We start from the raw sequence: 72,089 nt of genomic DNA, 5'->3' as shown, positions 1-72,089 counted from the left end.
GAACAAAGTCTTTTCAGACCACATTGGAAAAATCATGGAAGTCTATGTGGACGACATGTTGATAAAGACACAGAGCGAAGATACATTATTGTCCGACCTGGCTCAAGTGTTCGACACTATAAGGAAGCACGACATGCGACTCAATCCTGCAAAATGCACCTTTGCGGTAGAAGCAGGTAGATTTCTAGGTTTCATGCTCACATAAAGAGGAATTGAAGCAAACCCGGATAAATGCCAAGACATACTCAACATGAAGAGCCACACCTGTGTCAAAGAAGTACAGCAACTCAACGGGAGGTTGGCCACCTTATCCAGATTCTTAGCAGGAGCAGCGATAAGATCTCTCCCCTTCTATGCTACTTTAAAGAAGGGAAAGTAGTTCGAATGGACGACGAAATGTGAACAAGCCTTCCAAGACTTCAAGGAATTCTTAGGACGGCCGCCTATCTTATCTCGACCACGAGAAGGAGAACCGCTCATATTATATCTCGTAGTAGGAAGCCAGGAAATAGCCTCAGCACTAGTCAGAGAAGACGAAAGTGGGCAACAACCCGTCTACTTCATTAGTAAAGCGCTACAGGGATCCGAGTTGAACTACCAGAAAATAGAAAAATTTGCCTACACCCTCATTCTAACGTCTCGACGACTTCGCCCGTACTTCTAGGCTCACACCATTAGGGTTCGAACCAACCAGCCCATAAAAGGAATATTACAGAAAACAGATCTGGCAGGCAGAATTTTACAATGGGCAGTCGAGCTATCCGAGTTTGACCTCCAATATGAAGCTCGAACGGCCATCAAATCACAGTATCTGGCCGACTTCATCGCAGAATTCACAGATGCCCTCGAAATTCCCACAGAATGGAATCTCTATGTGGACGGTTCTTCAAATAAGACTGGAAGCGGCGCAGGTGTAATAATAGAAAGCAACCAAGGAACCCAAGTTGAGCTCTCCCTCAAGTTCGGGTTCCCAGCTTCAAACAACCAGGCGGAATATGAAGCGTTATTAGCTGGTTTGAAGCTGGCTAAAGAGGTTGGAGCTCAAAAACTCAACATCTATAGTGATTCACAAGTAGTCACCTCACAGATAACGGGGAGCTATCAAGCTAAAGATCCCACAATGAAAAAGTATTTGGATAAAACCAAGGAACAGCTCGGACAACTCGAGGAATATAAGATCTGCCACATACCCCGCGAGCAAAATGCCCGAGCTGACGCACTCTCGAAACTAGCCAGCACCAAACCAGGGGGCAACAATAGAAGCCTCATCCAGGAAATGTTACAGAACCTGTCAATCTCGGAAGAAGGAAAAGTCCTAGCCATAACAAGCCAGGACCAAGGATGGATGACCCCCATAATCAACTACCTCAAAGCAGGAACACTCCCCACGGACGAAAAAGAGGCGAAGAGGTTAAAACGGGAGGCTCAGTACTACACCATCATAAACAACACCCTATATAAAAGAGTGATCTTAATACCACTACTAAAATGTGTGCCGACCTCCAACACAAGGAAAGTTTTAGAAGAAGTACACAGTGGTATTTGTGGCAATCATCTCAGGGCACAAACTCTCACCAAAAAGGTACTGCGGGCGGGATTCTACTGGCCAACCCTACAGAAAGAGGCTATAGAATTTGTAAAGACATGTCCACCATATCAGAAACATGCCAACTTCCACATCACCCCGCCAGAAGAGCTCATCAGTGTAACCTCGCCTTGGCCATTTGCAAAATGGGGACTTGATCTTCTCGGACCCTTTCCCCAGGGATCAGGACAAGTAAAATTCTTCATAGTCGGAGTAGACTATTTTACAAAATGGATTGAGGCAGAGCCCCTAGCCAATGCCACCGCTCAAAGAAGCCGGAAATTCCTATACAGGAATATTGTCACGAGGTTTGGGGTTCCATACTCCATCACCACAGACAATGGCACTCAATTCACAGACGCAGGCTTCAGGAGACTAGTAGCCGACTTGAATATAAAGCACCAGTTCACCTCCGTTGAACACCCTCAAGCCAATAGACAGGCAGAAGCCGCCAACAAAGTCATATTGGCCGGGTTAAAACGGAGATTACAAGATGCAAAGGGAGCTTGGGCAGAGGAGCTTCCACAGGTCCTATGGGCATATCGAACGATGCCATATTCCACCACAAAGGAATCCCCCTTCCGATTAGCATATGGAATAGAAGCAATGATCCCAGTAGAGATCGAGGAAGGATTGCCTAGAGTGGTTCATTACAATGAGGGAGCAAACTCCCAACTTCAGAGGGAAGAGCTTGACCTACTACCTGAAATCCAAGAAAGAGCTCGGATCAGGGAAGAAGCACTAAAGCATCGAATGGCTTCCAGATATAATCAAAGGGTAGTGCCGAGAAATTTCACAGAGAATGATCTCATCCTAATCTGAAATAATATCGGAACAACTCGACCAGGAGAAGGAAAGCTGGCAGCAAACTGGAAAGGACCCTACCAAGTTGTAGAAGTACTTGGGAAGGGCTACTACAGACTGTCCGAACTCGATGGACGAGAGCTTCCCAGATCATGGCACGCCTGCAACCTAAGAAGGTACTACAGTTAGAAAAGGTAAAAGATCTCATTATTGGATGCACTCTTTTTCCTGAAAAGGTTTTTTAACGAGGCACCAAGTTGAGACTCAGATACTATCCGACTTAAAGGGATGAAAAATTCCCACATGTATATATTTGCACTTTCCTTTGAATAAAATATATTTTTTAGATATTCTACAAGATCTCAAGACGCATTAATTTGAAGCATTCATCGTCCGATTATAAAGCAACAGATCGGCGGAAAGTGAAAAATAATTTCACTGCACGATCACGATAAAGATAAACCGTCCGATAAAGGTGAAAACGCGATTCACCCAAAAGACGATCTAGAGATGACAACCACTTTCTACAAATCGGCAAAGATGAACACAGAATAATGTAAAAAGTTATCGAAAGTGATCCAAAAAAGAACCTGACGAGGTCTTACGGATTGCTAAAATAATAACTTAAAGACTGGCCGACGTTAAGAAGTCGGACCAAGTCAACCCAAGTTATAAGTAAACCCTGGAAAGAGGTCTAGCCAACCCTATTAAAGAGGATTACTTTAACTTAGAAGGGCCCGACATGATAAAGTCAGCCCAAAATGAAAAAGTTATAAAAGGAGTCCCTGAAAGAGACCTGACAAAGGTCCAAAAAAGAGGACTACAAAAATAACTTAGAAAGAGGACGACGCAAAGAAGTCGACCTACAAACAAGTTATAAAAGTAATCCCTGAAAGAGACCTGACAAAGGTCCAAAAAAGAGGATTACAAAATAACTTAGAAGAGATCGACCTAACAAAGTCGATCTCCTACAAAAGAAAGTTATAAAAGTAATCCCTGAAAGAGACCTGGCAAAGGTCCAAAAAAGAGGATTACTAGAAATAACTTAAAACAAAAACTACAACTTGGACCGACAAGAGAAGTCGGACCAAAGAAAGCTAAAGAAGGACCGGCAAGAGAAGTCGGACCAACGAAAACTACAGCTTGGACCGACAAGAGAAGTCAGACCAACGAAAACTACAGTTTGGACCAACAAGAGAAGTCAGACCAACAAAAACTACAACTTGGACCGACAAGAGAAGTCGGACCAAAGAAAGCTAAAGAAGGACCGGCAAGAAAAGTCGGACCAAAAAGAAACAAGCGCTAAAAGGGACATAGCTTTACCCAAAAAGCCACACGACAAGGCTATCGAAATTGTTCAAGACTAAATAAAAAGGTTCCACCAAGAACACTAAAAGTTGTCGGACGAGTTAGCCCCGAAAGTCGTCCTACCTCAACCAAACAGGAGACATGATGAGCGGATATTTTATACGCTTTTGGGGTTAACTTCATATAGCTTTTAGTATGTTTTAGTTAGTTTTTAGTTTATTTTCATTAGCTTTTAGGAAAAATTCATATTTCTGGACTTTACTATGAGTTGTGTATTTTTCTATAATTTCAGGTATTTTTCTGGCTGAAATTGAGGGAGCTGAGCAAAAATCTGATTCAGGCTGAAAAAGGACTGCTGATGCTGTTGGATTCTGACCTCCCTGCACTCAAAGTGGATTTTCTGGAGCTACAGAACTCGAAATGGCGTGCTTCCAATTGCGTTGGAAAGTAGATATCCAGGGCTTTCCAGCAATATATAATAGTCCATACTTTGCTCAAGGATAGATGACGTAACCTGGCGTTCAACGCAGTTCTCTACCCAATTCTGGCGTCCAGCGCCATAAAAGGATTAAAAGTTGGAGTTCAATGCCAGAAATGGATCCAAACCTGGCGTTGAACGCCCAAAATGGCCTTATGCACGTGAATTGCTTAAGTCTCAGCCCCAGCACACACCAAGTGGGCCCCATAAGTGGATCTCTATACCATCTGTTATGGTTTACTCAATTTCTGTAAACCTAGGCTACTAGTTTAGTATTTAAACAACTTTTAGAGACTTATTTTGTATATCATGACATTTTAGATCTGAACTTTGTACTCTTTGACGGCATGAGTCTCTAAACTCCATTGTTGGGGGTGAGGAGCTCTGCTGTGTCTCGATGAATTAATGCAAGTATTTCTGTTTTCCATTCAAACACGCTTGTTCCTATCTAAGATGTTCATTCGCGCTTAACTGTGATGAAGGTGATGATCCGTGACATTCATCACCTTCCTCAACCCATGAACGTGTGCCTGACAACCACCTCCGTTCTATATCCGATTGAATGAGTATCTCTGAGATCTCTTAATTAGAATCTTTGTGGTATAAGCTAGAATTGATGGCGGCATTCATGAGAATCCGGAAAGTCTAAACCTTGTCTGTGGTATTCCGAGTAGGATTCAATGATCGAATGACTGTGACGAGCTTCAAACTCGCGAGTGCTGGGCGTTAGTGACAGACGCAAAAGGATGAAGAATCCTATTCCAGTATGATCGAGAACCGACAGATGATTAGCCGTGCTGTGACAGAGCATGTGAGCATATTCTTCACTGAGAGGATGGGATGTAGCCATTGATGACGGTGATCCCCTACATACAGCTTGCCATAGGAAGACGTGCGTGTGTGAATCAGAAGACAGAGGAAAGCAGAGATTCAGAAGACAAAGCATCTCCAAAACTCCAACATATTCTCCATTACTGCATAACAAGTAACCTTTAATTTATGCTCTCTTGGTTATTTGCAATTCAACTGATAAACATAATTGACTTCCTGACTAAGATTTACAAGATAACCATAGATTGCTTCAAACAAACAATCTCCGTGGGATTCGACCCTTACTCACGTGAGGTATTACTTGGACGACCCAGTGCACTTGCTGGTTAGTGGTACGAGTTGTGAAAAGTGTGATTCACGATTCGTGCACCAAGTTTTTGGCGACGTTGCCAGGGATTGTTCATGTTTGAACAACTGACGGTTTATTTTGTTGCTTAGATTAGGAAAATTTTCTTTTTTTTTTTGTTTAGAGTCTCTTATTATTGTCGTGTTAAAATTTTAGAATCCTTATTTTCTTTTTAAAATAGTTTTCAAAAATAATTTCTCTATTAAATCCTGTGCCAAACTTTAAGTTTGGTGTTTTCTTGTTGATTTTCCTTAAAATTTTCGAAAATTTATTCTGGTTTTCTAAAAATTTTAAGTTTGGTGTTCTTCCTTTGTGTTTTTGTGTCTTGTGAATCTTCAAAGTGTTCTTGAGTTTTCCTTGTGTCTTGATCTTAAAATTTTTAAGTTTGGTGTTCCTTGGTGTTTTTCCTCCAAAAATTTTCGAAAACAAGGAGCATTAGATCTAAAAATTTTAAATCTTGTGCTATCTTATTGTTTTTCTCTCTCTTCTTAAAATTCAAAAATATCTTTTCTCTCTATTTTAAAGCATCTTTTTCGAAATCTATTTCTAAAATTCAGATTTTTATTTAAAAATTTAAAACCTTTTTCAAAATTCATCATATCCTTTTCAAAATCTCCTAACCACTTTCTCTCTCCTCACTTTTTCGAAAATCTTTCACTCATTTTTATTTATTTTATTTTGATTTATTTTGTTTCCGAAATAAATAAATAAAAAAAAATATGTTTTCTATTTTACATCATCTCCCTTTCTCCATCATGGACCTAAGCGGAAATGAACAGTCCAGGAGGACTCTGGGGTCATATTCTAACCCCTCTACTGCTTCATATGAGAGTAGTATCTGCATACCCTCCATTGGAGTCAGTAGCTTTGAGTTGAATCCTCAGCTCATTATCATGGTGCAGCAAAGTTGCCAGTATTCCGGTCTTCCACAGGAAGAACCTACAGAGTTTCTGGCACAGTTTCTACAGATTGCTGACACAGTACATGATAAGGAGGTAGATCAGGATGTCTACAGATTATTACTGTTTCCATTTGCTGTAAAAGATCAAGCTAAGAGGTGGTTGAATAACCAACCTAAAGCCAGCATAAGGACATGGAAATAGCTAACAGAAAAATTCCTGAATCAATACTTTCCTCCAAAAAGGATGACACAGCTAAGGCTGGACATCCAAGGCTTTAAACAAGGAGATAATGAATCTCTTTATGATGCCTGGGAGAGATATAGAGAGATGCTACGAAAATGCCCCTCTGAAATGTTTTCAGAGTGGGTTCAGTTAGACATCTTCTATTATGGGCTTGCTGAAGGAGCTCAGATGTCTCTAGATTACTCAGCTAGTGGATGTATCCACATGAGAAAGACAATTGAAGAGGCTCAAGAGCTCATTGATACAGTTGCCAGGAATCAGCATCTGTACCTAAGCAGTGACCCTTCCATGAAAGAAGAGGTTAAAACAGCAACTGCTGAACTCAGTCCGGTAAAACAAGCTGCTGAATTCAATCAGCAATTGGACTTTCTAACAAAGCAGTTGGCCGAATTCAAGGATAGACTACAAGAGACAAGGATGGCTAATATACATATGGACGAACAGTTTAAGCAAACAAAGCAGCAGCTGTCAAGGAAAATAATAGAAGAATGCCAAGCAGTTCAACTAAGAAGTGGGAAAACATTAAATACCCCACCTCAAGGTAGCAAAAAGCTAAGAAATGAGCAAACCACCCAAAATTCACTTGAGGACAGTAAGAGCCCAGGGGAAAGTAATTCTGGAATTAAAACACCAGAAATTTGGTGGAAAGCTGGCGCTGAACACCCAGACCATGCTCAGGACTGGCATTCAACGCCAGAAACAAGGCAGGACTGGCGTTCAATGCCAGAAATAGGCAAGAATCTGGCGTTGAACACCCAAAATGGGGAAGACCTGGCGCTGAACGCCCAAAATGGGCACAGTTCTGGCGTTCAGACGCCAAAAACAGACAATGAGTTGGCATCTCACGTCACTCCAGCTTCTAACTCTGGCACTCAATTGCTAGTGAGGGATCAGACACACACATGTGCTGATGACAACCCCTCTAAAAAGGCTTCTTCAACCACTTCTGTAGGCAATAAACCTACAACAACTAAGGTTGAAGAATATAAAGCCAAGATACCTTATCCTCAAAAACTCCGGAAAGAGGAGCAGGATAAGCAATTTGCTCGCTTTGCAGATTACCTCAGGACTCTTGAAATAAAGATTCCATTTGCAGAAGCACTTGAGCAAATACCTTCTTATGCCAAGTTCATGAAAGAGATCTTGAGTCATAAAAAGGATTGGAGAGAAACAGAAAGAGTTCTCCTCACTGAAGAATGCAGTGCAGTCATTCTGAAAAACTTTCCTGAGAAGCTCAAAGATCCTGGGAGTTTTCTGATACCATGCATATTAGATGGTCAATGCACCAAGACAGCTTTATGCGATCTTGGGGCAAGCATCAACCTAATACCTGCATCCACTATCAGAAAGCTTGGCTTAACTGAAGAAGTTAAACCAACCAGGATATGTCTCCAACTTGCTGATGGCTCCACTAAATACCCATCAGGCGTGATTGAAGACATGATTGTCAGAGTTGGGCCATTCGCCTTTCCCACTGACTTTGTTGTGTTGGAAATGGAGGAGCACAAGAGTGCTACTCTCATTCTAGGAAGACCCTTCCTAGCAACTGAACGATCCCTCATTGACGTCCAACAGGGGGAAATAACCCTGAGAGTCAATGATGATGAGTTTAAGTTGAACGCTGTCAAAGTCATGCAGCATCCAGACACATCAAAAGACTGCATGAAAGTTGATCTTATTGACTCTTTGGTAGAAGAGATCAACATGGCTGAGAGTCTTGAATCAGAGTTGGAAAACATCTTTAAAGATGTTCAGCCTGATTTAGAGGATTCAGAGGACATGAAAGAGCCTCTGAAATTTCTTCTGGAAGAGGAAAAACCTCCTAAACCCGAGCTCAAGCCATTACCACCATCCTTGAAATATGCATTTCTGGGAGAAGGTGACACTTTTCCAGTGATCATAAGCTCTGCTTTAAATTCACAGGAAGAGGAGGCACTTATTCAAGTGCTAAGGACACACAAGACAGCTCTTGGGTGGTCCATAGGTGACCTTAAGGGCATAAGCCCAGCTAGATGCATGCACAAAATCTTATTGGAGGATGATGCCAAACCAGTGGTTCAACCACAGAGGCGGCTAAATCCAGCCATGAAAGAAGTGGTGCAGAAAGAGGTCACCAAATTACTAGAGGCTGGGATTATTTATCCTATTTCTGATAGCCCCTGAGTGAGCCCTGTCCAAGTCGTCCCAAACAAGGGAGGCATGACAGTGATTCATAATGAAAAAATGAACTGGTTCCTACAAGAACAGTTACAGGGTGGCGCATGTGTATTGACTACAGAAGGCTCAATACAGCCACCAGAAAGGATCATTTTCCTTTACCATTCATAGACCAGATGCTAGAAAGACTAGCAGGTCATGATTATTACTGCTTTTTGGATGGCTACTCAGGCTATAACCAGATTGCAGTAGATCCCCAGGATCAAGAGAAAACAGCATTCGCATGTCCATCTGGAGTGTTTCCTTATAGAAGGATGCCATTTGGGCTATGTAATGCGCCTACAACCTTCCAGAGATGCATGCTCTCTATTTTCTCTGATATGGTGGAAAAATTTCTGGAAGTCTTCATGGATGACTTCTCAGTATATGGAGACTCATTCAGCTCCTGTCTTGATCACCTGAAACTTGTTCTGAAAAGATGCCAAGAGACCAACCTAGTTTTAAACTGGGAAAAATGTCACTTCATGGTGACTGAGGGGATTGTCCTTGGGCATAAAATCTCAAACAAGGGAATAGAGGTAGATCAAGCAAAGATAGAGGTAATTGAAAAATTACCACCACCTGCCAATGTTAAGGCAATCAAAAGCTTTTTGGGGCATGCAGGATTCTATAGGAGGTTTATAAAGGATTTTTCAAAAATCGCAAAACCTCTAAGCAATCTGCTAGCTGCTGACACGCCATTTGTGTTTGACACAGAGTGCCTGCAGGCGTTTGAAACGCTGAAAGCTAAGCTGGTCACAGCACCAGTCATTTCTGCACCAGACTGGACGTTACCATTTGAGCTAATGTGTGATGCCAGTGATCACGCCATTGGTGCAGTATTGGGACAGAGGCATGACAAGCTTCTGCATGTCATTTATTATGCTAGTCGCGTTTTAAATGATGCCCAGAAAAACTACACAACCACAGAAAAAGAATTACTTGCAGTGGTTTACGCCATTGACAAGTTCAGATCATACTTAGTAGGATCAAAAGTGATTGTGTATACTGATCATGCTGCTCTTAAATATCTACTCACAAAGCAGGATTCAAAACCCAGGCTCATCAGATGGGTGTTGCTTCTGCAAGAGTTTGATATAGAAATAAGAGACAGAAAAGGGACAGAGAACCAAGTAGCTGATCATCTGTCCCCTATAGAGCCAGTAGAAGGGACGCCCCTCCCCTCTCTTGAGATCTCTGAGACTTTTCCGGATGAGCATTTATTTGCCATTCAGGAAACACCATGGTTTGCCGATATTGCAAACTATAAAGCTGCAAGGTTCATACCCAAGGAGTACAACAGGATACAAAAGAAGAAATTAATTACTGATGCAAAGTACTACTTGTGGGATGAACCCTATCTCTTTAAGAGATGTGCAGACGGAATAATCCGTAGGTGTGTGCCTAGAGAAGAAGCACAGAGGATCCTATGGCATTGCCATGGATCACAATATGGAGGCCATTTCGGAGGTGAGCGAACAGCCACCAAGGTCCTCCAATGTGGCTTCTATTGGCCCACACTCTATAAAGATTCCTGAGAGTTTGTACGTAACTGTGACAGTTGCCAAAGAGCTGGCAATCTGCCTCATGGTTACGCCATGCCTTAACAAGGAATCTTGGAGATTGAGTTGTTTGACGTATGGGGAATTGACTTCATGGGACCTTTCCCACCATCATACTCGAACACTTATATTCTGGTGGCAGTTGATTATGTATCAAAATGGGTTGAGGCCATGGCCACACCCACCAATGATACTAAAACGGTGCTGAAGTTCCTCCAGAAATATATCTTTAGCAGGTTCGGTGTCCCTAGAGTACTAATCAGTGATGGGGGCACCCACTTCTGCAATAAACAGCTTTACTCTGCCATAGTTCGGTATGGGATTCGCCACAAGGTGGCCACTCCATATCATCCACAAACTAATGGGCAAGCTGAAGTCTCTAACAGAGAATTAAAGAGAATCCTGGAACGGACAGTAAATACCCGTAGAAAGGATTGGGCACGGAGCTTGGATGATGCTCTGTGGGCTTACAGAACAGCATTCAAGACCCCTATAGGGACCTCTCCATACCAACTCGTGTATGGTAAGGCATGTCACCTGCCCGTGGAACTGGAACATAAGGCCTACTGGGCAACCAGATTCCTAAACTTTGATGCCAAATTAGCAGGAGAAAAATGATTGTTCCAGCTAAATGAGCTAGAAGAATTCAGATTCACAGCTTTCGAAAATGCCAAGCTTTATAAAGAGAAATAAAAAAAGTGGCATGACAGAAAGCTGTCATCTAGAATCTTTAAACCAGGACAGAAGGTTCTGTTGTTTAACTCTAGACTCAGGCTATTCCCCGGAAAACTGAAATCCCGGTGGAGGGGACCATACGTGATTACAAGTGTATCACCATATGGTTATGTGGAGCTTCAAGATATTGATTCTGATAAGAAGTTCATTCTCAATGGACAGAGAATCAAGCATTATCTTGGAGGCAACATTGAGCAAGAATGCTCAAGGCTGAAGCTAGATTAAAAGCTCAGCAAGGTCCAGCTAAAGACAATAAAGAAGCGCTTGCTGGGAGGCAACCCAGCCATGGGGCAATAATCCTCTAAGCATTTTGCCCTATTTTTATTTTTATTTGTTTATATAAAGTTCACTGACACTAAGGTGAGGAATTATTTGTATAAGTCCACAGAGTTACAGAAGGACTCGGCACACAAAACAGAGAAAAAGAGCTCACTGGCAAGAAAACACCAGTAAAAGTGTATTTTGGGCATTCAACGCCCAAAATGGGCATCCACTGGGCGTTGAACGCCAGTAATGGTAGCAATCTGGGCAATCAACGCCAGAAATGGGCACCCACTGGGCGTTGAACGCCAGTAATGGCAGCAGCTGGGCGTTGAACGCCCAGGAGAGCAGCATTTGGGCATTGAACGCCCAAAACAGGCAGTGTTTGGGCGTTCAAACGCCAGGATGACAGGGAGGAGACAAAACTCATTTTTATTCAAATTTTTTCATTCTAAATCTTGATTTTCATACTTCAATACATGATTTCTTGCATAAACATGTTAAGAACCTTGATTTCTAAATTCCATAATTTCTAAAAACCCTACCCTAAAAATATCAAATGTATTTTAATCCATAAGCACCAGGCCTCTTTGCAAATTCAATCCAACTCTTTTCAAAACTTTTTTTTACAAATCTATCTTTTCAACTCATCAATATCTTTTTCAAAACCTCCACTTTATCTTTTTCAAAATATAAATCTATCTTTTTCAAAAATCTTTTCATATCCTCTCAATTTTAAACTATATCTTCTCTTATCATATCTTCTATCTTATCTTTTCCAAATAAATCTTTTTATCATATCTTTATCTCTTCTTTTTCGAAAACCCACCCTCCCCCCCTATAAATTTGAGTTCGGCCTCCCTCCCCTCCCATCAACAATTACACCTAGCTCTCCTTCTATCCCTCTCCTTTCTTTTCTTTTGCTTGAGGACAAGCAAACCTCTAAGTTTGGTGTGTTTATCCGCGATCACTAAGATCATGGCTCCTAAAGGAAAACAACCCACTCCAAGAGGCAAGAAAGAGAGCGTTCCAAAACCACATTGGAATCAAGGGAAGTTCTTATCTAAAGAACATTCAGACCATTATAACAAAATAATGGGTCTGAGATCAGTGATCCCGGAAGTTAGATTTGATCTGAAAGAAGATGAATATCCGGAGATCCAGAAGCAAATTCGAATCAGGAACTGGGAAATCCTAGCTAATCCTGAAACGAAAGTGGGAAGAAATATGGTCCAGGAGTTCTATGCTAATATGTGGCAGACTGACAAGCAAAAACTATCTGGAACTGCTTTCTATGAATATCGGACCATGGTCAGAGGAAAGATTGTTCATACCATCCCTGATAAGATCAGAGAGATCTTAAAGCTACCTCAGCTGAAAGACGATCCAGACTCCTTCAACAGGAGAATGATGAGAACAGACAAGGGCCTGGATAAGATTCTAGAGGACATATGTATCCCTGGAGCCAGGTGGACCACCAACACAAAGGGTGTCCCAAATCAACTCAAGAGAGAGGATCTCAAACCAGTCGCCAGAGGATGGCTGGACTTCATTGGGCATTCTCTGTTGCCTACTAGCAACCGTTCTGAAGTCATAGATAAAAGAGCAGTGATGATCCATTGCATCATGATGGGAAAGGAAGTGGAGGTTCATCAGCTGATCTCAGCTGAATTCTACAAAATTGCTAACAAAAATTCTAAAGAGGCCAGGTTGGCTTATCCAAGCGTGATTTCTCTGCTTTGCAAGGACGCCGGAGTAAGAATGGGAATAACTGAGTATATCTCAGTTGAGAAACCAATCACCAAAGCATCAATGGAAAAACAACAAGCGCAGGAGGATCCCACCAAGAAGAAAACACAGGAATTTCTCCCAGAAATCCCTTAATCTGAATACTGGGAGTATCTTGAGACATCTGTCACCAAGATACGGGAAGCTATGGAGCAAATAATAAAAGAACAGAAGGAACACAGTCAAATGCTGACCTATATGTTTAAAGAACAAGCACCCCACGAATCAGAGGAACACCCATTTCCCAGAACAAAGGTTGTTAAATTCCAATTTCTGCTTTAACTCTGTGATAGTGTCGTTATAGAAGTTCACCTTAGAAGTCATATAGTAGTAATTAGTATCTATTTTGATTTTATCTCCAATTAAGCTATAGTTTATTTTTCTCATCATCAGCAAACATGAATAAAATAGTAGATCTTTTGAATAAGAGGCAATAAAATTTCGAGTTTTAATAAGAGAAATTCTCATTAGTTATATGTGGTGGCAATACTTTCTGTCTTCTGAATGAATGCTTGAACAGTGCATATGTCTTTTGAATTTGTTATTTAAGACTGTTAAATATGTTGGCTCTTGAAAGAATGGTGAACATGAGAAATGTTATTGATAATCTGAAAAATCATAAAAATGATTCTTGAAGCAAGAAAAAGCAGCAAAAAAAAAAGAGAGAAAAGCAGAAAAAGCCAATAGCCCTTAAAATCAAAAGGCAAGGGTAATAAAAAGGATCCCAAGGCTTTGAGCATCAGTGGATAGGAGGGCCTAAGGGAATAAAATCCTGGCCTAAGCGGCTAAATCAAGCTGTCCCTAACCATGTGCTTGTGGCGTGAAGGTGTCAAGTGAAAACTTGAGACTGAGCGGTTAAAGTCAAGGTCCAAAGCAGAAAGAAGAGTGTGCTTAAGAACTCTGGAAACCTCTAATTGGGGACTTTAGAAAAGCTGAGTCACAATCCAAAGGGTTCACCCAATTATGTGTCTGTGGCATTTATGTATCCGGTGGTAATACTGGAAAATAGGAGAATCATACTAAAATAGGAGAATCCGGCCAAGACTCATGAAATAGCTGTGTTCAAGAATCATCATACTAAAATAGGAGAATCAATAACACTATCTGAATTCTAAGTTCTTATAGATGCCAATCACTCTGAGCTTCAATAGATAAAGTGAGATGCCAAAACTATTCAGAAGCAAAAAGCTACTAGTCCCGCTCATCTAATTAGAATCTGAGCTTCACTCAAAAACTCTGAGACATTATTGCTTCTCAACCCATTAGTCTTCTATTTTATTTGTCTAGTTGCTTGAGGACAAGCAACAGTTTAAGTTTGGTGTTGTGATGAGCGGATATTTTATACGCTTTTTGGGGTTAATTTCATATAGCTTTTAGTATGTTTTAGTTAGTTTTTAGTTTATTTTCATTAGTTTTAGAAAAATTCATATTTCTGGACTTTACTATGAGTTGTGTGTTTTTCTGTAATTTCAGGTATTTTTCTGGCTGAAATTGAGGGAGCTGAGCAAAAATCTGATTTAGGCTGAAAAAGGACTGCTGATGCTTTTGGATTCTGACCTCCCTGCACTCAAAGTGGATTTTCTGGAGCTACAGAACTCGAAATGGCGTGCTTCCAATTGCGTTGGAAAGTAGACATCCAGGGCTTTCCAGCAATATATAATAGTCCATACTTTGCTCAAGGATAGATGATGTAAACTAGCGTTCAACGCTAGTTCTCTGCCCAATTCTGGCGTCCAGCGCCAGAAAAGGATTAAAAGTTGGAGTTCAACGCCAGAAATGGATCCAAACCTGGCGTTGAACGCCCAAAATGGCCTTATGCACGTGAATTGCTTAAGTCTCAGCCCCAGCACACACCAAGTGGGCCCCATAAGTGGATCTCTATACCATCTGTTATGGTTTACTCAATTTCTGTAAACCTAGGCTACTAGTTTAGTATTTAAACAACTTTTAGAGACTTATTTTGTATATCATGACATTTTAGATCTGAACTTTGTACTCTTTGACGGCATGAGTCTCTAAACTCCATTGTTGGGGGTGAGGAGCTCTGCTGTGTCTCGATGAATTAATGCAAGTATTTCTGTTTTCCATTCAAACACGCTTGTTCCTATCTAAGATGTTCATTCGCGCTTAACTGTGATGAAGGTGATGATCCGTGACATTCATCACCTTCCTCAACCCATGAACGTGTGCCTGACAACCACCTCCGTTCTATATCCGATTGAATGAGTATCTCTGAGATCTCTTAATTAGAATCTTTGTGGTATAAGCTAGAATTGATGGCGGCATTCATGAGAATCCGGAAAGTCTAAACCTTGTCTGTGGTATTCCGAGTAGGATTCAATGATCGAATGACTGTGACGAGCTTCAAACTCGCGAGTGCTGGGCGTTAGTGACAGACGCAAAAGGATGAAGAATCCTATTCCAGTATGATCGAGAACCGACAGATGATTAGCCGTGCTGTGACAGAGCATGTGAGCATATTCTTCACTGAGAGGATGGGATGTAGCCATTGATGACGGTGATCCCCTACATACAGCTTGCCATAGGAAGACGTGCGTGTGTGAATCAGAAGACAGAGGAAAGCAGAGATTCAGAAGACAAAGCATCTCCAAAACTCCAACATATTCTCCATTACTGCATAACAAGTAACCTTTAATTTATGCTCTCTTGGTTATTCGCAATTCAACTGATAAACATAATTGACTTCCTGACTAAGATTTACAAGATAACTATAGATTGCTTCAAACCAACAATCTCCATGGGATTCGACCCTTACTCACGTGAGGTATTACTTGGACGACCCAGTGCACTTGCTGGTTAGTGGTACGAGTTGTGAAAAGTGTGATTCACGATTCGTGCACCAACACACCACAGACAAGTCGGAAGAAGGTCGAAAAGACCTCTCAAACAAAGAAAAGATCGACATGATAGCATCGGTCAACTACAAATAAACTTGGAAAAAGACAACATAAGAGAAGCCGGTCATGGATTGCTACTTAAAAACAGCTCAAAAAGGCTGAGCAACAAGGCCTCAACATTCTCAAAGCGGATAAAGAAGTTAAGACAGGTGCAAGCAAGCATGACATAAAATACCAAGCTTCAGGGTCAGACCCAAAAAAGCTTAGAAGCTACTCGTTGTGTTTTGTTTTAATGGGTTGCTAAAAGTAACCAAAAAAAGTGTCATCAAAAGATACGAACCACGAAATAAAAAGTTAAAAGCCCACAAGCCGGGCCAACTACACAGATATCTAAAAAACTACAGATCAGAAGACTTTTTAATAGCATCAGGAGAAGGAGGGCGAGCCTGGAGAGGAACAGCATCCACAGTACCATCATCCCGGTTTAAGATCTGGCAGTCAGGATCAGAAACAGGAGGGCCGACCTCAGCAGGAGGAACAGTAGGAGTTGACACCTTGGCAGAAGGAACAGGGAGAGGTTCAACATCATCATCATCCTCATCATCAGGGACAACCTTACCATCCCTGACGACATTTTCCAGGCTGAAGAGAGTGAGGTCAGCCTCGGGAGCAATAATCTGAACCTGCTCCTTCAGGTTCTCATAAGCAGCAGTCACACTGCCAACGAGATGACCTTGGAGCTCAGAGTAATCAGCTCGGGCATTCTCCAAATCCTCCCTCAGGCGCACCACTTCCCGATAAGATGTCACATAACTGTCCTTATGTCTCATAGCCGTATCCTTGGCCAGCCTCACCGAAGCCGCCAGAGAGAGGGAACTCGCCTTCTCATTCTCCAGATCTTTCTCCAACTTGGTTACCTTTACCTCAAGCTCTTCCTTCAAGCCCTTCATCCGGTCGAACTCCTGTTTAGCCTCCTCCATAAATTTCTTAGTGGCATGGAGAGGAAGATTCTGAGCAGTTCGGTACAAGGCAGCCCACGTGTATGCCATTTTAACACTATTTTGGGTCATAAAATCCAGATGGCGAAGGATTGACACATCATCCATGGGGAGGGTACCGTAGGGACCGATCTGCTGATCTACAAATTCGATTGCATTAAAATCAGGGGCGTCAAGGTTGAAGACCTCAGTTGTTTTTTGTTTCTTATTGGGAGGAGCACCAGAAGTAGCAGCTGAAGACTGTGGAGGCTCGGTTAGACGAACCCGAGGAGTCGGGATCACTTTCCTCGGCCCAGAAGAACTCGGCACGGGCGGCTTCACTTGCACTTGGGAAGATCCCTCCCCGGCCGCCTTAGCCGAGATGTTTTAAGCAGCAGCAGCCTTCTTTGCCTTCTTGTAGGCCTTCATGGAATCATTATTTTTTGACATCTCTGAAAGAACAGAATCAACCATAACGACAAGTTACAACACAGGAAAAGAAAAGCTCAGAAAGCAAGTATAAAAACAAATCAGACAGTACCCAAAGCAGTTCGAACCAAAGACGGATCATTCAAGAATCTTTTTGTATCCAGATGGGATGGTTTCCCCCACAAATCTTCAAGAACAACCACAAAAGCCCACTCAACCTCATTAAGCATCTCCCATGTATAACGTGGCACTCTCACATTCTTTTGCCACTCTAGAGGAAAAGCAGGCTCATCATTTTCATTAAGAAAAAAGGGGCGGACCCCTTCAACAGCACGGACGCGGAAGAAATAGTTCTTAAAATCTTTAAAAGACTCATCGTACATGGCAAAAACTTTATGCCCCTGGGCCAATCTGAAAGAAACCCAGGAAGCTTTCTTTTTGGAGGAACCTCTTGGCTTGGCCGAGACGAAAAGATAAAGGAAAAGAGTTTCAGAAGGTGTTATGCCTAACTCTTGGCAAAGCAGTTGAAATATTTTGATAAAACCCCAGAAATTCGGATGAAGCTGGATGGAGCAATGTTACATGACCACAACAGGTTGGTTTCAAAAGTAGTAAAAGGAAAAGTAACGTCTAACTGGCTGAAGAAGTATTCATAAGCATAGAAGAAGGGACGCTCCCCCTCAACGAAAGTAGAAAAGCAAGCCCTCTCATCAGAATCAGGAGCAACGAGTTCATAATCCCTCTCCCGGGCACTGCTACTACAAATCCTATGACGCTTCCTCAGTTCTACACAAAATTCAGCATCCACGACAGAGACACACATTAGGACGAGGGAGTCCAGCCAATCAGACATCCCCTCAAGAACTTTGGAAGACACCTCTACAATGTTATTGCTAGAAGACATGACGCAGACTAATCCTACAAATAAGAAAAGAAGATTGTATTACTAAAAAACATCTCGGAGGAGGGGCAAAATAACTCGACAAAAATGACACAAGCAAACACATAGGAAAGGAAAATCCCAAGACTCAAAACCAAAGTCTTGGGGCATCCTTTGGAGGCAGAAACAAGGCAAGGTTTCAGGAAATTCCTACAGCTTACGAAGGTCTCAAATAAACGCAAAGGAAGAAAAAATACAAAAAGCCACTATCTTTCTACAGTTTCACCAAACAAAAGGGCATAGCAAAAAAAAGCCGAAAGCAGGAAAATCGTGAAAGATACAACCTTTTTCAGAAACAAAAATCATCATTTCAAATACAATCATCAAAAGCACAAGCGGAAGCGACGGCAACATGCAAAACTCTAAAGGCATCAAGCAGCAGAGAAAGTCAAAGAAATCATACAAAAAGACGAAAAAATCCTAGAATACACAACAATCAGGCACAATAAAACAGAAAAATCCAAACTTTCTCCAAATCAGACTTTCTTTAAATCAGACAAGAAAATGACGTAGAAGAAAGGGAAGGAGAAAACCAACCTGGAACAAAAGAGAAGCTGCAAAAAACTGAAGACGGGAAAATGGAATCAACCCAGAGAATCACCAAATGACGCTATCACGTAAGGAAAGGCAGAACGATGCGGATGAAAACAGAAAGTGAGAGAGTGAAGGAAGAAGTTATGAAGGAGAGAAACCGTTTTTCGATTCAAAATAAAAACTAAGGGAAATGGGCAATTAAAACCAATTAAGGAAGGTATTTAAAGCCTCGCATATTCCCAAAGTCAAAATATTAAATGCAAAAGCGCGCGCTTTCAGAAGAAGCGAAAGAAGAAACGTTCCACATTCAAAAAGACTCTACAAAGAAAGGAATCGACAAAATGCTTGAGTTCGGCTTCACTAAAAAGGACCAAAGCTAAGGATTCGACCTCATCAAGAAAGACCGAGCTCAAGCAGGGGCACTGTTCATACCCTAGGTCGAGCTATCCGACCCGGGATGATCGGCGACAAAGCGACTGACCTCTTCAGGTCAGACTATCCGACCTCTTCTAAAAAAGAGCTCGGTCAAATCGATAGGAAGGCCCAAGAAGGCCTAAACAGAGGAACACGACCCAAATCCAAAGGCCATCCAAGCCTATAGAGATAAAGGCGGTTCCCTTGAAGATAAGTTGACCTCAACTCAAAGATAAAGATAAGATAAGATAACTAACTTATCTTATCTAGAAAGGTCACTCTACAACCACTATAAATACACTGGAACACCCAGGTATAACTCATATTCTGATTCTACATAAAAACCTGCTTAATACCCATGCTAACTTAAGCATCGGAGTCTCTTGCAGGTACCCCCCCACCCTCCAGTGGCCAAGGATCAGTAGTGCAGCAAGTCCAACAAGTCGGACACAACAGCTCCGACCATCACCAGCCAGCCGGACACGTCATCCCCGACCAGTACAGAAGATCTCATCCGAGATCGACCTCTAGTTTCAAGTGACCCTCGGAACAGTAGGAGAGGGATATTCTCAGGTTCAGCTGAAGCCATCTGTGTCGAGTTCACCTAGACCGAGGAGGGTGATCCCTACTCCCCGGGTTTGTCTGGCTGGCCCTCCACAAACTTCAGCTGCTGGCGCTGGCGCTCCTCCTCCGAAAAAGCAAAAAACATCTGAGCCTTTTAACCTTGATGTCCCTGATTTTGATGCCGTCGAGTTTGTCAACCAGCAGATTGCCCCCTATGGAGGTCTTCCAATGGATGATGTGTCCATTCTTCATCACCTGGAGTTCATAACTAGAAGTAGTGTGAAGATGGCTCATATGGGTGCGGCTCTTTTTTGAACTGCTCAGGGTATCCCGGTTCATGCTACAAAATCTTTCATGCTGGAGGCTTGTCGGAGTTTGATAGAATAAAAGGTTTGAAGGAGGAGCTGGAGGTAAAGTTGGCGAAGGTGGAGAAAGAATTAGAGGGTGAAAGGCTAGTTCTATGGCATTGGCGGCTTCCGTGAAGTTGGCTGAAGACACAGCATTAAGGCACAAGGATAGCTACGTCACGTCTTATAGGGAAGTGATGCGTCTTAGGGAGGAATTGGAGTCGGCCCGGGTTGATTATGCCAAGCTCCAAGGTCACCTTGTGGGCAAGTTTGAGTTATTGCACCTGAGTCTGACCTTACTCTCTTTAGTCTGGACAATGTTGTAAGGGATGCAAGATTGTTCCTGACGACCCTGATGACGATGATGTTGAACCTCCCTTCATGCCTGCTGCCAAAGTCTCTAAGGTGCCGACTTCTTCAATTCCTTCGGTTGAGGCCAGTCATCCCGAGTAAGAACCTGATTATCGAATCTTGAATCGGGATGATGGGACTGTGGATGTCGTACCTCTTCGGACTCATCCTCCTTCACCCCGTGTTGATGCTGCTAAGGAGCCTTAGGATTCTTGGTGAATTTTCTAATTGCTTGTGTAGGTAGCCCGACTTGTGGGCTTTTTAAACTCTTTATTTTGTAAATGATGTTTCTGACTTTTGCTGCACTCCTAGTTGCTTGTTTAGCAACCTTATTTTGAAAAACAAAGTAATTTCCAAGCCCTTGGGGTTAGTTTTGGTAACCTTTTGGGCTTGTTATTATCATAACTTGTGTTTTTTCGCAACATGTCCTTCTGTATTAGTCTAGGTACATTTCTAGGTCTTTGGGAGTATTGGAATTTTCGTTGTCTGATCTCTTCGGACTGGCTTGAGCCTTTGCCTGATGTTATTTCCAATAATTTGTGTTGTTTGGACCTCGTTTGAAATTACTTGGTATAACACTAAAGCTTTCGAGACGCCGATCTGGTCATGTCGGTTTTGTCCAAGATGTTTTTTAGTAATCCTCTTTTTTGGACCTTGCTTAGGTCTCTTTCAGGGATTACCTTACGTTTTGGGCTGACTCCCTCGTGTTGGATCCTCCTAAGTTATTTTTGTAATCCTCTTTCTTGGACCTTGTTCAGATCTCTTTCAGGGATTACATTTATAACTTTTGTGTTTCGGGCCGACTTCGTCATGTCGGGCTCTTCTAAGTTATTTTTGTAATCCTCTTTCTTGGACCTTGTTCAGATCTCTTTCAGGGATTACATTTATAACTTTTATGTTTTGGGCCGACTTCGTTATGTCGGGCCCTTCTAAGTTATTTTTGTAATCCTCTTTCTTGGACCTTGTTCAGGTCTCTTTCAGGGATTACTTTTATAACTTTTATGTTTTGGGCCGACTTCGTTATGTCGGGCCCTTCTAAGTTATTTTTGTAGTCCTCTTTCTTGGACCTTGTTTAGGTCTCTTTCAGGGATTACTTTTATAACTTTTATATTTTGGGCCGACTTTGTTATGTCGGGCCCTTCTAAGTTATTTTTGTAATCCTCTTTCTTGGACCTTGTTCAGGTCTCTTTCAGGGATTACTTTTATAACTTTTATGTTTTGGGCCGACTTCGTTATGTCGGGCCCTTCTAAGTTATTTTTGTAATCCTCTTTCTTGGACCTTGTTCAGGTCTCTTTCAGGGATTACTTTTATAACTTTTATGTTTTGGGCCGACTTTGTTATGTTGGGCCCTTCTAAGTTATTTTTGTAATCCTCTTTCTTGGACCTTGTTCAGGTCTCTTTCAGGGATTACTTTTATAACTTTTATTTTTTGGGCCGACTTTGTTATGTCGAGCCCTTCTAAGTTTATGTAATCCTCTTTTATAGGGTTGGCCAGACCTCTTTCTAGGGTTTACTTATAACTTTGGTTGACTTGGTCCGACTTCTTAACGTCGGCCAGTCTTTAAGTTATTATTTAGCAATCCATTAGGACCTCGTCAGGTCATTTCTCTGGATCACTTTCGATAACTTCTTGCATTATTCTATTTTCATCTTTGCCGATTTGTAGAAGGTGGGTTAAATTCTCGTTTACTCGACCTTTAGATGAATTTGGTTTTCATCTCTGTTGGTCTTTATCGTGAACGTACTGATGCGCATAAACGTGTTATGCTACGATTTAGGAAATTGCACGATCGGCAAAATTCCTTCCGGCAAGTGCACCGGTTATCGTCGTCAAGTAAAAACTCACAATAGAGTGAGGTCGAATCCCACAAGGATTGGTTGAGTGAGCAATTCGGATTAGAAGTGTGTTCTAGTTGAGCGGAATCAAGATTTGAGATGAGAATTGCGGAATGTAAAATTGGCGGGAAAAGTAAATGACAAGAAAATTAAATGGCTGAATCTTAAATTGCATGAATTAAAGATTGCTGAAATTAAAAGGGAATGGGGATGATTGCAAGAATTGAATTGCAGAATGTAAAGAGAAAGTGGAAATCAGAAATGGGGAATTCATTGGGTTTAGGAGATATTGAAATCTCCGAATCAAAACATGTAAATCTCTTCCTCAACCAATGCATTCATTGAATTTTGCTTGGCAATCTTATATGATTGGATCCCAATTCCTTGGCTCACCAATGCTCTCTAAAAACAAACAAATTCCCAATCCCTTGGTTTAAATGTTCATAAGAAGAGATGATGCTTGATCACTGATTATACCACACAATTTCATGAACCACAATTTGGTAGGATTACATGTCACAATATCCATCCAAACCCCAATCCAATCCACTGTGAGAAAGCTTCTCTAGCATGAATCCTCCATTCCTTTCCCAAGGCTCCGAAGGATTCCAAGTATGAGTAGTCTCTTTCCCAAGACAACTACTCAATGGAATTAGATCGAGAAGCTTTCTAACAAAATTCAAGAGAAAAGATTGAAGAAGAAGATAAACTATTATTGATTCATTGAATTACAATAGAGCTCCCTAACCCAATGAAAGGGGGTTTAGTGAATCATAGCTCTCAATTCAATTACAAAGAAAAAGAAACTAGCTAAAAGTGAAAGTAAAAGTCCCCCTTCTAACTTAACTTCTATCCTATTTATACACTTTCTATATTGAGCTTCAGTTATGCTTCTTGGGCTTTGAGGCCTCTCCTTGCTTTCCTTTTGTCTTGGGTTTATGATCCATAATCTTGATGAGGTTGTTGATCCAAATCCTGTAACATTTATTGAGCCAACTTAGTGATAATCAAATAATGGCACATGACTCAATAAATGAGATTTCAAACTCATCAATCCCTCAGGCCCAATCCCATAAACCATGATATTCAATTGGGTTTCATACCAAAGTAAGTTTAAGTTAATAATTGTGCTCAAAGACTAACTTAAATCACAATATTTTTGGCCCAGAAACCTTTTTTCAAGAGTGGCGTTTAAGTTGTAGTTTAAGCTTAAACTGCAACTTAAACGCCAGACACTTCCAGTGATGCCATTTGTAGAAGCACGTTTAAGCTTCAGTTAAGGTTAAACTGAAGCTTAAACGTGGAAATGGAAGAAGGTAGCCCTGGAGAGTCATGTAGTCGAACACGTTTAAGCTTCAGTTTAAGGTTAAACTGAAGCTTAAACGTGGAGATAGGAAGGGCAGCCCTGGAGGTCGAACACGTTTAACCTCCAGTTTGAGGTCAAACTGGAGGTTAAACGTGGAAAAGGGTAGAGGCATACTGGAGGTCGAACACGTTTAACCTCCAGTTTGAGGTCAAACTGGAGGTTAAACGTGGAAGCTTGGAATGGTGGCCCTGGAGGTGTCGAACACGTTTAACCTCCAGTTTGGGGTCAAACTGGAGGTTAAACGTGGAGATGGAGAGAGCAACCCTGGAGTGAAAAAACTATCGAACACGTTTAAGCTCCAGTTTGAGTCAAACTGGAGCTTAAACGTGGAATGGCCCCTGGTACTCTTCCTGGTTCTGGCGTTTAACCTCCAGTTTGAGGTCAAACTGGAGGTTAAACGTGGAACTCCTCCCTGGGTGGCATACTCATTCTGGCGTTTAACCTCCAGTTTGAGGTCAAACTGGAGGTTAAACGTGGAATGCTCCTTAAGTGAGGCTTTTCATTCTGGCGTTTAACCTCCAGTTTGAGGTCAAACTGGAGGTTAAACTTCAATCCCAGCATTTCTTATCCTTCATGATTTTGGCGTTTAAGCTCCAGTTTAGGCTTAAACTGGAACTTAAACTCCACATGTGATATTCAAGCTTCCTTTATTGATTTTGTTGCTTCCTTGCTTAGCCTCTTCTTCCCTGAAATCATCCAAACAATTGCATCAAAGTCTTGCAAAATTTCATGAGAAATCTTTCATTCATAGCATTTAAATAATATAACTAAAACTCATGGAATTTGCATCGAAATCATATTGTTTGGATGGTTCATTACTTTGTTCTTCATTTAACCATTTTTGGTTACTTTAAGCTCAAGAAAATGCATAAAACAACTAAAACTAACAGAAAAATGCTAGTGAAACTAGCCTATGATGCCTTGGCATCACAACACCAAACTTAATACTTGCTTGTCCCTAAGCAAGTCCTGAGTTATTTGAGAAGAAAGTATGAACAGAAAGTAATTACATTGGCTATATTAGCAAGCATTTGAAGTTCATCAGAAGGGTTCTATGCAGAAAGTTGCAGCATCACTTTTTCATACTTATCAGGTAGGATTATCACTTTTTCATTGCATCCACCAAAAATTGCTATGGCCTCCTGTTATTCTTATGTCTTTGGCACTTTTCTTTTGTTTTTCTTTTCTTTTTCTTAGAGCTTATTTTGCTCCTTGTTTGCTTAGTGTCATGTGTTGCACAAGCCTTTGGCCTTTTCTTTTTCTTATCAGTGCACTACACATATCCACTTTAGGCATTTTAGTTCACATTCCTTCTTGAGACATTGGTGCCCAGCACCTCTTTGTGTGACTAAATGTTTTGTATTGAGGTTGCTCTTGATAATGGACTTTTGGTTGATAATCCCGGGTTAGTTAACCCAAGTTACCAAGTGTTGAAACACTCCTCAGAACCTAGTCATCCAAGCATATCCTTAATACATAAACACCACAGGCATTTGTCTCAGAAGTTCAAACCATTGGTGCCTAGCTTATTTTCTCAATTTTTTGCTTTTTGGTTGCCTTTTTCCGTGGCTTTTTCTTTTCCTTTTTCTTTCTTTTTCATGGCCAAAGACATTTTTTTTTTTTTTTTATCAAGATCCATAGACAATTTTTACTTTCTACATAAAAATGATAATTCTACACTCTAATATTAGTGATCTGACTAAATAATCAAGCATGCATACCACCACTTAATTCTACTTGATTTGTCACTAATTTAGCCAAGTTACTTTTGTTCAAACTTTTCTTTTATTTTTGGAAACAGAACAAGCATGGCACGCACTTGTTTAAGAAGGTGAAGTTATATCCAAACATCTAGGCATTCACTTTATTCAAAGCACTTAACAAACACACATACTAAAAAAACGACTCATAAAAAAAAAAGACTCCACCTAACACTTAAATGACTTATGATGAAAACACGTTCATAAAGACAATTCACCAATTATCATTTGATTATTAAGGAACGAGACCACCTCTTATTTATTGCTTGGTTCTTCTTAATTCTTGGGATCCTGCTTCTTCTTGCTTCCTGCCTCTTTTTGACCACTTGTGCTTCCTTTGTCTTTTTCCTCCATTTTTGTCTTTTCTTTTGTACCTGCACAAACAAACAAATTTGCTATCATTTTTCGGTCCATGTGAATTATGAATAGTATTTGCACATGTAAATCAATGCTTGTCTTTATGAGCTTATAGCCGTGACTTCTACATGTATGCACACTTATTATTTGGACACCAAACTTAGTTTTTGGTTAAGTCTCCTGATGACATGAAATCCATATTGGTTGTCCTTAATGAGTGTGCATATTTCTAATAAATCATAGTCACCTTGGCTCTTTGATTCTAAACAAAGTGACTACCCTAAGTAATTGAAACTAAAGCATTAAAACATGTGAATGGTATACTTGTCATGAATTTTGAAATCCAGAGGAACTTCTTGCTTTTCATAAACTGTGTTCAAAAAGAACACCAAACTTAATGTTTGGTTGTGCACCTTGAATGAAAGATGGAATTCAATTTGAGTAAGATTTGGGAGTGCCATCAGGCACACCAAACTTAGAGACCAATTGTAATTTACATGCACGGTTTAGTGCACTTAATCAATAGTTGTCCTGAGGATTCAAGTTCATGCATAAGAAACCATGCTTTATTAGATGTAAAGCAAAGCACTAAAGATTAAGGATACTAAAAAAAAAAATGGGTTGCCTCCCATGAAGCGCTTCTTTAACGTCACTAGCTTGACGGTTGTCCCTTGTTAGGGTGGATTGTAGTGCTTGACGTCCTCTCCTCTCACTATGAAAACGTCCCCTCTTGATTCATTCATGACCTCTAAATGTTCCATAGAAAGAACTTTCTTGATTGTGAACACTTGAGGGAGCTGGGAAGGAATGGTCTTGAGGCCAGGTGGGATTGGCAGATAATGACTTGAGATCACTTTATCTCCCGGAGAAAAACCTTCAGTGGGAATTTTCTTGTTTCTCCATCCTCTTGGCAATCTCCCTATCACTCTTCCCTTTCTCTTGAGGATTTCTTCATTGACCTTTATGTCAGGAGGATCCTTCTGATCTGTTTCCACTGATTCTTGTGGCTCTAACTCTTGCAACTCTTGTTTGCCTTCCAATGACTGTTTTAGAGTCTCAGCTGCTGGATTACTTTCCTCCAAACACGGATGGCTACTCTCATCTTTAGGCTTTTCAGATTCTGGTTCAGGCTCAGATGCAGGTTTGAAGACTTTGAAAATGAGCTGTTCATCATGTATTCTCAGAATTAGTTCTCCTTGTTCTACATCTATGAGCGCTCTAGTAGTGGCTAGAAATGGTCTGCCCAGAATGATAGGGTGTAAATAGCTTTCCTCCATGTCCACAATGACAAAGTCTGTGGGGAAATAATAATCTCCTACTTTCACCAGCACATTTTCAACTACCCCTTCAGCTTGCTTCTGAGTTTTGTCAGCCAGTTGTATGATTACATCAGTGGATCTCACCTCGTTCAGTTGTAGCCTCTTCATAAGAGTTAGAGGCATCACATTTATGCTAGCTCCTAGATCACAGAATCCTCTGTCAATTTTTGTTTCCCCTATGATGCAAGGGATATGAAAACTTCCTGGGTCCGTTTTCTTAGAGAGTGTGTCCTTCTTGATGAGAGCACTGCATTCTTTGTTCATTGTTACCGTTTGTCCTCCCTTCAAAACTCTTTTCTTGCTTAACAATTCCTTTAAATACTTGATGTGTGTGGGCATTTGATGAAGAATCTCAAGAAAGGGAATATTGACATGCAGAGAATTAAATGTCTCTAGAAACCTTGAATAGGTTTTCCTTTTTTCACCTCCTCCTAACCTCTCAGGAAATGGTGCTTTTGGTTGGTATACTTCCATCATGCCTTTTTGCAGATCCTTGGCTTGCTCAGTTCCACTTTCCTGCTTAACTTCTTCCACATCTTCTTTCAAGATTTCTGGTTCCTGCTGTGAGGACCTGATTCCTTCTTCTTCTGAGACTTCCTTCAATATGGTGATGGCCTTGCACTCTTCCCATCTTACTCTCTTTTGTTCCCCCTTAGGATTCTTTTCTGTGTCACTAGGGAACACTGCAGTTGATTTGGGTGCCTGTTGAGATAGCTCTCCTACTTGAGATTCCAACCTTTTGAGTTTTTCACCATGGTTTCTTAAGGTAGTTCTCACATCATCCCTGAAGCTCTTCAATTCAATTATGTCTTGGCTCATGGTTGCCATCATTCCTTCCATCCGGTTTAATTGATCTTGAAATTGTTGGTTCGGATTAGGTTGGGTATGTTGATTATTTTGGCCATGATATGATGATTGGGGGTAAGTGTTTTGTGTGGCTTGGTATGATCTTTGGTTGGAGTTTTGGTATGTGGAATTGTTTTGTTGGTTGTGGTTGTAAGGTTTGTGGTTTTGTGGTTGGGTTTGTTGGTTTCCCCACCCAAAGTTTGGGTGGTTTCTCCAGCCTGGGTTGTAAGTGTTGGAGTGTGGATCATATGATTGCCTTTGTTGGTTTCCCACATAGTTAACCTCATCCCAATCACCTCCTTCAATGCCTACTTCCTCTTGATCTTGTGTGTGTATTGCAGCCACTTGCTTTGTTTCTAATTGCCTGGTAAGCTCTGCTAGTTGCTTGGCAAACACCTTGTTTTGGGCTAGAATTGTATCAACATGGTTCAGCTCCATGACTCCCTTAGTGTTGTGCCTTTCTGATGCATAGTAGTACTCATTCTCAGCCACTGTCTCGATCACTTCAATGGCTTCTTCCACGGTCTTTTTCTTGTTCAATGAACCTCCTGATGAATGGTCTACAGCCTTCCTTGATTCATAAGAGAGCCCATCATAGAAGATGTGCAATTGCACCCAATCATGGAACATGTTTGTTGGGCATTTCCTTGTCAAGTCCTTGAATCTCTCCCATGCCTCGTAGAGAGTTTCACCATCTTGTTGTCTAAAAGTCTGGACCTCAGATCGAAGCCTATTGACCTTTTGTGGAGGGTAGAAACGTGCCAGAAACTTGCCTTCCACCTCATCCCATGTGGTTAGACTCCCCCTTGGGAATGATTCCAGCCACTTAGCTGCCTTGTCCCTAAGTGAAAATGGGAACAAGAGCAGTTTATAGGCATCTTCCTGGACTCCATTAGACTTCACAGTGTCACAAATTCTCAGGAATTTTGTGAGATGTTGGTTTGGGTCTTCATTAGCACTTCCTCCAAAGGAACAATGATTTTCCACCAATGATATTAGCTGTGGCTTGAGCTCAAAATTGTTGGCCTGAATGGGTGGTTTCTGGATGCTACTACCACAATTCCCAGAGGTTGGGTTTATGTATGAACTAAGAACCCTCCTCTCAGGAATGGCATTGTTTCCATCAGCTCTCTCATGGTTGTGAACTTCTCTATCCATGTTGAGATCTAGAGCTTCCTCAAAATTGTCCTCAGATTCTCCTTCAGATTCCTCTTCTCCCACTACTCTCTTCCCTCTTGCTTCCCTTCTAAGTCTATGAAGGGTCCTTTCCGGTTCGGTATATGGAGGAGTTGATGTCTCTCCTCTCCTACCTGTCATACAAGAACACAGCTCAAACACAAACAGGTAAAATACTCTTGGTTAATGGAAGAGTATGGTCAGCTCAATTGAGGAATTAATTCAAACAGTTAGTGAGTCAGTGAGTTAGTTGCATGAATTTAAAGGCATAAAGAAGGAAAGCATGTAACCAAGTGCAGAAATTAAAATTCAACAAGTATTTAGAACAGAATTAACAAAGCAAGAGAAAATTGCTCAATCTAGTTAGCTTCCAATTTGAGAATTGTCAATCGAAAACCAATCCCCGGCAACGGCGCCATAAACTTGATGCGCATAAACGTGTTATGCTACGATTTAGGAAATTGCACGATCGGCAAAATTCCTTCCGGCAAGTGCACCGGTTATCGTCGTCAAGTAAAAACTCACAATAGAGTGAGGTCGAATCCCACAAGGATTGGTTGAGTGAGCAATTCGGATTAGAAGTGTGTTCTAGTTGAGCGGAATCAAGATTTGAGATGAGAATTGCGGAATGTAAAATTGGCGGGAAAAGTAAATGACAAGAAAATTAAATGGCTGAATCTTAAATTGCATGAATTAAAGATTGCTGAAATTAAAAGGGAATGGGGATGATTGCAAGAATTGAATTGCAGAATGTAAAGAGAAAGTGGAAATCAGAAATGGGGAATTCATTGGGTTTAGGAGATATTGAAATCTCCGAATCAAAACATGTAAATCTCTTCCTCAACCAATGCATTCATTGAATTTTGCTTGGCAATCTTATATGATTGGATCCCAATTCCTTGGCTCACCAATGCTCTCTAAAAACAAACAAATTCCCAATCCCTTGGTTTAAATGTTCATAAGAAGAGATGATGCTTGATCACTGATTATACCACACAATTTCATGAACCACAATTTGGTAGGATTACATGTCACAATATCCATCCAAACCCCAATCCAATCCACTGTGAGAAAGCTTCTCTAGCATGAATCCTCCATTCCTTTCCCAAGGCTCCGAAGGATTCCAAGTATGAGTAGTCTCTTTCCCAAGACAACTACTCAATGGAATTAGATCGAGAAGCTTTCTAACAAAATTCAAGAGAAAAGATTGAAGAAGAAGATAAACTATTATTGATTCATTGAATTACAATAGAGCTCCCTAACCCAATGAAAGGGGGTTTAGTGAATCATAGCTCTCAATTCAATTACAAAGAAAAAGAAACTAGCTAAAAGTGAAAGTAAAAGTCCCCCTTCTAACTTAACTTCTATCCTATTTATACACTTTCTATATTGAGCTTCAGTTGTGCTTCTTGGGCTTTGAGGCCTCTCCTTGCTTTCCTTTTGTCTTGGGTTTATGATCCATAATCTTGATGAGGTTGTTGATCCAAATCCTGTAACATTTATTGAGCCAACTTAGTGATAATCAAATAATGGCACATGACTCAATAAATGAGATTTCAAACTCATCAATCCCTCAGGCCCAATCCCATAAACCATGATATTCAATTGGGTTTCATACCAAAGTAAGTTTAAGTTAATAATTGTGCTCAAAGACTAACTTAAATCACAATATTTTTGGCCCAGAAACCTTTTTTCAAGAGTGGCGTTTAAGTTGTAGTTTAAGCTTAAACTGCAACTTAAACGCCAGACACTTCCAGTGATGCCATTTGTAGAAGCACGTTTAAGCTTCAGTTAAGGTTAAACTGAAGCTTAAACGTGGAAATGGAAGAAGGTAGCCCTGGAGAGTCATGTAGTCGAACACGTTTAAGCTTCAGTTTAAGGTTAAACTGAAGCTTAAACGTGGAGATAGGAAGGGCAGCCCTGGAGGTCGAACACGTTTAACCTCCAGTTTGAGGTCAAACTGGAGGTTAAACGTGGAAAAGGGTAGAGGCATACTGGAGGTCGAACACGTTTAACCTCCAGTTTGAGGTCAAACTGGAGGTTAAACGTGGAAGCTTGGAATGGTGGCCCTGGAGGTGTCGAACACGTTTAACCTCCAGTTTGGGGTCAAACTGGAGGTTAAACGTGGAGATGGAGAGAGCAACCCTGGAGTGAAAAAACTATCGAACACGTTTAAGCTCCAGTTTGAGTCAAACTGGAGCTTAAACGTGGAATGGCCCCTGGTACTCTTCCTGGTTCTGGCGTTTAACCTCCAGTTTGAGGTCAAACTGGAGGTTAAACGTGGAACTCCTCCCTGGGTGGCATACTCATTCTGGCGTTTAACCTCCAGTTTGAGGTCAAACTGGAGGTTAAACGTGGAATGCTCCTTAAGTGAGGCTTTTCATTCTGGCGTTTAACCTCCAGTTTGAGGTCAAACTGGAGGTTAAACTTCAATCCCAGCATTTCTTATCCTTCATGATTTTGGCGTTTAAGCTCCAGTTTAGGCTTAAACTGGAACTTAAACTCCACATGTGATATTCAAGCTTCCTTTATTGATTTTGTTGCTTCCTTGCTTAGCCTCTTCTTCCCTGAAATCATCCAAACAATTGCATCAAAGTCTTGCAAAATTTCATGAGAAATCTTTCATTCATAGCATTTAAATAATATAACTAAAACTCATGGAATTTGCATCGAAATCATATTGTTTGGATGGTTCATTACTTTGTTCTTCATTTAACCATTTTTGGTTACTTTAAGCTCAAGAAAATGCATAAAACAACTAAAACTAACAGAAAAATGCTAGTGAAACTAGCCTATGATGCCTTGGCATCACGTACAGTGAATTTGTTTTTCACTTTTTGCCAATCTGTTGCTTTATAATCGGACGATGAATGTTTCAGATTAATGCGTCTTGAAAACTTGTAGAACGTCTAATATATTTTATTTAAAAGAAAATGAAAATATGTATATACAGAGTTTTTATCCTTTTGAGTCGGATAATTTCTGGATCTCAACTTGGTGCCTCATTAAAAAACCTTTTCAGGAAAAAGAGTGCATCTTTTGCTGAGATCTTTTACCGTCTCTAGCTATAGTACCTTCTTAGGTTGCAGGCGTGCCACGACCTAGGAAGCTCTCGCCCATCGAGTTTGGATAGTCTGTAGTAGCCCTTCCCAAGTACTTCTATGACTCGGTAGGGTCCTTTCCAGTTTTCTGCCAGCTTTCCTTCTCCAGGTCGAGTTGTTCCAATATCATTTCGGATTAAGATGAGATCATTCTCAGCGAAGCCTCGTGGCACTACCTTTTGATTATATCTAGAAGCCATCCGACGTTTTAGTGCTTCTTCCCTGATCCGAGCTCTTTCTTGGATTTCAGGAAGTAGATTGAGCTCTTCCCTTTGAAGTTGGGAGTTGGCTTCTTCATTGTAATGGACTACTCTAGGCGACCCTTCTTCAATCTCTACTGGGATCATTGCCTCCATTCCGTACGCTAATCGGAAGGGTGATTCCTTTGTGGTGGAATGTGGCATTGTTCGATATGCCCATAGGACTTGTGGGAGTTCTTCAGCCCAAGCTCCCTTTGCGTCCTGTAATCTCCGTTTTAACCCGGCCAATATGACTTTGTTGGCAGCCTCGGCTTGTCCGTTGGCTTGGGGATGTTCTACGGAAGTAAATTAGTGTTTTATGTTCAAGTCGGCCACTAGCTTTCTGAAGCCTGTATCTGTGAATTGGGTGCCATTGTCTGTGGTAATGGAGTATGGAACCCCGAACCTTGTGACAATATTCCTATATTGGAACTTTCGACTTCTTTGAGCAGTGGTGTTAGCTAGGGATTCTGCCTCGATCCACTTTGTGAAATAGTCTACTCCTACTATGAGGAATTTAACTTGTCCCAATCCCTGAGGAAGGGGTCCGAGAAGGTCGAGTCCCCATTTTGCAAATGGCCAAGGTGAGGTTACGCTGATGAGCTCCTCTGGCGGGGCGATGTGGAAGTTGGCATGTTTTTGACATGGTGGACATGTCTTTACAAACTCTGTGGCCTCCTTTTGTAGAGTTGGCCAATAAAATCCTACCCGAAGTACTTTTTTGGTGAGTGCTTGTGCTCCGAGATAATTGCCACAGATGCCACTGTGTACTTCTTCTAGAACTTCCTTCGTGTTGGAAGTCGGTACGCATTTTAACAATGGTATTGAAATTCCTCTTTTGTATAGAGTATTGTTTATGATAGTGTAGTATTGTGCCTCCAGTTTTAACCTTTTTGCCTCCTTCTCATCTGTGGGGAGTGTTTCTGTTTTGAGGTAGTTGATTATGGGAGTCATCCATCCTTGATCTAGACCTGTTATGGCTAGGACTTTTTCTTCTTCCGAGATTGATGGGTTCTGTAGTATTTCCTGGATGAGGCTTCTATTGTTGCCTCCTGGTTTGGTGCTGGCTAGTTTTGAGAGTGCGTCAGCTCGGGCATTCTGTTCATGGGGTATGTGGTGGATCTCATATTCCCGGAGTTGTCTGAGCTGTTCCCTGGTTTTACCCAGGTATTTTTTCATAGTGGGGTCCTTAGCTTGGTAGCTCCCCGTTATTTGTGAAGTAATCACCCGTGAGTCGCTGAAGATAATGAGTCTTTGAGCTCCGACTTCTTTAGCCAGCTTTAAACCAGCTAGTAGTGCCTCATATTCCGCCTGGTTATTTGAGGCAGGGAACCCGAATTTGAGAGAAAGTTCGATTTGGGTTCCTTGGTTGCTTTCAATTATCACACCTGCGCCGCTTCCAGTCTTATTCGAGGAACCGTCCACATAGAGATTCCATTCTGTGGGGTTTCCGGGGTTTCTGTAAATTCTGCTATGAAGTCGGCCAAGTATTGTAATTTGATGGCCGTCCGAGCTTCGTATTGATGGTCGAATTTGGACAACTCGACTGCCCATTGCAAGATTCTGCCTGCTAGGTCTATTTTCTGCAGTATCTCTTTTATGGGCTGGTTGGTCCGAATCTTAATGGTGTGAGCTTGGAAGTACGGGCGAAGTCGTCGAGATGTTAGTATGAGAGTATAGGCAAATTTTTCTATTTTTTGGTAGTTCAGCTTGGATCCTTGTAATGCTTTACTGATGAAGTACACGGGTTGTTGCCTTCTCTCGTCTTCTCGAACTAGTGCTGAGGCTACTACCCGACTTTCTACCGCGAGGTACAATAGGAGTGGTTCTCCTTCTCATGGCCGAGATAGGATAGGTGGCTGTCCTAGGAATCTTTTGAAATCTTGGAAGGCTTGTTCACACTCTGTTGTCCATTCAAACCTCTTTCCTTTCCTTAGAGTAGCATAGAAGGAAAGAAATCTTATTGCTGATCCCGCTAGGAATCTGGACAAGGCTGCCAATCTCCCGTTGAGTTGTTGTACCTCTTTGACACAAGTTGGGCTCTTCATGTTGAGTATGGCCTGGCATTTATCCGGATTTGCCTCAATTCCTCTTTGTGTGAGCATAAAACCTAAGAACTTGCCAGCTTCAACTGCAAAGGTGCATTTTGCAAGATTGAGTCGGATGCCATGCTTCCTTATAGTGTCGAACACTTGGACCAGGTCGGACAATAATGTCTCTTCACTTTGTGTCTTTATCAACATGTCGTCCACATAGACTTCCATGACTTTTCCGATATGGTCCGAAAAGACTTTATTCATTAGCCTTTGATAAGTAGCTCTCGCATTTTTGAGACCAAAAGGCATCACAATGTAGCAGTAGTTTGCTTTTGGTGTTAAGAACAAGGTTTTTTCTTGATCGGGTGGATACATTGGGATTTGATTGTATCCGGAATATGCATCCATAAACGAGAGGTATTTATATCCGGAGGAGGCATCTACCAGGGCGTCAATACTTGGGAGTGGATAAGGGTCTTTTGGGCAGGCTTTGTTGAGATCAGTATAGTCGGTACACATTCGCCACTTCCCGTTTGATTTTTTCACCAAGACGACGTTAGCTAACCATAGTGGGTACTTGACTTCTCTTATGAATCCTGCCTCCAGTAGAGTTTGTACCTGCTCTTCCACAGCTTGGGATCGTTCAGGTCTGAGCTTTCTATGCCTCTGTTGTACTGGCCGAGATCCAGGGTAGACTGCTAGCTTATGACACATTAACTCGGGGTCTATGCCTGGCATGTCTGCAGCCTTCCACGCAAAGAGGTCAGCGTTTTCTCGTAAGAACTGTACGAGTGATTCTTTTATGTCTCCTTTTGGAATTGTGCCAATATTGGTTGTTTTGTTCGGGATGTCTCCGATTTGGACTTTCTCTACTTCACCTTCAGGTTGTGGACGGAGTTCTTCTCGCATCTGAACTCCACCAAGTTCGATTGTGTGGAATTCTTCTCCTCTGCCTCTGAGGTTTAGACTTTTGTTATAACAGCGGCGTGCCATCTTCTGATCTGCTTTTATCGTAGCTATCCCTTCTGCAGTTGGGAATTTCATGCATAGATGTGGAGTTGAGACTATTGCACCGAGTTGATTTAGTGTTGTCCGACCTATTAGGGCATTGTAGGCTGAACTCACGTCGACCACGATGTAGTCTATCTTGAGTGTTCTGGATTGGTTTTCTTTTCCGAAGGTTGTGTGTAGTGGGACGTATCCTAATGGTTGCACTGGAGTGTCTCCCAGTCCGAACAGGCTGTTTGGATATGCTCTAAGTTCTTTATCTTCCAAGCTGAGCTTGTCAAAGGCAGTTTTGAATAACATATTGGCAGAGCTCCCTTGGTCTATCAGTGTGCAGTGGAGATTTGCATTTGCCAGTATAATGGTGATGACCATGGGATCATCGTGTCCTGAGATGATACCGGATGCATCTTCTTTGGTAAACGTAATTGCAGGGATGTCGGGTGCTTCCTCCTTTCCTTCGACATGATATACTTCTTTGAGAAATCTTTTGCGAGATGATTTGGAGATTCCTCCTCCTGCAAACCCTCTGTGTATCATATGAACATGTCTTTCTGGTGTACGAGGTGACCGCTCGGTTCATCCAACCTCCTCGTCTCTCTCCTTTTTCTTTGCTCATCGTCCCGGGTGGCCAGATACCGATCTAGTTTTCCTTCTCTCACTAATTTTTCTATGACATTTTTTAAGTCAAAGCATTCGTTGGTGGAATGCCCTCGGAATCAATGATATTCACAATATTCGTTCCGGTTTCCTCCTCCTCTTTTGCCTTTGAGTGGTCGGGCTGGGGGTATTTTTTCTGTGTGGCAGACTTCTTTGTGAATATCCACCAGGGACACCTGAAGAGGGGTGTAATTATGATATTTTTTAATTTTTTTCCCTTGCCAATCTTCCTTCTTTTTGGACTCTTTATCTTTGTCTCGGTAGGTGAATCCGGATTTTGAGGTTTCTCCTAGTCGAGAATTTTCTTCCATGTTGATGTATTTCTCCGCTCGTTCTTGCACTTCGTCCAGAGATGTGGGGTACTTCTTTGATATAGATTGGCTAAAAAGTCCCTCTCGTAGACCATTGATGAGGCCCATGATGGCGGTCTCTGTTGGTAGGCTTTGTATGTCTAGGCATGTTTTGTTGAATCTTTTCATATAGTTGCGAAGACTTTCCCGATCTCCTTGCTTGATTCCTAATAGGCTGGGGGCGTGCTTAGCCTTATCTTTTTGGATGGAGAATCTGGCCAGGAACTTTTTGGCTAAGTCATCAAAGCTTGAGATGGACTTCAGAGGTAAGTTGTCGAACCATCTGATTGCTGTCTTTGTGAGAGTTGTTGGAAAAGCTTTGCAGCGAACTACATCTGAGGCGTCGGTGAGGTACATTCTACTTCTGAAATTGCTGAGGTGATGGTTGGGATCTGTAGTACCATCGTACAAAGTCATATCCGGAAGTTTGAATTCCTTAGGGATTTTGGTCTTCATGATTTCCCTAGTGAATGGATTTTGATCCTTGCGAAAGTTGTCCTTAGGGGTGGACCGAGTAGCTTTGGTTTTGAAATCGGCTTCGAGCTTTAGAAGTTTATCTTCTAATTTTCGGCGTCGCCTTACCTCTCTTTGTAGATGCTTCCCAACTTCTTGTTGATGCTGGGTTTCTTTTTCAAGTTGCTTTAAACGATCTTGAAGCACTTCTATCACTCCCGGATTTGATGAGTTTTTGTCCCCGTTAGATTTCGGGGTATCTTTCAGTGTATTGCCCGCGTTTTTGTACGGTGTTCTATCCTCTAGATCTGAATCGTGGTCGTTGTCATGGTCGTCCGCCATGGTGATGGGATGACTTCCAAGTTCCCCGGCAACGGCGCCAATGTTCTGAGGGTTGCCTGAAACTATAGGTCAATCTCGGATGAGATCTTCTGTGTTGGTCGGGGCTGACGTGTCCGGTAGGTGAGTGGCGGCCGGAGCTGTCGTGTCCAACTTGTTGGACTGGCTGCACTGCTGATCCTTTGTCACCGGAGGGTGGGGCTACCTGCAAGAGACTACGATGCTTAAGTTAGCATGGGTATTAAACAGGTTTTTAGTAGAATCAGAGTATGAGTTATCCTGGGTGCTCCAGTGTATTTATAATGGTGTAGAGTGACCTTTTTAGATAAGATAAGTTAGTTATCTTATCTTATCTTATCTTTGGGTGAGGTCAGCTTATCTTCAAGGGAACCGCCCTAATCTCTATAGGCTTGGGTCGCCTTTGGATTTGGGTTGTACTCCTCTTATTTGGGCCCTTTATTTGGGCTTTCCTGGCAGTTTGGCCGTGCTCTTTGAGAAGAGGTCGGATAGCCTGACCTGAAGAGGTCGGTCGCTTTGTTATTGAACATCCCGGGTCGGATAGCTCGACCCAGGGTGTGAACAGTAGTTGACAACAATATCTCCTAATCTCTCTCAAAAGAAACATAAGAGCTCTATAGGCAAGTTCAAAAGAGTTCAATACATATTATAAGCTTTTCAAAATAAAGGTGGAGAGATTCTAAGCAAAATATAAAGTAGAGAATATAAAGATCTTTGCCATCTCTCAGATGAACCATAGCTCATTTCTGAGCACCTGGACCTGTATCTGAAAAACAAGAGATATATACGGAATGAGAATCCCCGACCCATGGGTTTCTAGTACGATAAAAGTGCCAAATAAATACAATGCATTGTAATAAAAACTCACTAAGTATCCTAAACTTCCTTTCACCAATATTCATCCTATGTTATCGCAAATCCATAAATAGGCAACTGTCATAAGGGAAATACTAAACCTAATTCCTCTTTCTCATGCTTCCCAACCTTCTAACTCTCCAACAATTCATAATCATAATTATAAACGAAACCATCCCCAGCCATTCTGTCTCAACAATTCTATATCATTACCTTATATCCTCACCTGGAGCATATGAAATCACTTCAATGTGTCTACCCAGGGAGCTCAACTCATCTCACTATCTACTTGGAGCAAGTGGAATCACTTTACTGCGTCTCCCAAGGAGCTCAAGTCATCTCATTCACTACTACCGCTACTACTCAAGCATCACAATCTCTGACCTGGAGCAAGTAGGACGAATCATAACCCTTGCTACTACCCAGGCATCTCAAACATACATTCATTTCAACTCCATAATTAAACTCATCTATCATAATCCTCTTTTCCATCTCATACTCGAAGCAAGTGGACAACGCCACTGCCTACTACCCGGGGTCACACGTCACATTCAACATGCTCCATCATTATTCCTTTACCCCATTTAGTCATTAATCATAAATATATACATACTCAACCATAATTCAATTCTTATCACAGCCATCCGGCTCATACTGTACACAGCACTTTCACCTTCATCTTTAGCAACTCATACAATCATCATCACTCATCATTCATCATTGGTTCTCACTTTACTTCATCCACAAGTTATCACATATCCTAGCTTCTATTCATTACTAGGCATACTATCATAATTTAGTGTTTAAAGGATGAAAGTGGAGGCTTAGAAGTATGAAATTTGGCTTTAAAGACTCAAAAATCTCTTTTTGCTGAAAACGGGGTCACGCGTGCACGTCACTCATGCGCACGCGTGGAGGGCAAAAAGGAAGTGACGCGTGAGTGTCGTTCATGCACACGGATGAGAAGCAAAAAAGTAAGGCGATGCGTGCGCGTCAGTCACGCGTACGCGTGAGTGCGTTTTGTGCTCCTCGCACAAAACCAGCACAATACCAGCGCAACTCTATGGAATTACTACTGGGCACTTGTATCAATACATCGGCACGTATGCGTCGGCCAGGCGCACGCGTGAGGGAGTAAAAATCGTGGGTGACGCGTGCGCGTTGGCCATGCACGCGCGTTGGAGTACGTTTTACCAAAAATTTTACTAAGTTAAAAAGTTGTAGAATTATATTTTCAAACCCTAAACTTCCAACACACATAACTTCTTCTACAAAATTCCTTTTTCAACCATAGCTTGCATGATAACCATAGCTTGGTTCAAACCACAATCCTCGTGGGATCGATGATAAACCACTATTTTATGGTTTATCTTGTACTCAATTGAGTGGTTTTTATTAACTCTTTACCCACTTATTCATACTATTTGCATGGTTTTATATTTCCTTCCTAATTATGTGTTTTGATTGAAAACATGCTTCTTTGATCTTATATTTGCTTATTATTAATCCTCTCTTATTACCATTAGATGCCTTGATATGTGTGTTAAGTGTTTTCAGATATTATAAGGCAGGAATGGCTTGGAGGATAGAAAGGAAGCATGCAAAAGTGGAAGGAATACAAGAAGTTGGAGAAATTGCTAAGCTGTCCAGCCTGACCTCTTCGCACTCAAACGGCTATAACTTTAGCTACATAGGTCCAAATGACGCAGTGGCGGAAATCAGCGTGTTTGAATTCTTCTCCAGCGATTTCTGGGCTGTTTCTGACCCAGTTTGCGGTCCAGAAAACACAAATTAGAGGCTATAAAGTGGGGAAATACATCCATTCATAAACAGGCTCTCATAATTCACTTCTCATGATTTAGATTAGTTTTGAGAGAGGTTCTCTCCTCTTTCTCTCTTAGGATTTAGGACTTCTCTTAGTTTTAGGAGTGACTCTCAATCCCAGGTTCTTTATTTTTATTTAATTTATGAACTCTTCCATGTTACATATAATTTTCTTAATTAATGTTATTTGAGGTATTTCAATTCATGATTGCCTTTTTTTTCTCTAGAACTATACAAGGTGGCGGACAAGTCTTCAACTTTAGCAAGGTTAGCCTTTCCTCATCTCATCTGTCACCTATGCAATTCAGCTGGAGTTGTCATAGAGGAAGACATCCTCATTGAAGAGGACAAGCCCATCACTAAAAAGAGGATGGAGCAAACAAGAGAGCCCACTCATGGACCTCGACAAGAGCATGAGGGAATTCCTCATCATGAAATCCTTGAGATGCCTCAAGGGATGCACTTTCCTCCACATAACTATTCGGAGCAACTCAACACCTCTTTAGGAGATTTGAGTTCCAACATGGAGTAACTAAGATTGGAGCACCAAGAGCACTCCATCATCCTCCATGAAATAAGGGAGGACCAAAAGGCCAAGAGAGAGGAGCAACAAAGGCAAGGAAGAGATATTGAGGAGCTCAAGCACTCCATAAGATCTTCAAGAGGAAGAACTAGCCGCCATCACTATGGTGGACCCGTTCTTTAATTTCCTTGTTCTTATTTTTCTGTTTTTCGATTTCTATGCTTTATGTTTTATCTATGTTTGTGTCTTTATTACATGATCATTAGTGTCTAGTGTCTATGTCTTAAAGCTATGAATATCCTATAAATCCTTCACCTTTCTTAAATGAAAAAAAAAAGATGTTTTCTGAAAAAGAAAAAGAAGTACCTGAATTTCGAATTATATCTTGAAAATAATCTAATTATTTTGATGTGGTGGCAATACTTTTTGTTTTCTGAATGAATTCTTGAACAGTGTATATTTTTGATATTGTTGTTTATGAATGTTAAAATTGTTGGCTCTTGAAAGAATAATGAAAAAAGAGAAATGTTATTGATAATCTGAAAAATCATAAAATTGATTCTTGAAGCAAGAAAAAGTAGTGAAAAACAAAGCTTGCGAAAAAAAAGAAGAAAAAAAGAAAGAAAAAGAAAAAGCAAGTAGAAAAAGCCAATAGCCCTTTAAACTAAAAGGCAAGGGTAAAAAGGATCCAAGACTTTGAGCATTAATGGATAGGAGGGCCCAAAGGAATAAAATCCTGGCCTAAGCAGCTAAATCAAGCTGTCCCTAACCATGTACTTGTGGCGTGAAGGTGTCAAGTGAAAAGCTTAAGACTGAGCGGTTAAAGTCGTGGTCCAAAGCAAAAAGAGTGTGCTCAAGAGCTCTGGGCACCTCTAACTAGGGACTCTAGCAAAGCTGAGTCACAATCTGAAAAGGTTCACCCAGTTATGTGTCTGTGGCATTTATGTATCCGGTGGTAATACTGGAAAATAAAATGCTTAGGGTCACAGCCAAGACTCATAAAGTAGCTGTGTTCAAGAATCAACATACTGAACAAGGAGAATCAATAACACTATCTGAGTTCTGAGTTCCTATGGATGCCAATCATTCTGAACTTCAAGGGATAAAATGAGATGCCAAAACTGTTCAGAAGCAAAAAGCCACTAGCCCCGCTCATCTAATTAAAACTAATCTTCATTGATAATTTTGGAACTTATTGTATTTTTTCTTCTTTTTATCCTATTTTGTTTTTTAGTTGCTTGGGGACAAGCAATAATTTAAGTTTGGTGTTGTGATGAGCGGATAATTTATATCCTTTTTGGCATTATTTTTATATAGTATTTAGTATGTTTTAGTTAATTTTTATTATATTTTTATTAGTTTTTATTCAAAAATCACATTTCTGGACTTTACTATAAGTTTATGTGTTTTTCTGTAATTTCAGGTATTTTCTGGCTGAAATTGAGGGACCTGAGCAAAAATCTGATTCAGAGGCTGAAAAAGTACTATAGATGCTGTTGGATTCTGACCCTCCTGCACTCGAAGTGAATTTTTTAGAGCTACAGAAGCCCAATTGGCGCTCTCTCAATTGCGTTGGAAAGTAGACATCTTGGGCTTTCAACAATATATAATTGTCCATACTTTTCCTAAGATTTGATGGCCTAAACTGGCGTTCAAAGCCAGCCTAAAACTTTCTGGCGTAAAACGCCAGAACTGGCACCAAAACTGGAGTTAAACGCCCAAACTGGCACCCAAGCTGGCGTTTTACTCCAAGAATAGCCTATGCACGTGAAAGCTTCAATGCTCAGCCCAAGCACACATCAAGTGGGCCCCAAAAGTGGATTTCTGGGAAATCCTAGCTAATCCAGAGACAAATGTGGGAAAAAACATGGTTCAGGAATTCTACTCTAATCTGTGGCAGACAGACAGGCAGAGAATAGCTGGAACCGCATTCTATGACTATCGAACTCTGGTCAGAGGGAAGATTGTTCACACCCACCCTGACAAAATAAGAGAGATCTTCAAGCTACCTCAACTACAAGATGACCTGGACTCCTTTAATAGGAGAATGATGAGACCAAATAAGGGCTTGGACAAAATTCTAGAGGACATATTCCTCCCTAGAGCCAAATGGACAACCAACACAAAGGGTGTCCCAAACCAACTCAAGAGAGGAGATCTCAAACCAGTCGCCAAAGGCTGACTAGACTTCATTGGGCGTTCTATACTGCCCACTAGCAACCGCTCTGAAGTCACCATCAAAAGAGTAGTGATGATTCATTGTATTATGTTGGAAAAAGAAGTAGAAGTTCATCAGCTGATTTCTTGTGAGCTTTACACAATTGCAAATAAGAACTCCAAAGATGCCAAATTGGCTTATCCAAGCTTAATCTCTCTGCTATGTAAAGATGCTGGGGTAAAAATGGGAGTAGATGAGTGTATCTCAGTTGAGCAACCAATCACCAAAAAGTCAATAGAAGGACAAGTACAGGACAACTCCATCAAGAGGAGAGCACAGGAGTTCCTCCTGGAAATTCCTCAGTTTGAATATTGGGGGTGCCTAGAAGCATCTATCACCAAGTTACAAGAAGCTATGGATCAACTGAAGGAAGAACAGCAAAATCAAAACAGCATGCTCTGTAAACTACTTAGAGAACAAGAAGAGCAAGGGCGTGAACTGAAGAAACTGAAGCGCCAGAAGCTATCTTTTGAAGGGCCAAGCACCCCACAGACTAAAGAGGCATCTACCTCCCAAAATAAAGGTTGTTGAGTCCTAACTCTGTGATAACCTTTTATCCATTTTAAGAGTACATGAGTATTAGAATTAAAGTCATTTATCTTTATGTCTTTAATTTCCTTTCTTTTATTACTAAGTGTTTGCTCTTATGCCTATTTTATATTATTTCTATTAAATAATAAATAAAGATTAGAGTCTATGCCTTAAAGTTATGAATGTCCTATGAATCCATCACTTTTCTTAAATGAAAAATGTTTTAATTACAAAAGAACAAGAGGTACATGATTTCGAATTCATCCTTGAAATTAGTTTAATTATTTTGATGTGGTGACAATACTTTTTGTTCTCTGAATGAATGCTTGAATAGTGCATATGTCTTTTGAAATTTTTTGTTTATGAATGTTAAAATTGTTGGCTCTTGAAAGAATGATGAAAAGGAGAAATATTATTGACAATATGAAAAATCATAAAATTGATTCTTGAAGCAAGAAAAAGCAGTGAATACAAAAGCTGGCAAAAAAAAAGAGAGAGAAAGAAAAAGAAAAAGCAAGCAGAAAAAGCCAATAGCCCTTAAAACTAAAAGGCAAGGGTAAAAAGGATCCAAGGTTTTGAGCATCAGTGGATAGGAGGGCCTAAAGGAAAAAAATCCTGGCCTAAGCGGCTAAACCAAGCTGTCCCTAACCATGTGCTGGTGGCGTGAAGGTGTCAAGTGAAAACTTGAGACTGGACGGTTAAAGTCGAGGTCCAAAGCAAAAACAGAGTGTGCTTAAGAACCCTGGACACCTCTAATTGGGGACTCTAGTAAAGCTGAGTCACAATCTGAAAAGGTTCACCCAATTATGTGTCTGTGGCATTTATGTATCCGGTGGTAATACTGGAAAACAAAGTGCTTAGGGCCACGGCCAAGACTCATAAAGTAGCTGTGTTCCAGACTCAACATACTGAACTAGGAGAATCAATAACACTATCTGAATTCTGAGTTCCCATAGATGCCAATCATTCTGAACTTCAAGGGATAAAGTGAGATGCCAAAACTGTTCAGAGGCAAAAAGCTACTAGTCCCGCTCATCTGATTGGAGCTAAGTTTCATTGATATTTTGGAATTTATAGTATATTCTCTTCTTTTTATCCTATTTGATTTTCAGTTGCTTGGGGACAAACAACAATTTAAGTTTGGTGTTGTGATGAGCGGATAATTTATACGCTTTTTGGCATTATTTTTACATAGTTTTTAGTATGATTTAATTAGTTTTTAGTATATTTTTATTAGTTTTTAAATAAAAATCACATTTCTGGACTTTTCTATGAGTTTGTGTGTTTTTCTGTGATTTCAGGTAATTTCTGGCTGAAATTGAGGGACCTAAGCAAAAATCTGATTTAGAGGCTGAAAAAGGACTGCAGATGCTGTTGGATTCTGAGCTCCCTGCACTTAAAGTGGATTTTCTAGAGCTACAGAAACCCAAATGGTGCGCTCTTAATTGCGTTGGAAAGTAGACATCCAGGGCTTTGCAGTAATATATAATAGTCCATACTTTGCCCAAGTTTAGATGACGCAAACTGGCGTTCAACGCTAGTTCCATGTTACATTCCGGCGTTAAACGCCAGAAACAGTTTACAAGTTGGAGTTAAACGCCCAAAACAGGCTACAACCTGGCATTTAACTCCAGAAACAGCCTAGGCACGTGTAAAGCTCAAGTCTCAGCCCTAGCACACACCAAGTGGGCCCCAGAAGTAGATTTCTGCACTATCTGTCGTAGTTTACTCATTTTCTGTAAACCTAGGTTACTAGTTTAGTATTTAAACAACTTTTAGAGATTTATTTTGCACCTCATGACATTTTCACGTTTTACATTGTATCTCTATGGCATGAGTCTCTAAACTCCATGATTGGGGGTGAGGAGCTTGATGAGTGGATAATTTATATGCTTTTTGGCATTGTTTTTAGTATGTTTTTAGTATATTTTAGTTAGTTTTTATTATATTTTTATTAGTTTTATTTAAAATTCACTTTTTTGGACTTTACTATGAGTTTGTGTATTTTTCTATGATTTTAGGTATTTTCTGCCTAAAATTGAGGGACTTGAGCAAAAATCTGATTCAGAGGCTGAAAAAGGACTGCAGATGCTGTTGGATTCTGACCTCCCTGCACTTGAAGTGGATTTTCTGGAGCTACAGAAGCCCAATTGGTGCGCTCTCAATTGTGTTGAAAAGTAGACATCTTGGGCTTTCTAGAAATATATAATAGTCCATACTTTGCCCAAGATTTGATGGCCCAAACCGGCTTTCTAAGTCAGCATAGAAATTCTGGCGTCAAAACACCAGAACTAGCATAAAAGCTGGAGTTAAACGCCCAAACTGGCACAAAAGCTGACGTTTAACTACAAGAAAAGTCTCTACACATGGAAGCTTCAATGCTCAGCCCAAGCACACACCAAGTGGGCCCGGAAGAAAATTTCTGCATTAATTACCTAATTCTGTAACCCTAGGCTACTAGTTTTCTATAAATAGGACCTTTTGCTATGATGCTTTACATAGACTTTCATACACTTTGATAGACCTTTTCACGTTTGGGGGCTGGCCTCACGGCCATGCCTAGACCCTTTTGTTCTTATGTATTTTCAACGGTGGAGTTTCTACACACCATAGATTAAGGTGTGGAGCTCTGCTGTTCTTCATGAATTAATGCAATTACTACTGTTTTCTATTCAATTCATGCCTACTTCTTCTCTAAGATATCCATTCGTTCTTCAACTTGATGAATGTGATGATCCGTGACACTCATCATCATTCTCACCTATGAACATGTGCCTGACAACCACCTCTGTTCTACTAGCATTGGCTTGAATGCATATCTCTTGGGTTTCTAATCTAAGATTGGAAGCTTTGTGGTATAGGCTAGAATCAATTGGCGGCCATTCCTGAGATCCGGAAAGTCTAAACCTTGTCTGTGGTATTCCGAGTAGGATCTGGGAAGGGATGACTATGACAAGCTTCAAACTCGCGAGTATTGGGCGTGTGACAGACGCAAAAGGTTCAATGGATCCTATTCCAACATGATCGAGAACCGACAGATGATTAGCCATGCGATGACAGCACATTTGGAACATTTTCACTGAGAGGAAGGGAAGTAGCCATTGACAACGGTGATGCCCAATATAAAGCTTTCCATGGAAGGGAGTATGAATGATTGGATGAAGGCAATAGGAAAGCAGAGGTTCAAGAGGAACAAAGCATCTTCATACGCTTATCTGAAATTCCTACCAATGAATTACATAAGTATCTCTATCTCTATCTTTATTTTATATTTTATCCATCTTTTAATCATCAAATCTCCATAACCATTTGAATCTTCCTGACTGAGATTTAAAAGATGACCATAGCTTGCTTCAAGCCGACAGTCTCTGTGGGATCGACCCTTACTCACGTAAGGTTTATTACTTGGACGACCTAGTGCACTTGCTGGTTAGTTGTGCGGAGTTGTGATAAAGAGTTGAGATTATAATTGTGCGTACCTAGTTGTTGGCGCCATTGATGATCACAATTTCGTGCACCAAGTTTTTGGCGCCGTTGCCGGGGAGGGAACGAACAACAATTTCGCATTTGTTTCCGGCAACAACAGTGCCAAGTTTTTGGTCCGACAACAACACCAAGTTTTTGGCGCCGTTGCCGGGGATTGTTCGAGTTTGGACAACTGACGGCTCATCTTGTTGCTTAGATTAGGTAATTTTATTTTATGTTTAAGCTTTTTACTTTTTATTTTCGAAAAAAAATTTTCTATTTTGTTCTTCAGAGTTTTTAAGAATGAATTCTAGAGTTTCATGATGATTTGTTGAAGTCCGGCTGGCTGTGAAGCCATGTCTAATCTTTTGGACCGAGGTTTCAACTTATCATCACAAGAGCTTGTTTATTTCTATCAATTTTGCTATTGTGAGCAATGATCTGCTAAAGCTTGGCTGGCCATTGGCCATGTCTAGTGTTTTGGACCGGAGCTTTCTTTGAAAGCTTGGCTGGCTAGTAAGCCATGTCTAATTCCTGGACCGAAGTCTTAGACTAGCATTGCAATGATTCCTGGAATTCTTACTAAAAATTTTGAATCCCTTTATTTTCTTTTCCACTCAATTTTCGAAAAATCACAAAAAAAATTTTAAAAAACCATAAAAATAAAAAATATTCTATGTTTCTTGTTTAAGTCTAGTGTCTAATTTTAAGTTTGGTGTTAATTGCATGTCTTTATTCTTCTAATTTTCGAAAATTACATGCATTATGTTCGTCATTGATCTTCAAGATGTTCTTGATGATTTCCTTGCTCTAATCTTTAAATTCTCTTGTTTTGTGTGTTTAGTTGTTTCTCACATGCATTTTTCAAATTGTTATAGTCTTTAGTATACAAACTTTTAAGTTTGGTGCCTTGCATGCATTATGTATTTGATCTTAGTTTTCCATGTTTAATTGCATTTTCATTGTTCCTCATCATTAAAAATCCAAAAATTTTTCAAAATTATGTCTTTTCATGTCAATAATACAGAGAATTAAAGATTCAGAACATGCAGCAGAGGAATTACACAGAAAAAGCTGGGCGTTCAAAACGCCCAGTAAAGAAGGAAAACTGGCATTTCAACGCCAGCCAGGGTACCTGGCAGGGCGTTAAACGCCCAAAAGGGTAGCATTTTGGTCGTTAAATGCCAGAATGGATACCATTCTGGGCGTTTAATGCCAGGATGACATAAGAGGGAAGATTTTGTTTTTAATTCAAATTTTTTTCAAGTTTTCATAATTTTTCAAAATCAAATATTTTTCAAATCATATCTTTTTAATCATATCTTTTCAAAATCAATTTCTTTCCATTTTTATTTGTTTTACTATTTTCGAAAATTCTTGCTCCAATTCATGATTTAATTAAAAAATTTTCAAGTTATTACTTGCCTATTAAGAAAGGATCAAATTTTAATTCTAGAATCATATCTTTTAATTTCTTGTTAGTCAAGTAATCAACTTTAGTTTTAAAAACTTTCTTCTTTTTAATTTGATTTTCAATCATAACTTCTCAATCATATCTTTTCAATCACATCTTTTTAAAATTGATTTTCAATCATATCTTTTTGATTTCTAATTTCAAAAATCTTTTTCAAAAATCACTTAATTTCTTTCCCAACTTTAATTCTCGAAAATCATCAATCAAATTTTCAAAATTTCTTTTAATTATTTCAAAATCTTTTACTTTAATTTCGAAAATTCTTCCCCTCTTCTCACGTACTTCTATTTAAAGGACTAACACTCCTCCACTATCAACAATTCGAACTCTATCCCTCTTGATAAGTTCGAATTCTTCTCTTTCTACCTTATCCTTCTATTCTTCTTTTCCTCTAACACTTCAAGGAATCTCTATACTGTGACATAGAGGATTCCATACTTTCTTGTTCTCTTCTCTTTCATATGAGCAGGAGCAAGGACAAAAGCATTCTTGTTGAGGCTGATCCTGAACTTGAAAGGACCTTGAAGAGAAAGCTAAGAAAAGCTAAAGTACAACTCTCTGTAGAGGACCTAACAGAAATTTTCAAACAAGAAGAAGCCATGGCAGCCGAAAACAACAACAATGCCAACAAATGCAAGGAAGGTGTTTAGTGACTTTACTGCACCTACTCCCGACTTCTATGGGAGAAGCATCTCAATCCCTGCCATTGGAGCAAACAACTTTGAGCTTAAGCCTTAATTAGTTTCTCTGATGCAACAGAATTGCAAGTTTCATGGACTTCCAATGGAAGATCCTCATCAGTTCTTAGCTGAATTCCTACAAATCTGTGACACTGTCAAGACCAATGGGGTTGATCCCGAGGTCTACAAGCTTATGCTCTTTCCTTTTGCTATAAGAGACAGAGCTAGGATATGGTTAGATTCACAACCTAAGGAAAGCCTGAACTCTTGGGAAAAGCTAGTCAATGCCTTCTTGGCAAAGTTCTTTCCACCTCAAAAATTGAGTAAGCTTATAGTGGAAGTCCAAACCTTCAGACAGAAGGAAGGTGAATCCCTCTATGAAGCTTGGGAAAGATACAAGCAATTAATCAGAATGTGCCCTTCTGACATGCTTTCAGAATGGAGCATCATAGGTATCTTCTATGATGGTCTGTCTGAAGTGTCCAAGATGTCATTGGACAGCTCTACTGGAGGATCTCTTCATCTAAAGAAGATGCCTGTAGAAGCTCAGGAACTCATTGAGATGGTTACAAATAACCAATTCATGTACACTTCTGAAAGGAACCCTGTGAATAATGGGACAAATCAGAAGAAAGGAGTTCTTGAGATTGATACTCTGAATGCCATACTGGCTCAGAATAAAATATTGACTCAGCAAGTCAATATGATTTCTCAAAGTCTGTCTGGAATGCAAGCTGCACCAGGCAGTACTAAGGAAGCTTCATCTGAAGAAAAAGCTTATGATCCTGAGAAACCAGCAATGGAAGAGGTGAATTACATGGGAGAACTCTATAGAAACACCTATAATCCTTCATGGAGAAATCATCCAAATCTCTCATGGAAGGACCAACAGAGGCCTCAACAAGGCTTCAATAACAATAATGGTGGAAGAAACAGGTTCAGCAATAGCAAACCTTTTCCATCATCTTCTCAGCAACAGATAGAGAATTCTAAGCAGAGCCACTCTGAATTAGCAACTGTAGTCTCTGATCTAATTAAAACTACTCAAAGTTTCATGACTGAAACAAGGTGCTCCATTAGAAATTTGGAGGCACAAGTGGGTCAGCTGAGTAAGAAAGTTACTGAACTCCCTCCTAGTACTCTTCCAAGTAATACAGAAGAGAATCCAAAAGGAGAGTGCAAGGCCATCACCATGACCCACACGGCCGAACCTGGAGAGGAGGAAGAGGCAGTGATCGTCACTGAGGAAGACCTCAATGGACGTCCACTGCCCATGAAGTTCCCTAATAAGGAACCATGGGAATCTGAGGCTCACACTGAGGCCATAGAGATTCCATTGAATTTACTTTTGCCATTCATGAGCTCTGATGAGTATTCTTCCTCTGAAGAGGATGAAGATGTTACTGAAGAACAAGTTGCTAAGTACCTTAGAGCAATCATGAAACTAAATGCCAAGTTATTTGGTAATGAGACTTGGGAGGATGAACCCCCCTTGCTCACCAAGGATTTGGATGACTTGACTAGGCAGAGATTATCCCAAAAGAGACAAGATCCTGAAAAGTTCTCAATACCTTGCACCATAGGCACCATGACCTTTGAAAAGGCTCTGTATGACCTAGGGTCAAGCATAAACCTCATGCCTCTCTCTGTAATGGAGAAACTAAGAATTTTTGAGGTACAAGCTGCAAGAATCTCATTAGAGATGGCAGACAATTCAAGGAAACAAGCTTATGGACTTGTGGAGGATGTCTTGGTAAAGGTTGAAGACCATTACATCCCTGCTGATTTCATAATCTTAGAGACTGGGAAGTGTATGGATGAATCCATCATCCTTGGTAGACCCTTCAGAGCCACAGTAAAAGCTGTGATTGATGTTGACAGAGGAGAATTGGTCTTTCAAGTGAATGAGGACTCCCTTGTGTTTAAAGCTCAAGGATCTCCCTCTGTAATCATGGAGAAAAAGCATGAAAAGCTTCTCTCAATGCAGAGTCAAACAAAATCCCCACATTCAAACTCTAAGTTTGGTGTTGGGAGGCCACAACCAAACTCTAAGTTTGGTGTTGAGAGGCCATCATCATGCTCTGAGTATCTGTGAGGCTCCATGAGAGCCCACTGTCAAGCTACTGACATTAAAGAAGTGCTTGTTGGGAAGCAACCCAATTTTACTTATCTATGTTAAATTTCTAGTTTCTTTTGTTATTTTATGTTTTCTGTAGGTTGATGATCATGTGAAGTCACAAAAACAATTAAAAAAGCAAAAACAGAATGAAAAACAGAACACTCTGGAGGAGAAGCTTACTGGTGTTTAAACGCCAGTAAGGGTAGCAGAATGGGCGTTAAATGCCCAGTCTGGCACCATTCTGGGCGTTTAACGCCAGAAATGGGCACCAGACTGGCGTTTAACGCCAGAAAAGGGCAAGAAGCTGGCGTTAAACGCCAAAAATGGGCAGCAACCTAGCGTTTAACGCCAGGATTAGAAGAAAGGGGCATTTTGCACGCCACTTGGTGCAGGGATGAGAAATCCTTGACACCTCAGGATCTGTGGACCCCACAGGATCCCCACCTACCCCACATCTCTCTCTCTTCTTCACCCATTCACCAATCACCTCAATACCTCTTCCCCAAAAACCTCTCACCTATTAAATCCCACCATTCTCTTCACCACTCACATCCATCCTTCATAAAACCCCACCTACCTCTCCATTTAAATTCAAACCACTTTCCCTCCCAAACCCACCCATAATGGCCGAACCATACCCCCCTCTCCACTCCTATATAAACCCATATTCACTCCTTCATTTTCACACAACATACACATTACTTCTTCCCTTGGCCGAAATACTAAGCCCCCTCTATCTCCCCTATCTCTTTCTCTTCTACTCTCTTCTTTCTTCTTTTGCTCGAGGACGAGCAACACTTTTAAGTTTGATGTGGTAAAAGCATTGCTTTTTATTTTTTCATAACCATTTATGGCACCTAAGGCCGGAGAAACCTCTAGAAAGAGGAAAGGGAAGGCAAAAGCTTCCACCTCCGAGTCATGGGAGATGGAGAGATTCATCTCAAGGGTGCATCAAGACCACTTCTATGATGTCGTGGCCAAGAAGAAGGTGATCCCCGAGGTCCCTTTCAAACTCAAAAAGGGTGAATATCCGGAGATCCGACATGAGATTCGAAGAAGAGGTTGGGAAGTTCTCACCAACCCCATTCAACAAGTCGGAATCTTAATGGTTCAAGAGTTCAATGCCAATGCATAGATCACCAAGAACCATGATCAAAGTGTGAACTCGGACCCAAAGAATTGGCTTACAATGGTTCAGGGGAAATGCATAGATTTTAGTCCGGAGAATGTAAGGTTGGCATTCAACTTGCCAATGATGCAAGGAGATGCACACCCCTACACTAGAAGGGTCAACTTTGATCAAAGGTTAGACCAAATCCTCATAGACATTTGTGAAGAGGGCGCTCAATGGAAGAGAGATTCAAGAGGGAAGCCGGTTCAACTAAGAAGGCATGACCCCAAGCCCGTGGCTAGAGGATGGTTGGAGTTCATCCAATGCTCAATCATTCCCACTTGCAACCGGTCTGAAGTTACTATAGACCGGGTGATCATGATCTATAGCATCATGATTGGAGAGGAAGTAGAAGTTCATGAGGTTATATCCCAAGAACTCTACAAGGTAGCGGATAAGTCCTCCACTTTGGCAAGGTTAGCCTTCCCTCATCTCATTTGTCACCTTTGCAATTCGGCTGGAATTGACATAGAGGAAGATATTCTCATTGATGAGGACAAGCCCATCACTAAGAAAAGGATGGAGCAAACAAGAGATCCCACTCATAGACAAGAGCATGAGGAAAATCCTCATCATAAAATCCCTGAGGTGCCTCAAGGGATACATTTTCCTCCACAAAACTATTGGGAGCAAATCAACACCTCCCTAGAAGAATTGAGTTCCAATATGGGACAACTAAGGGTGGAGCACCAAGAGCATTCTATCCTCCTCCATGAAATTAGAAAGACCAAAGAGTTATGAGAGAGGAGCAACAAAGGCAAGGAAGAGACATTGAGGAGCTCAAGCACTCTATAAGATCTTAAAGAGGAAGAACTAGCCGCCATCACTAAGGTGGACCCGTTCTTTAATTTTCTTGTTCTTTATTTTCTGTTTTTCGAATTTTCATGCTTATGTTTATCTATGTTTGTGTCTTTATTACATGATCATTAGTGTCTTAGATTCTATGCCCTAAAGTTATGAATGTCCTATGAATCCATCACCTTTCTTAAATGAAAAATGTTTTTAATTGCAAAAAGAAAAAGAATTACATGAATTTTGAATTTTAAAGCAGTTTAATTATTTTGATGTGGTGGCAATACTTTTGTCTTTCTGAATGAATGCTTGAACAGTGCATATTTTTTATATTGTTGATTCATGAATGTTAAAATTGTTGGCTCTTGAAAGAATGATAGAAAAAGGAGAAATGCTATTGATAATCTGAAAAATCATAAAAATGATTCTTGAAGCAAGAAAAAGCAGTGACTAAAAAAAAAGTCATGCAAAAAAAAATATATGCGAAAAAAAAAGAGAAAAAAAAAAGAGAGAAAAAAAAGCAAGCAAAAAAAGCCAATAGCACTTTAAACCAAAACGCAAGGGTAAAAAGGATCCAAGGCTTTGAGCATCAGTGGATAGGAGGGCCCACAGGAATAAAATCCTGGCATAAGCGGCTAAAGCAAGCTGTCCCTAACCATGTGCTTGTGGCGTGAAGGTGTCAAGTGAAAACTTGAGACTGAGCGGTTAAAGTCGTGGTCCAAAGCAAAAAGAGTGTGCTTAACAGCTCTGGACACCTCTAGTTAGGGACTCTAGCAAAGCTGAGTCACAATCTGAAAAGGTTCACCCAGTTATGTGTCTTTGGCATTTATGTATCCGGTGGTAATACTGGAAAACAAAATGCTTAGGGTCACAGCCAAGACATAAAGTAACTGTGTTCAAGAATCAACATACCTAACTAGGAGAATCAATAACACTATCTGGATTCTGAGTTCCTATAGAAGCCAATCATTCTGAACTTCAAAGGATAAAGTGAGATGCCAAAACTGTTCAGAAGCTAAAAGCTAATACTGATCTTCATAGATGTTTTTGGAATTCATTGTATATTCACTTCTTTTTATCCTATTTGATTTTCAGTTGCTTGGGGACAAGCAACAATTTAAGTTTGGTGTTGTGATGAGCGGATAATTTATACGCTTTTTGGCATTGTTTTTAGTATGTTTTTAGTATATTTTAGTTAGTTTTTATTATATTTTTATTAATTTTTATTTAAAATTCACTTTTCTGGACTTTACTATGAGTTTGTGTGTTTTTCTATGATTTCAGGTATTTTCTGGCTGAAATTGAGGGACCTGAGCAAAAATCTGATTCAGAGGCTGAAAAAGGACTGCAGATGTTGTTGGATTCGGACCTCCCTACACCCGAAGTGGATTTTCTGGAGCTACAGAAGCCCAATTGGTGCGCTCTTAATTGCGTTGGAAAGTAGACATCCTGGGCTTTCCAGCAATATATAATAGTCCATACTTTGTGATGCCAGGGCATTTTGGCCAGTTTTACTGACCTTTTCTTTACTGTTTTTAGGGTAGTTTCATGCATTTCCTTAGGAAATAAGCTAGTTTTGGGTAGATATTCACTTACATCTTGATTCAAGCATGCATTGTGCACTTTACATGATTTCATGAGGATTTTGCATGAATTTAATGACAAATTGGATGTTGCATTTCCCATGACTTGGACTAGAACTTTGATGCACTTTATTGATTGATTTCAGGACAAAGGAAGCAAAGAAGAACCACATTAGTGGCTACGTTAGTTACACTAACGTTAACACTAACATGGAATGGGAGTAACTTGCAAAGTTAATGAGAAAAGTAATTGCCAATAACGCTCTCGAAGCCATCATTGCCCACGTTAAGAGTCACGTTAACTAAGTTAACATGAACTCTAACGTGGAAGAAAAGAAATGGAGCCAACGTTAGTGACACTTAACATTATCACTAACGTTGGACCAAGCTCATAAGTGGCCACGTTAGTTGCCACGTTAACTTAGTTAACGTGGCTTCTAACGTTAAGAAGTAAAGGGGAAGCCAACGTTAGTGACATTCAACTTTGTCACTAACGTTGGCCAAGTCACAATAAGCCACGTTAACTCCCACGTTAACCTAGTTAACGTGGAAGTTAACGTGAAAAAGGGAGGAGATCGCCAACGTTAGTGACACCTAACATTGTCACTAACGTTGGAATGAGCCCACACAAGCCACTATGAGCCACGTTAACTCCCACGTTAACTTAGTTAACGTGGAAGCTAACATGGATAAGGGAATGATGAGCCAGCGTTAGTGACACTCAACTTTGTCACTAACGTTGGAGATGGCTAGCATGGCCACGTTAGAAGCCACGTTAACCTAGTTAACGTGGACTCTAACGTGAGAAATAGGGGCACATTGGAACGTTAGTGACAATGGTAAGTGTCACTAACATTCTCGAAGGTTGGAAAGCCCACGTTAACTTAGTTAACGTGGACTCTAACGTAGGGAAGGGGGAGATTCCTCAACGTTATTGGGAAAGGTAAGTCCCAATAACGTGTGCGAAGGACAAAGAGGCAACGTTAGTGGCAACGTTTGTGCCACTAACGTTGAAGTTAACGTGGCTCTTACTTTGGTGAGGAACGTTAGTGAAAAAGGTGATTGTCACTAACGTTCTCGAACCCACATTTCCACTTAAACGTTAACACCACTAACGTCCTGAGCTAAAGTCTCTGCCCACTTCACACTTTCTCTCTGCAAACAAAGTTAAGCCCAATGAAGAAGAGAACTGCTTCAAACTCAAGATCCAAAGGCCCATACCCAAGACTTGAAGAATCAACTAGAAGAATAGAAGAGTAGTATATATAGGAGTAGCTTTGAATTATTTTGGGAGTTGGAAATTATAGGGAGCCTCTTGGCATAGAACTACTCTCTGTATTTTACTTTCTCTGCACTTCTAGTTTCATGATGTATTTTCCATCTTTGTTTTCATTTTCCAGAGCTATGAACAACTAAACCCCTTTCATTGGGTTAGGGAGCTCTGTTGTAATTTGATGGATCAATACTAGTTTTCATTATTCTTCTTCTATCTTTTCTCTTGATTTTACTTGAAAGCTTTCGATCTTCATCTAATTGGGTAGTTATCTTGGAAAAGAAGCTATTCAAACTTGGATCTCTTCTGAACCTTGAAAGAGGAATGAAGAGATCATGCTAGAAATGCTTTCTCATGCTGGACCAAATTGGGTTTGGATGGATATGTGACTATAATCCTCTCAACACTTGATTTGGGAAATGTATGTGGTATAATCAATGACCATACTTCATCTCTTCTCATGAGCAATTGACCAAGGAATTAGCTATTGATCAAGATTTGAGAGATTGGATTACAAGAAATTGTAATTCGATCACTTAAGATTGCCAAGGAGATCAATGAGTGCATTGATTGAGGAAGAGACGAAAATGAAATTAATCTGGAGAATGCAACATCTCCTGAGCCCAATGAACTCCCTATTTCTGATCTTACCCATTCTCTTTAATTTCTGTTATTTACTTTTATGAGCAATTCCCCCATTCCCATTTACAATTCTGCAATTTACTTTCAGTCATTTACTTTCAGTTCTTTAATTCTAGCATTTACTTTTTCTGTCATTTACCTTCCCGCCATTTTATTTTCTGCAATTCTCAACTCAAATTCTGGATTCGCTCAACTAGAACATTCCTCTAATTAAAGTTGCTTGATTAATCAATCCCTGTGGGATTCGACCTCACTCTATTGTGAGTTTTTACTTGACGACAAATTCGGTACACTTGCCGAAGGAAATTTGTTATGAGACAAGTTTTCCGTGCATCAAGTTTATGGCGCCGTTGCCCGGGATTGATTGTGCATCAACAATGATTAAGTCGGAGGATAACTAGATTGAGCATTTTGTTTTTGTTTGATTTAATTTTCTGATTGAGTCATATACTTTCTGTTTTAGTTAATCTCTTCCCTTCCCCCTACTTTTTCTTTGTTATTTACAATTCATTTCACTAACCCACTAACTATTTGATATATTGCATCACTCACACTAACAGTCATTCTGATAGAAATACTTTCTGCATCTATTTTTCTTGCTTGTACTTGTTGGTTGTATGACAGGGAGAAGAAGCGGGGCTTCAACTTCCTTTGATTCTGAACCGGAGAGGACCTTTCTTAATTAAGGAGGGAAGCAAGAGAAAAACGTGTAGTTGGTGCTGAGGAAGAGGAGGAATACTTTGAGGAATACTTTGAACCAAACATGGAAGAAAACATGGAAAACCATCATAAAGAAGAGGCTCACAACCATGGCGGAGGAGGTCGAGCAAATCATGCTGGGGAGGATAGAAGAGTTTTAGGCTCTTACATCAATCCAAACCCAGGAAACTGTGGAAGTAGCATTCAAAAGCCAACCATCCATGCCAACCATTTTGAACTGAAGCCACAACTCATCACCCTTGTTCAGAACAACTGTTCGTTTGGAAGGAGTGTCCAAGAGGACCCCAATCAACATCTAACCACCTTCCTTAGAATATGTGACACAGTGAAGTCTAATGGTATTCATCCTGACGCCTATAGACTGCTCTTATTTCCATTCTCACTCAAGAATAAGGCAGCCAAGTGGCTGGAGTCTTTTCCGAAGGAGAGCTTGACAACTTGGGAAGATGTGGTGAACAAATTCTTAGCAAGATTCTACCCCCCTCAACGAATCAATAGGCTGAGAGCTGAGGTCCAAACTTTCAGGCAACAAGATGGTGAGACTCTGTATGAAGCATGGGAGAGGTTTAAAGACCTAACAAGGAGGTGCCCACCAGATATGTTCAACGAATGGGTGCAACTGCACATTTTCTATGAAGGGCTCTCTTATGAGTCAAAGAAAGCAGTAGACCATTCATCCGGAGGATCTTTGAACAGGAAGAAGACCATTGAGGAAGCCATAGATGTCATTGAAACTGTAGCAGAGAATAACTACTTCTACGCTTCCGAAAGAGGGAACACCAGAGGAGTGATGGAGCTAAACAATGTAGATGCTCTGCTGGCTCAGAACAAGCTCATTACCCAGCAGCTGGCTAACCTAACCAAGAAAATGGAGAGGAACCAAGTAGCAGCAATCTCCACTTCATCAACAACCCAAGAAGGAGTGAATGAAGAAGCAGAGGGAAGTCAGGAGCAAGCCAACTACATTGGGAATTCACCTAGTCAAAACCATGATCCATACTCCAAGACTTACAACCCTGGATGGAGGAATCACCCAAAATTTGGGTGGGGAAATCAACAAGACCAAAGACTTGATCAAAGATGCCAAAATCCCAACAATGTAGCCCACTAACACTTCACATCTAGACCATATCAACACCCCCATAACAACACCTCTCTACATCCATATCAAAACCAAAATAACTCACCTCATCCTTCCACCTCTAATCCCGATCTACAATCATTTGATGACAGACTCTCAAGGATTAAGAATCTACTTGAAGGCATAGGCAAAGAGATTCAAGACAGTAAAGCGTTCCGAGAAGAAGTGATGTCCAATATACAGAATCAGGATGCTACCATCAAGAAACTTGAGACACAAATTGGCTATTTATTTAAGCAAATTCCCAGCCACAACCTTCGCAGTAAAACTAACTCAACCAAAAGGGAGGAGTGTCAGGCTATCACCCTTCGGAGTGGGAAGGAACTGAAGGAAACCCCCCAGAAATCACAAGAAGAGGACTCAAATAAAGAGGAAAAAGAGCAGGACGAAGCTCGAGTTCTGACTTTGAGTTCACAAAAAGGGGAAGGAGTGCTAAAGCCAGACGTCCCAAGAGTCCCATACCCTCAGCAATTAAAGAAGAAGGGAGATGACAATCAGTTTTTGAGATTTTTGGAAATTTTCAAGAAACTGCAAATCAACATACTTTTTGCTGAAGCAATAGAACAAATGCCACTCTACGCCAAGTTCTTGAAGGAGCTCATGACTAAGAAGAGAAGCTGGAAGAACAACGAGACTGTGATACTAACCGAAGAATGTAGTGCTATCATTCAGCACAAACTGCCCCAGAAATTGAAGGATCCTGGGAGTTTTCAAATCCCTTGCATTATAGGGGAAATCACAGTGGAGAAAGCTCTTTGTGACTTAGGAGCCAGCATCAACTTGATGTCAGTAGCTATGATGAGGAAGATGAAGATAGAGGAGGCTAAACCAACAAAAATGGCCCTACAGTTGGCAGACAGATCGTTCAAGTTCCCTCATGGCGTAGTAGAGGATTTGCTGGTGAAAGTGGGAGACTTCATATTCCCGGCAGACTTCGTAGTGCTGGACATACAGGAGGAAGCCAAGACCTCCATTATCTTGGGAAGGCCGTTCTTGGCCACTGCTGGAGCTGTCATTGATGTCCAAAAAGGTGATCTCACCCTGAGATTACACAATGAAAAGATAACAATCAATGTGTTCAAGGCCATGAGTTACCCACAAGAACAACTGGGGGAATGTATGAGGTTGGACTCACTTGAAGAGGAGGTGCAGGAGAGTTTTGAAGAAGAAGATTCTGAAGAGCCCAAAAGAATAATAGAGGAAGAGTGTACATCAAGTGAAGAGGTTGCAACAACAGAAATTGGCATACATGTTGCACCAAAGGAAGAGAATGAAAAGTCAGAAGCACCTAAACTTGAACTCAAAGCACTGCCACCCACTCTCAAATATGCATACTTAGGAGAAAATGAAAATTACCCATTGATCATAAGCTCATGCCTCAGCAAAGATCAAGAGGATGAACTGATCAAAGTACTGCGACAGCACAAGGATGCCATTGGTTGGACACTTGCTGACCTGAAGGGGATAAGTTTGGCCATATGCATGCACAAGATACTGCTGGAAGATGATGCCAAACCATCCATTCAATCCCAAAGGAGGTTGAACCCAATCATGAAGGAAGTGGTATAAAAGGAAGTTATGAAGTTATGGCAAGGGGGGGTAATTTACCCAATCTCAGACAGCCCCTGGGTTAGCCTCGTGCATGTCGTCCCAAAAAAAGGAGGAATTACCGTGGTTCCCAATGAGAAGAACGAACTAATTCCTACAAGGACAGTCACAGGATGGCGGATGTGCATAGACTACAGGAAGCTTAACGAGGCTACACGAAAAGATCATTTTCCCCTTCCATTCATGGATCAGATGTTGGAAAGACTTGCAGGGCACGCATATTATTGTTTTCTCGACAGTTATTCAGGATATAACCAAATAGTGGTTGATCCCAGAGATCAAGAGAAAACCTCATTCACTTGCCCATATGGAGTGTTTGCCTACAGGCGCATGCCATTTGGGCTATGTAATGCACCTGTGACCTTCCAACGCTGCATGCTTTCTATCTTTTCAGATATGATAGAAAAATTCATTGAAGTTTTTATGGATGATTTCTCGGTATTCGGAGATTCCTTCCCTAGTTGTCTACATCACCTCGCCTTGGTATTGAAAAGATGCCAAGAGACCAATCTGGTCTTGAACTGGGAGAAATGTCACTTTATGGTGACAGGAGGAATAGTCCTTGGTCACAAAGTTTCTAACCAAGGCATTGAGGTTGACAGAGCTAAAGTAGAACTTATTGAAAAACTGCCTCCACCCAGTGATGTCAGGGCAATTAGGAGCTTTTTGGGGCATGCTGGTTTTTACAGAAGGTTTATTAAAGATTTTTCAAAGATAGCCAAGCCCTTAAGAAATCTCCTTGTATCTGATACACCATTTATCTTTGATGAAACATGCATGTTAGCCTTTGAAAATTTGAAAATGAGGTTGTCCTCTGCTCCTATCATTTCCCCACCTGATTGGAATTTACCGTTTGAATTGATGTGTGATGCATCTGATTTTGCAGTTGGGGCAGTGTTAGGACAGAGGAAAGACAACTTAGTCCATGTGATATACTATGCTAGCAAAGTCCTTAATGATACTCAAAGAAATTATACCACTACTGAAAAGGAGTTACTAGCAATAGTTTTTGCATTTGACAAGTTTAGATCATACCTCATTGGTGCTAAAGTGATTGTCTTTACAGATCACACAGCACTTAAATATTTGTTTGCCAAGCAAGAATCAAAGCCAAGACTAATAAGATGGATCTTATTGTTGCAGGAATTCAATATTGAAATCAGAGACAAGAAATGAGTGGAGAACAAGGTAGCAGATCACCTATCCAGGATTCCTCATGATAAAGGTGGAACACCTGATACAAGTGTAAACGAGTTCTTCCCTGATGAGCAGTTGATGATAGTTCACAAAGCACCATGGTTCGCAGACATTGCCAACTTCAAGGCAACTGGGGCATTGCCTCCAGAGATCAATAAACATCAAAAAAGGAAGCTCATGAATGATGCAAAGTACTTTGTCTGGGATGAGCCATATCTATTCAAGAAGTGTTCAGATAGAATCCTTAGAAGATGTGTTTCGGAAGAAGAAGGACGAGAGGTCCTATGGAATTACCACGGCTCATGCTATGGAGGCCACTTTGGAGGGATAGAACTGCAGCTAAGGTGCTACAAAGCGGATTCTTTTGGCCCACTCTTTTCAAGGATGACAAAGAACTAGTAAAGAGCTGCAATGAGTGCCAAAGATCTGGAAACTTGCCCAAAAGAAATGAGATGCCACAAAATTTCATCTTGGAACTGGAATTGTTTGATGTGTGGGGAGTCGATTTCATGGGACCATTCCCAACCTCATATGCAAACAAGTACATCTTGGTAGCAGTGGATTATATTTCCAAGTGGGTAGAAGCTATAGCAACCCCAACGAATGATAACAGGGTAGTCATGAACTTCCTCAGGAAGAATATCTTTAGCCGGTTTGGAGTCCCACGAGCACTCATCAATGATGGATGGAGCCATTTTTGTAACAGACCACTAGAAGCTCTTATCCTACGATATGGGGTAAAACACAAGGTAGCCACACCTTACCATCCCCACACAAGTGGACAAACTGAGATATCCAACAGAGAGCTAAAAAGGATTCTGGAAAAGACTGTGGGTGCATCAAGAAAGGATTGGTCGAAGAAGCTGGATGATGCTCTTTGGGCATACAGAACAGCATTCAAAACACTACTTGGAATGTCCCCATATCAACTAGTGTATGGGAAAGCTTGTCATTTACCACTGGAGCTGGAACACAAAGCTCTCTGGGCTATCAAGATACTAAATTTTGACTGCATTGCTGCTGGTGCAAAGAGGATCTTGCAGCTGCAAGAGATGGAGGAATTCAGGTAACAAGCCTAAAAAAATACCAAGATGTATAAAGAGAAGGCAAAGAGAAGACATGACATGCATCTTGCACCCAGGAGTTTCGAAAAGGGGCAGCCAGTACTCCTTTACAATTCCAAGTTGAGACTATTCCCAGGAAAACTCAAATCAAGGTGGTCTGGACCTTTTCTTGTCACAAAAGTTTCGCCATATGGACACATTGAAATCATGGATGAAGGTTCAGAGAGGACTTTCACAGTGAACGGACAAAGACTCAAGCATTATCTGGGCAGCATGGGGGAAAACCCCAGAGTAAATTACCATCTCAAGTAAAGGAGGAACCGTCGAGCTAGCGACGATAAAAGAGCGCTCTGTTGGGAGGCAACCCAACCTCAGGTAGTTTCCTTTTCATCTTTATTTCAATAAGGATCACAAGTTGTTTCCCCTGTATTGCGAGGAGCTAAGTTTGGTGTTCCACTCCAAAACAATTCAAGAGTGAAAGTGTGATTCTAAGTTTGGTGTTCCACCAAGGGAATTTAGTTAGAATCACACTCCATTCCCAAAGCACATTGCTAGCTCCAATCAATCAATGGAAACCACTTAGATTTAGTTAGATTTTAGTTAATAATTGTTTTGTTAAACAACAAGATATGAGGTTCTCTGCATATATGCAAGGTTCTGTACTGGGCAAGGAACTAAGTTTGGTGTTGACACAACAAATTAAGTTCAGAAGTCACAAGCATACATGCAAGCTAACTATTTCTCAAGTGCTTTGGGAACAAGCAACTTCCAATAACTTTGCAGGAATCTTATGAGGAAATGGTGCATCTTCACCCAAGGAAGTGAGGTCGCAAAGACCAGGATAATGACAAAAAAAGGGGGCAACTAGAAACCATCCCCTAAAGGTTGTATTGTCACTTAATTCCATGTACTTAGAATGTTAAAAATTGGAAGTCCAAATGCAATCTTGATTAATAGTTAAACGTTAGTTTGAACCTTTTTAAATTCTGTCTTTTAAAGTTTTTGTTGAAGAGGTCTATGTTTGCTGGTCCTTATGTCACTGCACCCTTACTTTGCTTACTTGTATGTTTGTCCCTTTAAATCAAATAAAAAGAGAATGAGTGTTTTAAAAGACCAGAGAGGAGTTCATACTATGTATTAAGTTCATGAGTTTATGGTGTGGTCATAAGTTAGCTAAGTTGGTTCAACCACAAGGTGGGAGGACAACTATCTGTCATGAATCCTATGCTTGAGGAACACCCCATGAGACTAGCTAAATAAGATCCTAATAAGAAAAAGGGAAAGAACAATAAAGGTTGAAAAATAAAAGAAAAAGAGTAAGCAATAAGGCTAGGCACCAATGGTTTTAATCTTGAGGCATGTGTCTGTGGTGCTACTGTGTGAGGGATCTACTTGGATGAATAAGCTCTTAGGGGTGCCTTATCACTTGGTAACTTGGGTTAACTAACTCGGGATTATCAGCTGAAAGTCCACTATCAAGAGTAACCCTCACTACAGAGCATTTAGTAACCCAAAGAGGTGCTGGACACCAAGGTCTCAAAAAAAGAAAATAAATAAACTATATGCCTGTGGTGTGTATGTATGGGGGAGAGACTTGAGCAAGTAAGTCCTTAGGGGTGCTTCAAATCCTAGCACCTTGAACCAACTGGTTTGGGAGTGTTGGCTGAAAGCTTATTTTAAAGAGTTGCCCCCTTACAGAGAACTTAGCCTAAGAACACAAATAAGCCCTGAAATGACAACAAAAGGATCAATGAATAAAAGTCTCATGGGATGCAATCACAGTGAGTATTCTAGGACATGATAAAGGTCTGAAAGCCAGGAATGAACCTAAGTTGCTATGCATGAAACCACCATAAAACCAGGGACATGACTTCCACAAGAATGACTCATTTCTCTTGGCATTCCATTCATCATTCTCTTGTTCCAGTACTTGCTTAGGGACAAGCAAGCTTTAAGTTTGGTGTTGTGATGCCAGGGTATTTTGGCCAGTTTCACTGACCTTTTCTTTACTGTTTTTAGGGTAGTTTCATGCATTTCCTTAGGAAATAAGCTAGTTTTGGGTAGATATTCACTTACATCTTGATTCAAGCATACATTGTGCACTTTACATAATTTCATGAGGATTTTGCATGAATTTAATGAGAAATTGGATGTTGCATTTCCCATGACTTGGACTAGAACTTTGATGCACTTTATTGATTGATTTCAGGACAAAGGAAGTAAAGAAGAACCACATTAGTGGCTATGTTAGTTACACTAACGTTAACACTAACGTGGAATGGGAGTAACTTGCAAAGTTAATGAGAAAAGTAATTGCCAATAACGCTCTCGAAGCCATCATTGCCCACGTTAAGAGTCACGTTAACTAAGTTAACGTGAACTCTAACGTGGAAGAAAGGAAATGGAGCCAATGTTAGTGACACTTAACATTATCACTAACGTTGGACCAAGCTCATAAGTGGCCACGTTAGTTGCCACGTTAACTTAGTTAACATGGCTTCTAACGTTAAGAAGTAAAGGGGAAGCCAACGTTAGTGAAGAAAGGGGAAGCCAGGTTAACTCCCACGTTAACCTAGTTAACGTGGAAGTTAACGTGAAGAAAGGAGGAGATCGTCAACGTTAGTGACACCTAACATTGTCACTAACGTTAGAATGAGCCCACACAAGCCACTATGAGCCACGTTAACTCCCACGTTAACTTAGTTGACGTGGAAGCTAACGTGGATAAGGGAATGATGAGCCAACGTTAGTGACACTCAACTTTGTCACTAACGTTGGAGATGGCTAGCATGGCCACGTTAGAAGCCACGTTAACCTAGTTAACGTGGACTCTAACGTGAGAAATACAGGCACATTGGAATGTTAGTGACAATGGTAAGTGTCACTAACGTTCTTGACGGTTGGCAAGCCCACGTTAAAAGAGCCACGTTAACTAAGTTAACGTGGACTCTAACGTAGGGAAGGGGGAGATTCCTCAACGTTATTGGGAAAGGTAAGTCCCAATAACGTGTGCGAAGGACAAAGAGGCAACATTAGTGGCAACGTTTGTGCCACTAACGTTGAAGTTAACGTGGCTCTTACTTTGGTGAGGAACGTTAGTGAAAAAGGTGATTGTCACTAACGTTCTCGAACCCACATTTCCACTTAAACGTTAACACCACTAACGTCCTGAGCTAAAGTCTCTGCCCACTGATGAGAGAAGTTTTGCGTGGTCTAGAAAATTACGGATAAATCCTCGTTGCAAGTATAGTTTCTAAATCTTCAAAAGTCCTTTCATACAAATGTTTTGGTTGTCACAAGTAACAAACCCCTTTAAAAAATTGATAACCGAGTATTTAAACCTCGGGTCGTCTTCTCAAGGAATTGCAGGGAGGTGTTCTTATTATTGATTATGAAAAAGTGTGTTTTTGGGGAATGTTGAGTTTGGGCAATGGGCACAGATATATTTAAATGACAAGTAAAATAAATAAATGACTGTAAACTAAACTCTTGGCAAGGTATTATAACTGGAAGTCCTATCCTGGTTATCCTTATCAATTGTAATGAGAATTGGATTTTTTTCCCACTTGTTAACCTCTAACTATGAAGGTAAGTTAAGTGGATGAATTAATTCTGATTCCTCAGGTCCTAGTCTTTTCTTGAGAAAGGCTAGAGTTATTGGAACTTGAATTAATGAGATAAAGAAATCCAATTTTCAATCAACAATGAGTTTGATAAATCAAGTGTCTCCAATGACTCAACCAAAACCAAAAGGGAAAAATCCAAATTATTTATATAATAAAAAGGAGCAATCATAAGTCTGAAATACCTCAAGATATATTAAATAGAAAATCAATCTAAACATAGAGAGTCATAAACAAAATTGAGAAAAGAAATAAAAAGAACATTGAACCTGGGAAGAAGTTGAAATAATAAAGTTGAAATAATAATACATCCTAATTCCTTTAAGAGGAATCCTAATCCTAAATCCTAAGAGAGATGAGAGAACCTCTCTCTCTAAAAACTACATCTACTCCTAAAATTGTGAATTATGAGAGCCTTTCTATGAATGGATGCAGTCCCCTACTTTATAGCCTCTAATCTGTGTTTTCTGGGCCGCAAACTGGGTCAGAAACAGTCCAGAATTCGCTGGTTTCGAATTTTGCCACGCTGGATTTCCGTCACTGCAACGCGGCCGAATGGATCACGCGGTCGCATCGCCTAGCGTCAGGGGAACTATAGCATATTATATATCAAATTGAAGCCCCGGACGTTAGCTTTCCAACGCAACTGGAACCGCGTCGTTTGGACCACTTTTGCATGCTTTCTTCCCATCCTCCAAGCCATTCCTGCCTTATAATATCTGAAAACACTTAACACACATATCAAGGCATCTAATGGTAATAAGAGAGGATTAATAATAAGCAAATATAAGATCAAGGAAGCATGTTTTCAATCAAAGCATATAATTAGGAAGGCAAATGTAAAACCATACAAATAATATGAATAAGTGGGTAAAGAGTTGATGAAATCCACTCAATTGAGCACAAGATAAACCATGAAATAGTGGTTTATCACCCACTTCACACTTTCTCTCTGCAAACAAAGCTAAGCCCAATGAAGAAGAGAACTGCTTCAAACTCAAGATCCAAAGGCCCATACCCAAGACTTGAATAATCAACTAGAAGAACAGAAGAGTAGTATATATAGGAGTAGCTTTGAATTATTTTGGGAGTTGGAAATTATAGGGAGCCTCTTGGCATAGAACTACTCTCTGTATTTTACTTTCTCTGTACTTCTAGTTTCATGATGTATTCTCCATCTTTGTTTTCATTTTCCAGAGCTATGAACAACTAAACCCCTTTCATTGGGTTAGGGAGCTCTGTTGTAATTTGATGGATCAATACTAGTTTTCATTATTCTTCTTCTATCTTTTCTCTTGATTTTACTTGAAAGCTTTCGATCTTCATCTAATTGGGTAGTTATCTTGGAAAAGAAGCTATTCAAACTTGGATCTCTTCTGAACCTTGAAAGAAGAATGAAGAGATCATGCTAGAAATGCTTTCTCATGTTGGACCAAATTGGGTTTGGATGGATATGTGACTATAATCCTCTCAACACTTGATTTGGGAAATGCATGTGGTATAATCAGTGACCATACTTCATCTCTTCTCATGAGCAATTGACCAAGGAATTGGCTATTGATCAAGATTTGAGAGATTGGATTACAAAAAATTGTAATTCGATCACTTAAGATTGCCAAAGAGATCAATGAGTGCATTGATTGAGGAAGAGATGAAAATGAAATTGATTCGGAGAATGCAACATCTCCTGAGCCCAATGAACTCCCCATTTTTGATCTTACCCGTTCTCTTTAATTTCTGTTATTTACTTTTATGAGCAATTCCCCCATTCCCATTTACAATTCTGCAATTTACTTTCAGTCATTTACTTTCAGTTCTTTAATTCTAGCATTTACTTTTTCTGTCATTTACCTTCCCGCCATTTTATTTTCTGCAATTCTCAACTCAAATTCTGGATTCGCTCAACTAGAACATTCCTCTAATTAAAGTTGCTTGATCAATCAATCCCTGTGGGATTCGACCTCACTCTATTGTGAGTTTTTACTTGACGACAAATTTGGTACACTTGCCGAAGGAAATTTGTTATGAGACAAGTTTTCCGTGCATCACTTTGCCCAATATTTGATGGCCCAAACCGGCGTTCCAAGTCAGCATAGAAATTCTGGCGTCAAAATGCCAGAACTGGCATAAAAGCTGGAGTTAAACGCCCAAACTGGCACAAAAGCTGGCGTTTAACTCCAAGAAAAGTCTCTACACATGGAAGCTTCAATGCTCAGCCCAAGCATACACCAAGTGGGCCCGGAAGAAGATTTCTGCATTAATTACCTATTTCTGTAACCCTAGGCTACTAGTTTTCTATAAATAGGACCTTTTGCTATGATGCTTTACATAGACTTTCATACACTTTGATAGACCTTTTCACGTTTGGGGGCTGGCCTCACGGCCATGCCTAAACCCTTTTATTCTTATGTATTTTCAACGGTGGAGTTTCTACACACCATAGATTAAGGTGTGGAGCTCTGCTGTTCTTCATGAATTAATGCAATTACTACTATTTTCTATTCAATTCACGCCTACTTCTTCTCTAAGATATCCATTCATTCTTCAACTTGATGAATGTGATGATCTGTAACACTCATCATCATTCTCACCTATGAATATGTTCCTGACAACCACCTCTGTTCTACTAGCAATGGCTTGAATGCGTATCTCTTGGGCTTCTAATCTAAGATTGGAACCTTCGTGGTATAGGCTAGAATCAATTGGCGGCCATTCCTGAGATCCAGAAAGTCTAAACCTTGTCTGTGGTATTCCGAGTAGGATCCGGGAAGGGATGACTGTGACGAGCATCAAACTCGCGAGTGTTGGGCATGTGACAGACGCAAAAGGATCAATGGATCCTATTCCAACATGATCGAGAACCGACAGATGATTAGCCGTGTGGTGACAGCGCATTTGGAACATTTTCACTGAGAGGACGGGAAGTAGCCATTGACAATGGTGATGCCCAACATAAAGCTTGCCATGGAAGGGAGTATGAATAATTGGATGAAGGCAATAGGAAAGCAGAGGTTCAAGAGGAACAAAGCATCTTCATACGCTTATCTGAAATTCTTACCAATGAATTACATAAGTATCTCTATCTCTATCTTTATTTTATGTTTTATCCATCTTTTAATTATCAAATCTCCATAAGCATTTGAATCTTCCTGACTGAGATTTACAAGATGACCATAGATTGCTTCAAGCCGACAGTCTCCGTGGGATCGACCCTTACTCACGTAATGTAACAACCCAACTCCCAGTATGCCATGGTCATACAAGAAGCTAAGTGTTACTAACTTATCCTTCCTAATTATTATTTATTATTTAATATAGGAGCCTGTTCCTTATTAGAGAGATGCCAGTTTTACGAGTAACTTTTTTTTTTGTTGCGGATGTTCAGGTAAAATAAACAAGCATACATTGAGAGTAATAGAAAAGCGGCATAAAGAAACATAGAAATACAGCTGATAATATACATCATGTACACTATAACAAAACATGTAGCGTTTACACAAGATCAAGTCAGTTTACATCCTCGTCATCCTACGTAGCTAATATTTACACGACACTCCCAGGGCCTGGCCCATACAAAAAGCCACTAAGCTGGCGCCCAGGCTAGCCTAACCACTATATAGCTCCTAGCTCTCGGGTGTACTAACACAGGTGAGAGACTAACTATCAGATAATGTCAGACTAGAGTGTCATCAAAAGAATGCCCCTTTCCGCAGTCAAACTATATCTACACGTGGCCGTTCGGAGATTCATTGTGAGGCTCATCCATCTCCTCATCCTGCTCTATCTCTATCTCAGGATCCTCCTCCTCCTCATCGTCTGCAGCTACAGCTATACCCTCAGATCCACCAGAAGCACTACAGTCACTATGTACAAAACCATTCGCGAGCACAAGTCCGTTCACGTATATAGAGGCTACCCCACTGTCCGGTAGTGCCAGCTCATCAGGCTGTGGAAAGTCGGGGATCGGCTCAGGGGGAAAATCCCACTTTGGTGGTATCACAGGTACATAGTCTTCAGCTAACTCAGGCTCATCAGGAATGATAGGCTCAGGTACCGCCTCATTCAAAGGTTGAGCTGGTATAGGGTGCTCAGGATCATCAGGAAAAGGATGTCCAGGTGCATCAGGATGTACCCAGGATAAGGGAAAGTCGTAAGGAGCATCAGGGTTAAAATGCGGGCTAGACAGAGGATGTTGAAAAGCTCAATTAGGTAACGCATATCGTCTAATGCAAGGCTCCAATCCCATGATGAAGTAATTGTGATGTATCGGATCCTCGTAGACGTAAGGGTCCTCGAACTCATAGAAGATCACGCCCGTCTCCATCTGAGGGGGAGGAAGGGAGAGAAGGGGTAAGAACTGGGGAGTTCTTAGTAGGGTCGGGGTTGTTAGTTACGTTCATTTATTCGTTTCCGATTAGCAGATGGATAATAGAATACAGTAATGTAGTAAACAAAAGTTAAAAAAATGGATAGAAAAAAACAAAGAACAGAACACAAGCAGAAGAATACAAGAAGATAAAGCATAGACATAGCACTCAAACAAACAAACAAAAAGAAATAGATCACACACAAGAAAGAATGCAACAGAGAATGATGCGCAGACAAGAATGATGCATGTCTAGCCCTAGCGCAGGCCATGAGCTCATGTGTCGGTTAGCACCTGCATTCCCGACATTTATCCAGTCACGAGTTCACGATTTTCCGGATACGATTTTTCGTTCAAATAAATGCGCATACAATCATTAGCAGCTCTATTGAGGCAGCCTCTGCTTTCTACTCGCAGGAAATATATACACTTGGGAATGGAAAATTACTCTTGGGTTGCCTCAGGGCAACAGATAAATAAACAAACATCTCTTGGGTTGCATTAAGCAACAAATATATATATATATATATATATATATATATATATATATATATATATATATATATATCTTGGGTTGCATTAGGCAACAAATATATATATATAATATATACTATCTCTTGGGTTGCCTCAAGCAACAAATAACTTTTCAATAAGCCTTCTGCTCTTAGTCTCTTTACCCTGTTCTGATTTCTCTGTCTAACTTGTGTATTTAAAGCTTATGTAAATTTCGGTATGATTAGTTAGCCTGCCCCAAGTATAGGTTCATTAAGTCTATACTGAAACAGTTTAACTTTTCATATAATGCCTAACCCTATTCGCAATTCAAGGACTAACTAAGTTGCCCTAGTTCGTTCACTAGTCTCTGTCTGTTTTTCTGTCGTTAAAACTTTACAGACTTTTTCTTCGATTTTTATCTTTTCTTCAACTTTTTATCTTTTATTTATCTTTGCCTCACTAATATGTTTTTACCACTCCCTAAGTGTTTTATGAAGGTAATTATGAGATTCTGCGCTTAAAGTTGTCTTTCTAAAGCTTTTACAGAAAACTGTCTTTTTCGCATTATTTTATTATTTTTATTAAAATATTATCTTTAATTAAATATTATTATTTAATATTTTATTATTTTTTATTATTTTATCATTAAATTTTCAAAAATAAACTTACTTTTACTTTTAACCTTTAAAATTTACTTTTTACCACCCGTAACTTTTAATATTTCTACTTTTACCACCCTAACTTTCAGAAATTACCAAACAACCCCTTAAACACCAAAAATTTTACTTCCTTGCCCTTTTTAAGATCTAAGGCCTGTTCTTCATTGTTCTTCATCACACTCAACGTGTTCTTCATGTTCTTCATAAATTCTTCAGATTCTTTCTCTGTTTTTACCCGTTTTTCAGTCTTTTCAGCAACCGATTTTTACCATATTCAAAATAAAATTGCAGCCACTAAAACCCCATATTTTCTACATGATTTTAACATAAATTGAACCTCAATTTATGCTTAGGGTTTCGTTTTTCCAGCTGCCCAAGAACATGAACTTTAAAGCTTGAATTTCATCAAATTTCATCAAAATTTCACCAAATTTTCACCAAGAATCAATCATATATGCAACCAATTTTTAGCACAGACAATTAATAAAACATTCACACAACTCAAGCACAAATAATCAAGATTAATTTCGTGACACCCTACCTGGTCTTGCTGCTCCTAATTCAATCAAACTTTCAGGTGGTCCTTAAGCACTTTTTCCTCCTAAATCACATCAAGAAAACACATATTTAGACATGTTTCCTTGAAACCGAATCAAAAGAGAGATGGTGCAGCCAACTCACCTTGATCCCAGCCTTGATAAGTCATATGATCATGTAGAGAAAGAAGAGAGAATCATTTTGGTCGGATTGG

At 40.5% G+C, this 72,089-nt stretch overlaps 3 non-coding genes across 3 annotated transcripts; 1 reads left to right on the top strand and 2 right to left on the bottom strand.

Moving 5' to 3' along the window:
• Window positions 1–28,566: 28,566 nt before the first annotated feature.
• LOC112746703 (small nucleolar RNA R71) lies at window positions 28,567–28,670 on the top strand. The gene has a single exon (XR_003174572.1). It is a non-coding gene; the product is annotated as a small nucleolar RNA R71 (small nucleolar RNA).
• A 20,540-nt stretch (window positions 28,671–49,210) lies between these two features.
• LOC112746088 (small nucleolar RNA R71) lies at window positions 49,211–49,318 on the bottom strand. Its single transcript, XR_003173988.1, has one exon. It is a non-coding gene; the product is annotated as a small nucleolar RNA R71 (small nucleolar RNA).
• An 8,363-nt stretch (window positions 49,319–57,681) lies between these two features.
• Window positions 57,682–57,788, bottom strand: LOC112745541 (small nucleolar RNA R71). Its single transcript, XR_003173463.1, has one exon. It is a non-coding gene; the product is annotated as a small nucleolar RNA R71 (small nucleolar RNA).
• Window positions 57,789–72,089: the final 14,301 nt, after the last annotated feature.

The sequence above is a fragment of the Arachis hypogaea genome, chromosome 14, assembly GCF_003086295.3.
Source record: "Arachis hypogaea cultivar Tifrunner chromosome 14, arahy.Tifrunner.gnm2.J5K5, whole genome shotgun sequence".
Taxonomy (NCBI): Eukaryota; Viridiplantae; Streptophyta; class Magnoliopsida; order Fabales; family Fabaceae; genus Arachis; species Arachis hypogaea.
This window is presented reverse-complemented; position numbering and strand designations above follow the sequence as displayed.